At 42.7% G+C, this 60,948-nt stretch overlaps 1 protein-coding gene and 1 pseudogene across 1 annotated transcript; one reads left to right on the top strand and one right to left on the bottom strand.

Annotated features, from left to right (window-relative positions):
• Positions 1 to 6,978: 6,978 nt before the first annotated feature.
• LOC121465520 lies at positions 6,979 to 8,982 on the bottom strand (annotated as a pseudogene).
• Positions 8,983 to 49,965: 40,983 nt separating this feature from the next.
• On the top strand, positions 49,966 to 55,397 carry Actc1 (actin alpha cardiac muscle 1). Its single transcript, XM_041679012.1, has 7 exons — positions 49,966 to 50,114; positions 50,692 to 50,842; positions 52,056 to 52,380; positions 52,967 to 53,128; positions 53,297 to 53,488; positions 54,369 to 54,550; positions 55,074 to 55,397. Exons 2-7 carry the CDS (start codon positions 50,714 to 50,716, stop codon positions 55,215 to 55,217), a joined length of 1,134 nt encoding a protein of 377 aa, XP_041534946.1. The 5' UTR covers positions 49,966 to 50,114; positions 50,692 to 50,713; the 3' UTR covers positions 55,218 to 55,397.
• The last annotated feature ends 5,551 nt before the right edge of the window (positions 55,398 to 60,948 follow it).

Genomic DNA, 60,948 nt, shown 5'->3' with positions numbered 1-60,948 from the left:
CTAGTACCTGGATGCTTCCCACTGTTTCTATTCTGTCCCTTCTATTTTTTTCAGTCTGTATAAACACAGGCTCCTGGCACTGTATTCAAAATGTTGCACAGGACTGACTCTTTTGTCAGCTGCCCAGGCTGGCTCACTGTCCTGGAGAGAGCCACTTTAGTCCTAGTGGTACCTTCTTCCTGAGCTGCAGCTCCCTCCAAGGCTTGGAATATTTGGAGGTTCCAGACCACCCCCGCCAGGAAAATTCTGAACGCTGCTGTCTTTGTCACATTGTGACTGCCAGAGACTTACTTTCCCCTTTTACTGCCGTCTCCTGAGCTTCTAAGCCGGTGTGTCAGATAATCTAATCAGTAATAACTAGAAGAAAACATTCCGATGCTGGGCTTATAGGTTCACAGCCTTATACACTCTAACATCTCAGTTCCACAGCCCTAATAACCAGGACAACTTCAAACAACTGTGAGGGCCAGTGAGATGGCTCAGAGCATAAAGGCACTTGCTGCCGAGCCTGACCACGTCGTCTTAATTCCCAAGACCCATAAGGGAGAAGGAAAGAACCAGCTCCCAAAAGTTCTCTTACCTCTGCACTCAAATAAATAAAGAGTAATAGCATATTGGTTTAAAAAAAATAAATAAAATCTGGGGGCATGAGAGATGGGTCAGAGGTTAAGAGGACTGTTCTTCCAGAGGACCCAAGTCAGTAAGCTCACATCCACCTTTAACCCCCGCTCAAGGGAATCTAACATATAAAATGAATTATTTAAAAAAAAAAAAACACAGCTTTTATCTTTGTAACCCATACAGTCCCAAAAAGCTTCTGAAGTTAGCTGCTGTGCACTAGGATTTGCCAACAGCTGTTAGAGGTTAAAGAACGCGCAGAGATGGGACTTTTGTTGGTGTTTAAGACAGGGTCTCGCTACATAGCCTGTGAACACCCAGACAGAATTGTACACCAAGCTGGCCTTGAACTCAGGATTATACTGCCTTGGCATCCTGATTCCTGGAATTTCAGGAAAGACACTATGCCCAGTTCATTTACTACAAGTGCTTGGCTTCTCTACCACAAGAAATCCAGAGATACCTGTAGCACGATTAATAAAAACCCAGAAACAGAAATTGGGGTTCCCCCTGAAAGTCAGAAAAGCAAAACAGCCAGCCACTGGCTCTTACATCTACCTTAGTCTGAAATGGCGATCCTGCCTCCAGGATCCTCAGAATGAGACTGAGCCTGAGAGCTGTCTCCTCCCATCCTATATTCCTCTCTAGGACTGGGATTAAAGGTGTGTACCACCACCACCCAGTTTCCTTGCAAACTAGTGTAGCTAATGGGATTAAAAGGTTTGTGTCACCACTGCCTCATCTGTAAGACTGACCAGTGGGGTTGTTTTACTCTCTGATCTTCAGGCAAGCTTTATTTATTAAAATACAAATGAAATATCATTACAGACATCCGCAAACAGATCCTTCTCTGTAATGTCTGCTGCTCCTGGCAGGCACTGGGAGATGGTGGGAATGGAACCTCAGGGTGGCCTTGGGCTCCAAGTTCCTCTTGCTGTCCCTGAGCAGCTTAGCCCAGGCAGGGTCTAAAGCTCATGACTTTAGGGACCATGCTTAAGAGGAAGAATTTAAAAATATAAAATTAGAGACTGTGTTAGAGCAGAGACTTCAAGTTTCACTTTTATTGGCTTGTCTAGCTCTTTCTGGGCTTGGGCTTGTGAGGTGGTTTTGGTGTATGCCTCTTTCCCCACTTATCCCTTTATCTTAACGAGCGACTGCTTCGCATCTGTTTCTTTCACACAAAGTTTAGAGTCTCACCACCTGGTTGTGTTCCGACCCTGCTGCTTGGCTTCTCTACACCTGGTCTAACTCTAGCCTAACATGGGCAGTCAGGAAAGGCCATCCAAATGCTCCCCAAAAGAGCATTCAGAAGCCAGACCAGAAAGGTCAGATATCACTGAGACTAAAGAACGACTTTCTAGTCAAATGAAAATGTCTCCTGCCCACTTGGTATTTAATACGTATTATATAACAGACACCAGGCTTTCAAGTGCTTTATCTCTCCAATTACCCTAGGATGTTGGCATTTTTCAAAGCTCAACTTCTCTAAATGCTATTTGTCAAAGTCACAGAACGAGACAGGGAACTAGTATTTGCACGTTGACACCAAATTCACCCCCATTTAAAGCACACCCAATATCACAATTTCATCCTACTGATGAAACGTGGCCTGAGCACTGACCGAGAATGGGGTTCTGTTGGCTGTGATGACCTTAGAAAGGTGGCTCCATGACACTGAGGGTCCACATGGTCCTCAGTCCCCCCTTGGTATGGGATGGGATGAGATGACCAACTCCTTGGACCATCTTTGCTCGTAGGAGTCGGTGGTTCCGTTGAAGCCACACCTTTATGTTTTAATCACTGTGGTTATAAATGAATTTACATCGTTCTTATTTAAACTTTTTTTTAAGTGCTTGTGAATCTAGACTCAGACCCTGTTGGCATTTATGCCTGATTTACACTGCAGTCTATTCAATTTAGCATGCAATAGGCCCTGGGCTCCTGTTTGTGGCTGACCATTGTATGATTTATGACCAGAAGGGCCAGTATTCTAGAACCAGAAACAAACCAAACAGAGACTATTTCATCCTAATGGGAAGTGCAGTCACATCACTGCTTCTTGTCCACTCTGCTTACATAATCCAGAAGAGTCCTCGGCATAGCTGAACAGACTTTTTCTCAGAGAGGACCTGGGGTGTGCAGCACCCGGCCAACTTCCCCATTAGTTATGGAGAAAAGCCATTTGTATTCTGAAATTGCATATCAGCCAGGCAATCACCACACAGAAATAGCCCCCATGAAAAGAAAGCACTGCTATATTTGAAGCCTTAATCATGTGTATTTATAGACCTGGGTTTAGTTCTATTTGAAAATTTTCACATTATACAGTAGCATTACGATTCCTACCAGACTCGGAGGGCGGAGGGAGAGACATTTGAACTACTCAACTTTCTGAGTAACTTAGTCACCAAGAATTTTTCTGGTCACCCCTTACTGAATGCATTTCAAAAATCATTTTTGTCACCTCCTAATGTTTTTAGTTATTGGGCGCTGGAGCACTATGGCAGCTTTCTCAATTCATGAAAAATAATGTAAAAACTTATCACTAGAGATTCTGCCTATGGGCCTATGGTATTACCTTTGTTTATTTCTCTATTTCTATGATAAAAGACTGTCAAAAGGGAACTTGGAAAGGAAAGGGTTTGTTTGACTTATCGGTCCACCGTGAAGGGAAGCTGAGGCAGAAACTCAGGACAGGAACCAGGAGGCAGGACCTGAGACAGAGACCACAGGGGAATGCTACTCACTGACTGACCTCCGGGCTCACATTCAGGTCTCTGTATCATGCAGCGCCAGCCCACCTGCCTAGAAGTGGCACTGCCCACTGCATCTTGGGCCCTCCTCCATCAATTGGCAGTCAAGAGAACACCCCAATGAATATGCCCACAGTTCAATCTAACTGGAAGCAATTTCTCAACGGAGATTCCTTCTTCCTAGGTCTAGTTTATACCTAGTTGACAAAAGCTAACCAGTGCAAGCATGCTCTGGACACTGGCATCTCTGACAGCCACTGGCCCCCACCTCCTAACCACCTGTGCTGGTGAGGGAAGGCCCTGGTGAGTGAGCATGAAGGAGAGAAACAGGAATACGGAAGAGGGGAAAGCAGCATTGAGGTCCTGGCCCAGGGTGTTCAAGGGGACAGAGCCAGAGAGAAGGCCAAAAAACTGGACAAATATGTAAACTGAGGGGTGTTCTTTTTTCTATCCATCCCATAGTCTATCTAGTCTTTCTCTGAATGTTCCAAGTTGCTAATCAGACTTGTGATATCTTCAGTATTCCACAAAGGTCAGCTGACCCAATGTTTCCCTCCCCAACACCATCCTCTGCTTTGAAAGGAGTCGGCCATTCACGTCACAGACCTGATGGTACCATTCTTCTCTGTAGCATGCCCAATGACTTTCCCTGTGCAGTATGCGTACTGGGGAAAACCCGGCAATGCCAGCAATGTCCTGCGTGTGCTGCCCCCTGTCCACCCATGTCACAAATGTGGCTGGCAAGACTGTCAGAGCAAATCTGAACTTAACTTTAGATCATTAAAATAGCTGCATGTAGCGAGTGTTACATACGCAGTTAGACAACACCTCATTTCTAGTGTTTTCAACATTTCAGGACAGCCCTAATTCCTTTGTAAAGAATATATAATGAAAGATTCATTTCATTTGACAAATTCTGAAATGATATTTCCACAAGAATGCTGAAGTTCAGTGGTTCAGTGAGATCAATCCATTCTTGTTCTCTTAGCCAAGGACCCACGATCTAGAGACCAACACCCATTACCACATAGATAATGTCCTGCATCTCAAGCAAGGTTAGATGAGCTAGTTATTCCTAGGTACAGGATCAGACTGTGGAGGCATCAGGGAAGGACCAGGAAAAGTGCCAAGTTGATCCTAGTAGGCAGTGCAAAATGGCATCGTGTCAGAGCAAAGCCAGATAGAACATGGGGTCAGGGAGGGGAAGGCAGTGTCATACACACCAAGGGCTATGAACCAAGTGCTGGGACATGTGACATAGGAGCACAGCTGAATAGTGCTAGCCCACCTTAATGGTTCAGAGTGTCCATCATGAACCAGCACATCCCTCTTCTCCAAGTACAAGTGGTGATGTGTTAGCATGTGGCTTGCTAAAAACATGTTCCCACTGGCCTGACAAGTTCCTCACCTTACAAGGTCAGCGTTATCTCTGATACTGCTGTCACATCTGGCTTCCCAAGCCCGTCCCTGCTTCACAATGCTTTTCATAGACCCCTGTTGTGTTGCTCTTTCCTCCAGAATAAAACCTTCCACTTTAAAGTGAAGCTTGTTAAGACACAAGGTTTTCTAAGGCAGTGGATTTCAACCTTCCTAATTCTGTTACCCATTACTACAGTTCCTCATGTTGTGCCAACTCCCCCAGCCAAACAATTATTTTAATTGCCACTTCATAACTTTATTTTGCTACTGTGAGGAATCATACATAAATATCTGTTTTCTGATGGTTTTCTGTGACCCCCATGAAAGGGTTGTTCAGTCAGTCCTCAGAGGGGTCCTGACCCACAGGTTGAGAACCACTGTTCTAAGGGACAGTGCCTTTAGGGAAGGTAGCTAAGTCAGCAAACAAACAACTCAAGAGCTTCAGAAAGTACCTGAAATGGAGCAGATTCACTAGACCTTATAGGTAGTAAGGACTACAGAGAGGCAGTCTCCGTTTCCAGGAAGGACTTTCTGGAACCTGTTGAGCTGCTTAGAGGCTGTTCAGATGTCCAGGGCATACACTCTCACTCATGCTGGGATGAGATTTGAGACATCCTGCTATCTTGGAGTCATTTCTGCATTCAGTTTAGTCTTCTCCGCCTGTCTCTACTCTACCCTACCAGGCCAAGCCAGTTTCTTTATTAACCAATGGTATTCACAGCATACAGAGGGGAATCCATCAGGCACAGACATGTTTTTATTGGTGAGCTGGCTTATTCTGGCCTCTTCCATGAGTGAAAGTGCTCATTTGGCTTCTGGGAACGAATTTTGAGCGAGCAAAGGATGCTGACAAAGTCTTGCCCATCCCCACCAGGCGAACCATAGACATCGCCGGTGACAGCAGCAATGAGGGCCAACAGTTGTTCAGTAACTGAGCACATCCAGCCCACAATGCACTGAATCTGTGGCTGCTTCATTAGTAAAACAAACAATGGCTTCACCCACCACGTGAGTTCTGAAGGGACAGAAAGCTCACTTTCTCCTTGGGCTTTTTTTGGTTTTGTTTTGCTTTTGTTTTCTTTTGAAAATGACTAGGGACTTGGCATCAGAAAAGGATGAATGGCTGCCCAGCACTGATGACTCGCCACTCAGCTGTGACTGCCACCAGCCAAGAGGGAGGCACAGCAGGCATCTGCACAGTGGCTGCCTCCTATTAAGAAGGCAGTTGCTGGGTTCCCATGGCTCAAACGCCTCTCCTGCTACTAGTTTGTGACCCAGCCTCTTTTGGGGGGTTCCATTCTGCTAGTCATCACCAGTCCTCAGTGTACACCCTAAGCATAGAGGTTTTCAGCCTCTTATTGCCCACCCTGGACCTGTCCCAAGCCCCTCCTTGTCTTCAATGGCCTTTTTCTCCGTCATGAAGCTGTGCTCATCCATTCCTGAGTGGGGTAACCTGCCATTTCTCATCTCTTCTCCCTCCCAGTTGAAATGGTTACAGAAAAGGTGCCCAATGGAGCTTTAGAGCAAGCAGAGTCTCAATCCCGGCAGTCTTGACTTGAACCAGAACTTTGGGGGGGGGGGGGTTGTAAAAACACTGACTCTGAGACCCTGGCTGCTCCCTGTGTAGTCCTGACTGGCCTGGAACTTACACACAGACCCACCTGCCTCAGAGAATTGCTGGCTTTAAGGACATGCACTATTATACCCAGCTTCAAGACAAACTGTTAAGGACTCTTTTAGTCCTGAGCAACTATGATTAATCCTTCCTGGAGCTCTTGGAAGATAACTTATACAGCTAACATTTGACCACCAAGAGAAAAACATGCTGTACCCATATGGAAAAGATACTCAAATTTGGAAAGAACTGATAGAATGCGCAAAAGCCAAGGTCATTTGCTTGGTGTAATGACCTGCTTCCCATGGCCTTTTCATTTTCACCTTCTTTCCTCCCTCCCTCCCTCCCTTCTTTCCCCCTCTCTTCCTTCTTTCCTTTCTTCCTCCTTTCCTCCCTCCCCCCTCCCTTCCCCCTCCCTCCTTCCGTCCCTCCCTTTCTCTCTCTCTCTCTCTCTCTCTCTCTCTCTCTCTCTCTCATTTTGGTTGGTTTTGTCTTGGTTGGTTTGTTTTGTTTTCAGAAAAATACCTTTAATGGCAAAGCTTAGCACACTCCAGCACTAAGAATGGCAAGGAGTCAAAGCAGCAGGGACAGCTGGGTTACCCCACAGTGCCTCACAGTGAAGAGGATGAGGAGAGCATTCATAACACAGAAGAGTCCCATGGCTTCAGACAGGGCGAAGCCCAGAATGGCATAGGAGAAGAGATGCTGCTTGAGAGATGGGTTCCTGGCATAGCCAATAATCAAGTTACCAAAACACTGTTCAGATGCCAGCTCCTGATCCAGCTACACCAACTGTGGAGGGCCCAGCAATGTCCCAGGAGAGAGCACTGGTCTGGAACTCCAGCCTGGAAAGGAAAGAGAGCTGCTGCAGGAAGGCTGTTGAGATGGGGCCTCTGGGCATCTCGGGAGGGAGGCAGACAAAGGCCTGATTAGAGCCCTCCTACAGGAGCAGATCAGAGCTGGAGAAGTGCCAGTGCCCTGATGCTCGGCATCTTTTCAGTCTCCCAGCTCTCATTCTTCTCACCTGCTTTTCTTTTCTGCAAGTCTTAGAACCTAAACAAGACCCCAGTTAACATCTCCCCAGGGGCCATTAACATAACCAGAAGCCATCATATTTCTGTTTGGGGGCACCTGCCGGATGTTGTCCTCTAGCTTTTGGTGTTGCTCAGAGTTGACAGTTGGTGCCTAATGTCTTGGACTATTTTCTGAATCACTTTGCAATTCTGATAAGGATCTTCTTGCTGGTTAGGATCCTGTAGATTCTGAAGGTAGAAAGAGGCATCACATACAAGAGACAGATACAAACTGGATTTTATAGTAATCTCAATCTTATAATAACTCATTTACCCCTTAATTGACTAATCCATCATCCCACAAAGAGAGGAAGCCATACAAGAAGAGAACACTAATTAATCACCTTTGAAATGCCAGATTTGAGGCTGACTGGGAGTGTAACTCAGTGGTAGACCCCTTGCCTGGTGTGTATATTGCCATGACTTCAATCCCCAATACACCTAATCCTTGATGCTTCACAGCAGAGATGCAAGTTCAACATGAGTTTCAGTGGCAACTGTATCATCTACTGATCCCCAAATGCTCACACACATCAAACTCTTGAAGATGGGAAAATGATGCTTGGGTACCCTAGCTTCTCTTGAGTAGTTGGTTTGTTTTTATCTGTTCTTCCCCCCTTCTCTCTCTCTCTCTCTCTCTCTCTCTCTCTCCTTCCTTCCTTCCTTCCTTCTTTCCTTTATTTCTTCCTTCCTTCCTTCTCATATCTGGAAAGTAAAAGAGATGCCATTTCTAGAATATAATCATCTTTAAAAAGGGAAGAGAAAAACTTCCATTTCCTTCATAGCATTCCACTATTTCCAGCCATCTGTGATTACCCACAGTTTTGGAAGGAAATCAATTAAAAAGAAATTGTTTAAGGAAACAGCAAGGTATTACATAGAAGTTGCGTCAAACAGAGAGAATTTTACAAAGAAAATGGACGTTAAAAAACCTTTTCATCTCTTTGTCTCTGGAGAATGGAATGAAGTATGTGACATTCCCAGCTACAAAGAAAGAGGAGAGCGAGGTACCTGTTGGAGACAGGAAGTTACCAGCAAGTAAAATGTGCTGTGATGCTCGAAGATAGCATTTAAGTAAATACATACCAAAAGAGCGAATCTTGAAAATACGATGCCTAGAGACAAAAGGCAACCAAACCTAGGCACAAAAGGCAGTGGTGATTGGCACCATGAAGATGAAGCCAGTGTAGCTGCTGTCGCTCCCTCAACAAATGATCGGTTGCTAATGGTTTTGTAATGAAGCAGAGTGGGGGGGGGCTGGTACCAAATTTTCCTTGATTGCCTTTAAAGTTGAAAGATGGGTTCTCAGTCTAAGAAAAATTACTTCACTGTTATCTTTAAATTCCCCCAGAATTAAGAAATGCTTTTAGGCCTAGTTGAAGGTGGATGCAAAAACCTTCCTTCTCTGCTGTAGTCAGAATAATGGTGTACCTCCAAAGTAATGATACCGAAACTTGATGCCCAGTGAAGTAGTATAGAGGAGGGCCAATGGGAGGTATCCCATTGTTATACGGGTCCAACCCTCACACTTGTGTTGTTTTCTTAAGACTGAGAATGAGCATCCTAGCCCAAAGGGTGCAGAAAAAGGACATTGTTTATAGAGCAGAGACTGATACCTCTCTAGACATTGAGGCTACAAGGGCCAAGTTTGATCTTGCAGTTCTCCAGGACTGTGAGAATTAAGCTTCTATTATTTACAAATTATTCCATCTATTTTCTTAAATTGTCTAACTAGATATAGACCATCTGTCTTAGGTTTCTTGGGCTGCGATAAAAAAAAAAAATGACCAAAAGCAACATACAGGGGAATGGGTTTACTTGACTTACAGGCTACAGACCATTAGCAGAGGAAGCCAAGGCCAGAACTAAAACAGAGATGATAAAGGTACACAGCTTATTGGCTTGCTCCCCATGACTTTCTCAGCCTGCTTTCTTATACAACCCATGATCACCTGCACAGGGTTGTCACTGTCCTGTGGATTGGGCCCTCAAATATCAGTAGCCCACATTTTGCAGGTTCCCAGTTTGTCCTTTAGTTCCAGCACCTGTGGGTTGCTGTTCCTTGAAGACACTGCCGTCGGCTATATTAAAGAGTGTGGATTACTCTATGTGATGCGGATTTCCTGGTACTTCACCAAGGACAAGTTGAAAGTCATTCTGTATATTGCCTGCTAGACTAAAGTCTTTATTTCCTCTAGGGACTTCATCTACAGAAGCTTTTACCTTGCTTCTGAACAATGAACATTATAAAAGGAAAACGTTTATTTTTTTTTATTATATTGTGATTCCCATTGTAACACCCTTTCTTTGAAACCCATTATCCCAAACCTGTTAGTAGATAGGCCAGGCTATAGAAAAGAGGTATCTAAAGGTGTATAACTATTATCAGTTGACGTCCTATTCCTGGACCTGAATTATGCTAACCGAGTAACATGCTGCCCGGCAAAGCATTGAAAAAGAAAGCAAACACTAATGTGAAAACCAACATGTCCTCTGGGAGGCTGACAGATGGCTATGCCATCTTCTAATCCTATTTATCCCTTCTCTTCTGCCTTATATTTTTCTCTTGTGGTTAGGATCTGTGTTGAATTCTTCTCAAAATGTTATATTTACCCTGTTTATTGCACTTTGGAAAGCTTTGGTCCTAAATAATTAAAATTAGAAGAGCCAACACAAAAAGGACCCAGTTTAATTTATGAGATGACTAAAATGACTTTGAAGACAAGGAAAACTGAGTTATAATCAACTACTATTTATACTTGGTGACCTTGTGCACATGTGATGTTTAGAAGCTCTTTCTCTACTTTGGGAATTTCCTGTGAATTTAAACTTCCCATGGTATCATCACACTAACCTTCTCATTTGCACATACGTATTTAAAGAAGGGAAAATGGCACCCAAGCTGTGAAAGCCGCATCACTTATGTGAAAGGTGTGCTTTTGCTGAAGGCATGTGTTAATCGGGATGCGAGGCTGCAATATCCGTACTGTAATAGAGGTTTCCCCACACAGATGTCAGAGGGGAAGCACACTGAAGTATATGTCAGAATGCTGATGAGAAAGTATGCTGTATATATCTGTCTTAGGGTTACTGTTGCTGTGGTGAAACACCATGACCAAGAACAACTTGTGGAGGAAAGGGTTTATTTGGCTTGCATTTCTATATTGTAGTCCATCACTGAAGGAGGCCAGGACAGGAACTCAAACATAGTGTAACCTGGAGGCAGGAGCTGTTGCAGAGGCCATGGAAGGATGCTCATTATGGCTTGCTTAGCCTGATTTCTTATAGAACCCAGGACCACTAGCTCAGGGGAGCATTACCTACAGTGGGCTGGCCCCCACTCATGAATCAGTAATTAGGAAAATGTCCTACAGTCTTACCTATAAACCAATCTTACAGAGGCATTTTCTTAATTAACATCAGATGACTTTCGCTTGTGTCAAGTTGACAAAAACTATTCTGCACAATGTCTTTGTATTTTATGAGAAAAAATGTATTTTCTAGATTCTCTAATGATGTGGGATTCCCCTATGTATGCTGTGAATATGTTTTATTATCATTGGTTAATAAAGAAGCTGCTTTGGCCTATGGCAGGGCAGAATAGAGCTAGGTGGGGAAAACTAAACTGAATGTAGGGAGAAAGAAGGCAGAGTCAGAGACATGCCATGTAGCTGCCGAGGGAGAAAAACACCAGAACTTTACCGGTAAACCATGAGCCTCATGGTAAAATATAAAATAATAGAAATGGATGTATTTAAGATACAAGAGCTAGGTAGAAATATGCCTAAGCCATTGGCCATGCAGTTTTGTAATTAATATAGTTTCTGTGTATTATTTGGGCCTGGGTGGCCAGAAAGCAAAGGCACAGTCTCCATTTACACTCTAATGTGTAACTTTTATAATGCATAATACATAACATACATAAGTTCTCTAATACATTGTTGACTGAGGTTTCTGTCCCACCAGGTCCTGCAGTCATTCAATCCCAAAGAAATACACAGAGGTCTACATTAATTATATATTGATTGGCCTATTAGCTCAGGCTTCTTCTTAACTCTTATAACTTATATTAGCCCATAATTCTTCTCTGTGTTAGCCATGTGGCTTGGTACCTTTTTTAGAGAGGCAGTCACATCTTGCTTCCTCTGTGTCTGGGTAATGGTGGCAGACTGACTCTTTCCTCTTTCCAGAACTCCTCCTTGCCCTGCCTCTACTTCCTGCTTAGTTGCCCTAACTATACTTCCTGCCTGACTACTAGCCAATCAACATTTTATTAAGCAAGCAAAGAAACAAGTATTTACAGTGTAAAACAATTGTCCCACAACAATATATCTCTCACCATACACTTTCAAAGGTTTATTTATTTATTTATTTATTTATTTTTATGTGTGTGGATGTATGTTGCCTGAATGTATATCTGTATACCACAAGCATTCAGTATTGGCAGAGACCAGAAGATCATATCCTCTGGAACTGAAGCCACAAATAATTGGAGTTAGCTGCCATATGGATTCTGGGAATGGAATCCGGGTCTTTTGCGAGAGCAACAAGTGTTCTTAATTATAGACTCATCTCATTAGCCCCAAAGTTCACTTTATTCTTGATTATGTATCATATGGATATGTGTAGGTGAGTACAGTGCCCAAGGAGAGCAGAAGCTGCTGAGAAGCAGACGTAGGTCTTCTAGAAGAGCATGAAGTTCTGTCAACCACAGACCTATCCTCTAACCCCACAACACACATTCTATAGGGCTGGCTTCCCCCAATACCTTTCATGAGGTCCATAGTGTATTCTACAGTTGAAATCCTTCTGATTCAAAAACGTTCATGTTCAATGCATGTTGGGAGGATGATGGAGAGGAAAGGTAGCCCACTAGTGGGCATTGTATTAGACACCCAGATGATTACACCTTGAAAGAAGTAGAAATTATTCACAAACCAATTAGTTACTATTTTTTGTGTTTATTTCAAATGCAGTTTTTGGATAACATAAGGCATCCCTCCCCAAATGAAAAAACAAATTTGAGAAAAACTTAGTTTAATTTTTAAAATACCTCACTTGTAATTGGATTGTATTGTCTAAAAGAGTCAAAGAAGTTGTGCTAAGTAATAAAAAAAAAAAAAATCTAACCATCTCATAGAATCCTAAGCCACAAAGACTGAATGTCTTGGGGAATCAATGAAAGGTAAAAGTGAGTGCCGGCCGGAGCTTGTGTTTGTGAGTATGTCTGAGGTCCTAGGCTTAACTACAAACACCAAAATGTTTTCCTACAAAGTAGAAAAAGATAGAAATGAAAAACATGTTTTTAAAACTCAGGAGACTTAGAAAGCAAACCTAACTTCAGTTCAGCTTGCTTGGTATGAGCAAGCCCAATTTCTTACATCATATTCAGATAGTTATTGAATTTTTCTTTATTCTTATTGGTTTTAAGAATGTGTATGGTGAGTATCCGTGTCTAAGGACCGCATGCAAGTGCAGGTGTCCGCAGAGGCATTGGATTCCCCTGGAGCTAGAGGCAGAGGTAGTGCTAAAATGTCTGCCGTGGATGCTGGGAATTGAATTTGTGTCTTCTGAAGGAGCATTATACGCTTTTAACCTCTGAGCCATCTCTCCATCCCATAATGATTTTAATTTTTTAGTGAACTCAGTTTCCCTGTCAAAAGGAGAGGAAAATTTCAATGCAAAAAAAAAAAATCAGTCTGTAGTGGTTAACAACCTGCCTACTATGCATATAAACTGTAACTTGTTTTTAAAATCTTCTCTTCGCACCAATGACCATGACACTAGCAGGAAGACGTAGTTGAACATTTTGGAATGCATGCATGCTGAAAGATACATTTGCAAAACATGAGCTTTGAGTTCCTGTCTCGGTGTTCATTTTCCCCCTCTTGTTAAAACAGGCTGATTACTCTGCTTCTAAATTCACTATCCATGCATTGATTTTTAATACTAACTTCAGAATCTGATTCAATGAAGAGAAAATAAATAGGACAAGAGGAAATAAAATTTTGTTAAAATAATGTCGAGTCAACTTAAAGCACCAGCATTAAGTTAAAAATTATAACTGTAGTAGAATGTAGGCGGTGGCTTTTATTATTTCAGGTTTTAACACTAAAAGCCCAAAAATATCAACCAAAATTAGCATGCCAGAAATAAGATCATATGGCAAAACAACTTAACTTCAAACTATTTTATACCTAAACGGGGGAGATATTTATCGTAATAGTAAATAGAAGAAAAATGGGATGTGAAATTCTCTCCAAAGAGCCAAAGGACTGTTAGAAGAAACAGAAATGATTTGCCCACATCCACCATTTCTTGTTTGCAAAGCTCTGTGTGGTGGTTTGAAAGAGAAGACTCTCATAGACTCATATGTTGGATACTTGGTCTTTATGGTGGAACTATTTGGGAACAATTAGGAGGCAATGTCTTTGTGGAGGAGGTATGTCACTGGGGTCTCAAAGGACCTGTACCATTCCCAGTGTTTCTCTCTCTGTGTGTCTCATGATTATCCAAAACATGAGCTCTCAGTTACCTCTCCAGTGTCATCCTTCTGCCTGCTGCCATGCTCCTTTCCACAGTGGTTATGGACTCTATCCCTCGGAAATTATAAACCCCAGTAAACTCTTTCTCTTATAAGTCACCTTGGTCACAGTGTTTTATATGACCTTGGTCAGGTAGTAGAATTAAGACAGTGTGTATTCTCCAGCGTAATCTAAGTCAAACCATTCAATCCATCCCATATTTTCAAAGCCTTCTAACAAAGAGGTGACGTATAGCTTTATGCTTTACCAAATGCTCTCCACTGAATAGATATATACTGACATAGATTCCATTCAGGTTAAGCAGTGTTTTTTAAAATGCAGCTCTTTGCATGTTCTCATGTCTTCATCAATTTATTTCTTCAATGTCTTGAATATTTCATTAAAGCCTCTAGGAGTTCACCAGGACCTGCCCTTCTAATACGTACCCAACCTTTCCAGCAAGCCAGATTTCCCACACACTTTCCTCCAGGATCAAGTCTGGTGAGTCTCCCTAACCTTTCTCATCCACAAACCCTTCACAACCCACAAGATCTAACCCAGATCCCAAATCCAAATCATTCTAGTCTAGCTACACTGCAACCAATTTCTAGCCTTCCCAGAACCTACGCTGCCTATTCCCTAAGCCACAGGTCCCTTCCATTCTGCATCCATCCTTTCTACTCAGCAAGATCTACTCCCACACTCCAGGCTTGGACCAGGAGGCACATTCTGGACATCAGGCCAGTACACTTTGCCCACCTGACTTCACTCCACCCAAGCTATCTCCAACTTCTAGGCCCTTCTCTGCTGCCCCAACCTGCTCTATCCATACAAACTTCATGCTAACAAAAGAAGTACACATGTCCAGATCTCATTGCAAAAGTAAAAATAACATGAAAGTCAAACCAGTATCTTTTCTTCAAAACCTACCAGTCCTGTAGAAATGTTTGTCAATGGGAATTATCTAGATGAATCCCATGACACAGAATTTAAAAGAACAATCATAAACTTCATCAAAGAATTCAAGGAGTTTAAGGAGAACATAAAGACATAGCTCAATGAAATAAAAGAGAAAGAATTTGAGGGAAATAAGTAGCTGAATGATGCCCGAGAAAACACAGACAAAAGGCTGATGCAAATAGTGAAGACTTGAGAATGGAGAAAGAAACATCGATGAGTACTCAAGCTGGAACAAAAATAGAATTGAAAAATCCAATAACTCAACTAGAAATCTCAAAGGAAAACCTTACAAGTAGAATGAGTGAATTAGAAGATAATATAGAAGATCTAGACCAAATAAGCAAGAAATTAAAGAAAACACAGCAAAACAACATAAAAGTAATGCAGGATACCATGAAAAATCCCAAGTTAATGACATAGACCAACTCTTCAACAAGACCATAGAAGAAAACTTATCAAAACTACAAAAGAAATAGGCATACAGATACAAAGAGCATACAGAACACCAAATTGACAAACCAGAGAAAAAACTCCCCATGACATACCATAGTTAAAACATTAAGTGTATATAACAAATAAAACTGCAAGAGAAAAATGCAAGTTGTATATAAAGAAAAACCCAGAATAACAGCTGATTTGGAAATGGGGAAAAAAGTTAGAAAAGTCTGGAGCAATACATTCCACATTCTAAAAGATCAGGATAGGCAGAATAATCTAATCTACCCCACAAAACTATCTGCCATAATTAAAGGAGAAAGAAAAATTTTCTCTGATATAAGGAGCCTAGGAAAATTTATATCCACCACACTAAACCCAAAGAAAATACAGGAAGCAATATTTTGGGGCTGAAGAGAGGAATGAGCATAACAGAGAGATTCTGGAAAGAAATACAAAGCCATAATTAAGAATCATTACAAACACAAACAACCACCAAAACCCAACAGTACAATATCCTCAATTAACACACACATTTTGAGATAATAACTTTAAATATTAATGGTCTTCAATTCTCCAATCATAAGACACAGGCTGGCTGAATGATTCAAGGAAGAAAATTATCTGTCTGTTGTCTATAGGAAATACATTTTAACTTTAAAGCTTGGCACAGTCTTAGAATAAAAAGATGGACAAAGTTATTCTGATCAAATGGGGCCAGGAAGCAATCTGGTCTCACTATTTTAATCTGTGGCATAAAAGACTTTAAACTAAAACTAATAAGAGATACAGAGGGGATTCTAATTTTAACTGAGGGAACAGTTAAACCAGAAGGCATTACTATCCTAAGCATAAATACACAAAACTCAAGTATACCCACTTTTATAAAATTGTACTATTGAACTTAAAGACACAGATTAGCATCAATCCGTTCATAGTTGGTGATTTCAATGCCCCCCTTCTCTAAAAGACCAGTCATCAGGATAAAACAAACAAACAAACAGGGAAACATCAGAATGAATTGACATCACACATCAAATGGACTTAGCAATGTCTACAGACTATCTCACCTAAACAACAAAGAAAACACATTCTACTCAGCACCACACAGAGGTTTTTCTAAAACAGACCACATCCTAAACACAAAACAAATCTTTACAAGTTCAAAGAGATTGAACTAACTGAATATATCTTATCTGACCACAATACAGTAAAACTTAAAATTGAATGAATCTCTAATAAATACACGAACTCATGGAGATTGAATAACTCATCTCATTGCTAAATAAGGAATGAGTCAAAGAAGAAATCAAGAAAGAAATAAAATGTCTGGAACTTAATGAAAATGAAAACACACCGCAATAAAACCTCGGGGGCACTCTGAAAGCTTTCCTATGAGGAATATTTATATATCTAAGGGTCTACCTAAAAAATTAGGAGAGTACAAAGTATGGCTTAATGATGCAAGTCAAAAATTTAGAAAAACAGGAACAAACCAAATCCAAACCCAGTCTATGGCAATAATAATTCAATTTAGACCAGATGTGGGGTTGTCTGAAAACTGGGTGAATTCCCTGGGATGTTAGCATATGAATTGTGATCCCTTCAGCCAAATATACATGAGACAAAGAACAAATTGATGTGAAGAAAGAAGTGAATGGAAGGGAGACTCTCAGGAATCTACAAGGATGACCCCAGCTAAGACTCGTTGCAACAGCCCATATATAGCCTGAACTGGTCACCTCCCATGAACAAGCAAGACTTAAAGTAGATGGATTAGAACACCAAACCAGCCAAATAACCTTCAACCTACAGTCTGTCCTGCTGGCATTTCTAGCTATCACAAGAATTTTTTTTTTCCCATTAAACACTGTAAATGTCATGTCCAGAAGATTTCTGAAGAGTCTGAAAACCATAATCTATTAAGCACACCTGTTTTTTAAATTTTATTTTTTACATACCAATCTCAGTTTCCCCACCCTCCTCTCCTCCCGCCCCCACACCTTCTCCCCACCCCACCCTACGCCCTCATCTCCTCCTCAGAGAGGGTAAAGCCTCCCCTGGGAAGTCAACTAAGGAGAGACCAATCAATGACTGTTCTAGCCTGAGAGCCATGCCATGAGAGTAAGCTCTCTCCAGACACCACCTGGAGCACCGGGACCCAGAGGCTGAGTGGCCCAGAGACCTAGGATAGAGCCAAACATGACTAAAATAAAGTCAATGTAATGATGCCTAACGATATTCTGTTATACTAATAGATTTGTGCCTAGCCCAGTTGTCAGCAGAGAAGCTTCTTCCAGTAACTGATAGAAATAGATGCAGAGACCCTCGGCCAAACACGAGACCAAGCTTGGGAAATCCTGTTGAAGAGAGGAAGGAAGGATTGTAGGAGCCAGAGGGATCAAGGACATTACAAGAAAACACACAGAATCAGCTAATCGATGCTCATAGGAGTTCACAGAACCTCAACCAACATCCAGGGAGCGTGCATGTGATTGCCCTTTGCATGTATGGGAAAGTTCCATAACTTGATCTTGCGGGACTCCTAACAGTGTGCATAGGGTTTGACTCTGACTCTTTTGCTGGCTTCTGGGACCCTGCTCCTCATAATGGGTTCCTTGCCCCATCTTAATACACGGGAGGTGCTTATTCTTGCTGCAACTTGATATGCCATGTTTGATTGATATCTATGGGAGACCTGCTTTTTCCTGAACAGAAATGGAGAAGGTGTGGATGGGGGTGGTATAGACAGAACAGGGGGCAAGGACTGGAAGGAGGGGAGGGAGGAGAAACTGTGGTGGGGATGTAAGATAAATAAACAAATAGATAAATAAATAAATCTAAAGTAAAATGTAAAAAAAAAAGTAAATGGAATGATCCCAAGGACTTCCTTCAACACTAAACTTCTCAAGACCTCTTTGTAATCACACACGAATGAGCCTGGGATCCAGAACACTTCTCTTACCAAGTGTTAAGAGTTTTTCAAACATGTTTGACTCATGGCTTGTGTGAGAACATTATTCCCTGCCTTATTACATACTCCTTTCCTCTATTTAGCCCACACCTTAATTGGTACTTGGGCACCCCCACTAGTGTAGCAGCTTTTGGCAGCAGGGAACTGGGTTCCTCACCTGACGTGTGGGAAGAGCAAGCAGACAGATCAGCACCTTGTCTCAGCTGCTGGGGTGGGGGTGGGCTCCCACTGCTGAAGCTGAGCTGGTTCGGTAACGCCTTTATGCGAATGAAACATTGATCCCTCCAGTGCCTGTGTGAGTCTTGTCTCTCTTGGTGACCTTGAACCATGGAGGGGGTTAACATTCTGACACTGTCGTTTCTAGAAAAGCAGGACTCCTCCTTTGCAGGTGGAAACAAATGTTTTTCCCTTGGCAGTCAACAATAAGCAGCTCTGGCTTCAACAAAAGGGAACTTTGGTATGAGAATAGGAGCCAAGAAGAGGTTGTAAAACCAAGTTTCTAGACTGCTGTCAGACACAGAGTGGGGAAATGATTGAACAAAGGCCCTGAGGTGGCAGGTCAAGAATACAATTCCATCCAGAATCCTAGGATGATAAGAACCATTACCAGATATGGGTTATATGCTTTCAAGAATCAAGATCAAGATACTATACCCTATTGACAGGATAAAAGATATGAGGTTTTATTTGTTTCTTATCTATTATAAACCCTTCTCCATACGGGCACTGCAAAGATGATTCGGTGGCTAAGGATGCTTGCTGCTGAGCCTTATGGCCTGAGTTGGATCCCAGAAATCTATGTAAAGGTAGAAGTTGTCTTCTGACTTACATGTGTGCAGTGGCACATAAACACTTGTGCACACACGCAAATGCAAACACACACACACACATACTGAATAAGTGTAAAAATTCATTCTTCACATTCAGAAATAAAATGGCCCCCACAATCAGAAAGTCAATAATCTTTATGACGAGAAATTAAATAGGTCCATGCCCACTTAGCAGTCAACACCATAAGCCACAACCTCATTAAGACCAGACCTTCAGGAGCTTCTGTCTCTGTTATTTTCCTATTGCAATGACAAACATCACAACCAAGAGAACTTATAGGAGAAATTGTTGAACTGGGGGCTCTCAGTTCCAGAGGGTTAGAGTACATGACCAGGAAGCATTGCAGAAGGCTGCCAGGAATGGCGCTGCAGCAGTAGCTTAGAGCTTAAATCTGACCCACAAGCAAGAGGCAAGAGAGCTAACTGTAAATGGCATGGGCCTTTGAAACCGCAAATCCCAACATCAGCGACATATCTCCTCCAACAAAGTCACACCTCTTCCCAAACAGCTCCACCATTCATTCAAATCTCATTCGCTGTACTTGTCCATTTTATTGTTCTTTCAGGAATGCTGTCATATGCATCTTTGTACACACACACACACACACACACCACCACCACCACCACCACCACCACCTTTGGTGCCTTCCCAGAGTCTTCCTGTGCCTCCAGGAGAATGCCATAGTTCTTTTGTTCCTCCAGACATTGTATTTGTTTGACTAATGCCTCTGCTTTAGCCCTAGCTCTCCTTAATATCCCATAAGATCTCCTTCTGCCAGCCCATCTATGTCCCATGTACTCCCCTCCATCCTTCCACCATCCCATCTAAGCCCCTCGTATTCCTTTCCAGACCAGATTCTTTTACCATGCTATCATTTATCTGATAAATATTTATAGAGTATATATTCCTCACAGGATCGTGAGGCGTGCAGCAGTGGAAATAAAAAAGACATGGCACTTTTTCATCTAGGAACTGAGACTCCATCACAGGTACATTCAAACTTCAGTGTTTGCTGGAATCACCCTAAGAGCTGATTAAATCCTGAAATGCCTGGCCCACCCCTAGAGTATCTTGTTCAGTGCATATGAAGAACTTCCATCACTGACAAGTTCCCTGCTAATACTTCTGCTATTGTTCTTGGCATCACACTGAGAACCCCTGCTTCTAGCAAGACACCAAGTAAAATGGAACTATGCAACTAATCAACTATTATATTATCACACAACAATTCTATTATCTACTTAAAATATCACAGTCACCATAATTATCCTAGCAAAAGTCATATGTGAGTTGTCCTTGAGCTGAGTTTTGGATGAACTAGACCTGGATGGAGGAAAGAAGAGGGTGGAGGTTCTAGGTAGAAGGCCTTTGTGAGACTCCGGAGTGAGAGGGCAGGGTGCGTTGGGAAATTAAAGACCTTGGCAGAAGAACAAAGAAAGAGTGAGAATGTGGCCTCTGGCAGAGCTGGACTCTTTCTTTCTACCTAACAGGTGATGTTTGCTGCTCCCACCAGGTAACTCTGAACTCAGAATTCATCTTAGAATCTTCGAGGAGTATATAAAAATGTGAATGCCCAGAAATGCAGATTTAATTGAACCGAGGAGGATGTTATATTTTGTTAAGCTTTTCTTTTTAAAAAAATCTTCCCAGGTGATTTTATTTGACATTTGGGTTGAGAATCTGGAAGGGTAGGAAAATTACATTTTTCATAATGACTATCTACACATATAGTGATGTGTGTGTGTGTGTGTGTATGTTGCGTGCGTGCACACGCACGCGCGTGCGCGTGTGCACATGTTTGAGTGCAGGTGCACTGATATGTTGGTGGGAGGGGGAAAGGGATGGGGGGAGGGGGAGAAGGGTGGGCGGAACTAACTGGGGATATCTCCCTGGACACCTACGAGCCCCTTTAGAGTCAAGTCTCTTGCCAACCCTAAGATGGCTCCCTTAATTAGGATATATACTTCCCTGCTCCCATATCCACCCTTCCTTTATCCCAACCATCCCATTCCCCCAAGCTTCCCCCATCCTCCCCTACGCACTTTTCTCTCCCCGTTTCCCCTTACCCCCATCCCATTCCACCCCCAAGTTCCCAATTTTTGCCCAGCAATCTTGTCTACTTCCCATATCCAGGAGGATGACTATATGTTTTGAGATGCCCTATCATATTACAGAAGCATTTGTTCAACTATGTTCATAGCAGCATTATTTGTAATAGCCAGAACCTGGAAACAACCTAGATGCCCTTCAATGCAAGAATGGATGAAGAAAGTGTGGAATATATACATACTAGAGTACTACTTAGCGGTAAAAAACAATGACATCTTGAATTTTGTATGCAAACGGATGGAAATAGAAAACACTATCCTGAGTGAGGTAACCCAGACCCAAAAGATGAACATCACTCATAATTGGTTTCTAACCATAAATAAAGGACATTGAGCCTATAACTTGTGATTTTATTTGTTTGCTTTTTGGTTTCTTGTGAGCATTGAGAGAGTGACTATGTCTTTTAATTTGACATGTTCCATGGACGGTAATTTCAACAACAGTAAGGAGCTAATGTAAAAGTGGTCACCAGTCTGTGTGTTTATCTGCACAGACCTGTCAACTCAGAGTCTTTCCCTTTGCCCTGATTTAAGGGAGCTGAATGGTAGTCCAAACTCTACTCTTATTGTCTGTACTGATACTTTGTGTTTTAGCAAATAAAACTTGCCTGAAGATCAGGGTACAGAGCTAAGCCTCTAGAGGTCAGGCAATGGTGACCTTTAATCCCAGGACTCCTCATCTAGATCTAATAAACAAAAATCAAAACATACTGAGTGAGGTAAGCCAGATCCAGAAAGACAAATATAAATGTATTCACTCATAAGTGGATATTAGACATGAAGCAAAGGATAACCAGCCTACACAGTTCACAACCCCAGAGAACCTAGATAACAAAGAGCACCCTAAGAGAGGCATACATGGATCCACCTAGGAAGGAGAAAAAGGGAAGATCTCTTGAGGAAATTGGGAGCATAGGGGTAGGGGAGGGGGGAAGGTGGAGGGGAATGGGAAAAAATGTATAGTTCAATAAAAACAGTAAAAAATGGGAAATGAAAAAAATCAATACCAGGACTCAGGAGACAGAGGCAGAGATTTCTTTCTCTGTGAGTTCAAGGCCACGATGGGCTACATTGGATTGATCCAGTCTCAAAGAGAAACAGAACCAAGTGTTGTTGGTTTATACTTTTAATCCCAGTACATGGGAGTGACACACCTTTAATCCCAGCACTAAGGAGGTGGAGACAGGAAGGATATGACTGTACAGAGAGAGGAATATAAGACAGGAAGAGACAAAAACACAGTGCATTCTGAGGATGCAATCCGAGCGTGTAGTCTGAGAACGGGATCTCCCTTTTGGTCTGAGGATTTGGTAGAGGTTTTAAAAGGTCTCTCTAGTGACTGGCTGCTCTGCTTCTCTGATCTCTGAGCTTTCACCCTCTAATATCTGACTCCAGGCTCTTATTAAGAACAATTAGAATCCAGGCTATAATTGTCAATGGAGTGAATGGAGCTGTATCAGGAGAAGGGGGAAAGGGAAGAAAGCCTACGGGAACAGGAGCAGAGGATGGTGGACAAAGCGAAAGTGTCCAGAGCAAGGGACATTCTTGTGACCTCAGGAGTCCTGACCTAGTGGAGGACGAGAGACTTGGGAAGAGATGTTTCCATGGGTCAAGCATTTAAACACACCTGTATGTAGTTCACTTTCTCCTTGTTGTCAGAAATGCCCTATGCAGTGGGTACCCTGGTACTATTGTTCATAATTTACCCAAGAGGAAGCCGTGAGTCAGGGAGCTTCTGCAACTCTCTTAAGCTGTATATGAACAGCCTTGCTCTGGGCATGACACCATTGAAATCTTATTAATTTTTTCCTATGAACTACTTCATTGAATCTTACAAGTGCTTCAGGTGTTTGGCAGCAAGAAATCACTTCCAGGGCTGGAGAGATGGCTCAGTGGTTAAGAGCACTGCCTGCTCTTCCAAAGGTCCTGAGTTCAATTCCCAGCAACCACATGGTGGCTCACAACCATCTGTAATGAGGTCTGGTGCCCTCTTCTGGCCATCAGGTATACAAGCAGACAGAATACTGTATAAATAATAAATAAATAAATATTTAAAAAAAAAAAGAAATCACTTCCAAAAGGCAAAATATCCTACCTGAAAACACATATCTGGTAAGTGAGCATGATATTCAAAGTGAGGCAGAGGGCCATCTCTGGTCTCTTAAGACTGTTGAGCTTTAACTTCTCTCTACAAAACCCAAAGCTGCTGACTTCTTTTATGGCACCCTGCAAACAAGGAAAGGTTGCAGTGTGAAAGAGGCTGGTCAGTCAGGGAAGGACTTAGAGAGGAAGAGAGACCAGAGCCCAGGAGAGTCGGGTTGGGATCTTGAGTGCCGTCTTTCTGAGGTGACTTCTGCGGGCTCCACACCTGGCTCAGAGCAGGGGAAACAGTGAGAAAAGTCACAACTGCTACACTTAAAGAAGGAAGCAGCTATTATGTGCACGAGAACACAAATAGGAAAATGACACCCTAGAAATAGAGTCAATTAAAGATGTGGATATGCAAAGGGAACTGTGAAAACTGGCATGAGAACCCAGGAGCAGTCAGCCTAGGAGGTCAGCAGGAGCGGGGAGTACAGGGGTTTTGTAGGAAATGAGGTGTGGCAAGAGAAATGCTTTGATGGCCCTGGGTGAGGAGCATGGAAGTTAACTTTGCCAGAATGGACACAGGCATGCATTTTAGCCAAGCCATGGCAATAGTGTCAGAGGTAAAGGGCTGGATGGCTTCGATTGAATTTCTAGAGATGTTGGAGTGGCAATGCCAAACCTTTTGCAACAGCTAGAGAATTTAGAATCTGTAAGGGGTGGGCATCCATGACCTCCAGCCAGCATCTAATCTGATGATTATACTCAGTGTTGTTCTAATTATCCACACACACACACACACACACACACACACCACCACCACCACCACCACCACCATCACCACCACCACCACCACCACCATCATCATCTAGAAACCTGTTGGAAAGGCAAACTTGTGACATCATTTTCCCCTTTCTGCCTCACTAATTGGGATACCCAGATAGTTATATATTTACTAAAGTTATCAATGGACTGATGTAGAGTGCTTGGGAATGTGCATGCCTCAAAGAGAAAGGATATAAAAGTGATTCTAAGGAGCCAGACATGTTTGTTTATAACATTACCCAGTACTGCTAGAATACTTGACTTTATGGATAATGGAAGTCAAGCACCAATACATTAAATGATAAAATACACAGTTGAGCACCCTGCAGTTCTAATAAGAGTCATTTAGCTTTTGTTTGTTTGTTTTGTTTTGCCAACCTTTTCTCATGGCTTCAGTCCTATGATGAAATGCAAATCCATACTTACAAAGGCCAGAGAATAGGGACTCATGAGAAGCACTGTCTGGAAAATAAAGAAGGAACCGGTTGTAGAGCATGTGACCAAGAGCTGGCTCAGGGTTTAGACATGAGCACCGTTTGTTCAATAAGCGGGTGATGACTTGAAGTTGGCCCCAGAGGAAATATTCATATCACAGAGACAATAAACCCCACAAACCAAGTGTTCTCAGACAACTCAGCACAGCAGCCAAGACCAAGGACTGAAGAAGATGGTGGTGAGGTCTGAGAGCCATGTGGGTATTGTGTTTAATACTGTGGTTGTTACATTTGGAGCCGAGCCAAGCCTTCCTGTGTCTTTTACTCTTCTTTCCTTTGTATATGTGCAGTGTGCATGTTCATTCATAGGTGTGTGTACAGGCACACGTGTGTGCAGTCACGTGTGTTCACAAGCATGTGGAGATCAGCAGTTGACTGTAGGTGCCTTCACCAAGCTCTCTCTACCCCATTTTTAAAATTTTATTTTATGCCATATGCTTGTTTTCTTCACGTGTATGTTTGTGCATCCTGTGTTCGCAGTACCTGTGGAAGCTAGAAGAGTGTGACAGATCCCCTGCAACTGGAGTTGGGGAGAGTTGTGAGTTGCCATGTGGGGGCTGGGAATTGAACCTGAGTTCTCTGGAAAAGCAACCAGTGAGCTTCACAGCTGAGCCATCTCCCAAGCCCTGCCCCCTACACACACACACACACACACACATTTGGGGGGCTGGAGAGATGGTTCGGCAATTAAAAGCCCTGGTTACTCCTGAAGAGATCCTGAGATCAATTCCCAGCAACCACATGGTATCTCACAACCATCTGTAATGAGATCTAGTGCCCTCTTCTGGCCTGCAGGCATACATGCAGACAGAACACTGTATACATAATAAAAAAGCTTTAATATATATTTAATTTATATATTTTACGTATATTTATATATAATTTAATATATCAATACATTTTCAATGAAGGAGTGTGTTATGAGAAACTCCCCTGCCTCTCTGTGTCTCCCCTTCCTTTCCTCCTGCCTGTCTCTTCTTGCCGAGCTGGAATATGCATTTCGTAAACTACACGTCTAACATTCTCTGCTTCTGCCACAGCACCCTCCTCAGTTTCCTGTGAAAACCTCACCTCCATGGCTTTGCTTTTCTAGCACTTTTTATTTGGGATGAAACATCCTTTCCTTCCCTCTAGTCAACTCCACCCAGACCTCAAGGTCAGATACTATCCTCTCCGGGAAACCTTCCCTGACCTCTCCAGCTTGTCACAATTTCTTTTTCTGTTCTACATTCCTGGGGCAATTGTGCCTGTGCTTGCACAGTGCAGAATTCCCGGCAGAGAAACCTAGGGTAGCCAACAGTTAGTGGCCTGCAGAAGGGAACTTGGTAAACACAGTTCAGCTTTCTGCTTCACCCATCTCTGCACTGTCAAGTTCCCCAGGAGTCACCTGCTCTTCAGTGCCGGCGAGCAATCTGCTCTCTCTTTGCTTTCTGAAACTAAATGCTGGAACAATAGTAGTGGCACTGGCAAGCCAGCCCTTGCCAGCAGAAAGGATCAACTGACTTTGATCAAAATATTGTTTTTAAACTGCCAGACTTCATAACTCCTAATTTAAATACCCAAGGATGTCCTGATCTCAGGCCTTCTTGCAAGGAGGACTTCTTGTCTCCTGGTGCATTATGCAGTGTTGAAAGTGTATCATGTCACACATGGCTGTGGCCAGATCTCCAGAAGTACTTCTAATTATAAACCTGCTGTTTCTCTTCTGGCATCAAGGCATCTGATTTTTTCTTTTCATTTCTGTGAAATTGGAGACATGGTCTTTGAGAACTTGCTGACACTGTAATGAAAAGACCTTTGGTTGCTTTTTCTTTCTCTTCCATGCTATCGACTAAATCAAACGTCTCAAAACTCATCTGGCAGATGATATTCACACCTCAGATTCTGCGAGAGAAAAATCCGTAAATTATCAAAGGACAAGAGTGTGTCCCTAACTTCTAAGGCAGGGCAGAGTGGCAGGTCCACCCTAGTCTCTGATACCCTTGAAGTTTCCCACCCCCTTCCCCCGCCCCCAGAGCTCAAACAGTTCCCATTGTGTATCACAGGGTGACACAAGTCACCTGAAGCCCACAGCAGAAGCTGTGCCATCTCTCTTCTTCTCCTGATAGACTTACACCTACACTCTTCTTTCTTAGTGTAACTGAACAGAAGCTGGAGATGCTCATCAAAGCATCCACAATTCACCGCTCATACTTCCAGTCCTTGGGTTGACTATAAAGACTGCCCATGTTGTAAATGCAAAATCAGAAATAGCAAAGTCAAATGAACTTGTAATATTTTTCTCTGCCAAACACTCTTATTAATCAAAATATAGATTAGGTTGTCCTTTCAAAAGAGGCAAAGTAAAATTATTGAAATGTAGTTTGGAGGCTGCTTGGTCGTTCCCGGCTGCCCAGCCATGAAATAACCACACAGAAACTGTATTAATTAAATCACTGCTTGGCCATTAGCTCTAGCTTCTTACTGGCTAACTCATACATCTTAATTTATCACATTTCTAGTAATCTGTGTATCGCCACGTGGCGGTGGCTTACCAGCAAAGTTTTGGCATATCTGACTCTGGTGGTGGCTCCATGGCGTCTCCTTGACTCTGCCCTTCTTCCTCCCAGCATTCAGCCTAGCTTTCCCTGCCTACCTAAGTTCTGCCTTGCTATAGGTCTAAAGCAGTTTCTTTATTCATTAATGGTAATCGCAGCACACAGAGGAGACTCCCACATCATTGAAAATCCACTTTCTTCAAAATCAATCAGCAAGAAAGGATAAGCAAGGGACTGAGGAGATGAGTCAGTGGTTAAGAGCACTGGCTGCTCTTTCAGAGGACCTGAATTCCATCTGCAGCACCAACATGGTGGCTCATGACCATCTATAACTCCAGTTCCAGGGGTTGCAATGCGTTCTTCAGGCCGCTGAAGGCACTAACCAGGCATGTGATGAACAGACATGCATGCAGATAAAACACCTACACATGTAAAATAATAAAATAAAAACATTTTAAGAGAGAGTAAAAGCCATGAAGAAAATGTCACCGTCACTTGATTGAGCCTCGCATGGCTCCTGTGTGCAGAGAAAAAGTAATTAATGTGTGTGAACTTGGAAGATGACAGCGGGTGGGGGCAGTGACTTCCAGGGATGATGGCCCAGAAAGGAATCATACTGGTCTAATGCTAGAAAGATGTTTTAAAAGGGAAAGAGTACCAGACACTAAAAAAGGAAATGAGAAGTACGATTTGACAAGGGAAATCGGAGATGATATTTGCGGCCAAGTTCTGACTGTAGAATGCAGGGGAGGAGGCAAAAAGGAAGAAGGAAATGCTGTTAAAATCTTTGGCCATTATACTGGGTCCATAGTAACTATAATCCAGGTTTGAATTTTCCTATCTTCTGAAACTGAATAGCTTTTCATGTGTTCCTTGGCTGTGTAGACAGACCTCCAGCAGGGGACCTTCTAATTTGGGAGTAAACAGATAATAAAATCGCAACCCAGGAGACAAGTGGACAAGCTGGATGGCTCCTGGTATGTCCGGAGAATAAAGGAAATCTGAGGGATTTGATTAGGACAGAGTTCATCTATGCAGGTTATTTTGACAACAGGTTCCCTGGCACTTGGGATGGCCTTAGGAGATTGGCAAAGCAGTTGGCAAGTGTTGGCAATGACTGGGAAACATAATCCTAAGTCATAGCTGGCAGTTTTATTTTTAGTTGTTAAGTAAAATTTATTATTATTATTATTATTATATTATTATTTTTTACTTTACCCCTTACAATGTAGTGCTAGGGATAAAACCCTGGGCTAGGATGTATTCTAGGCAAGGTCTCTACCATTGAGCTCTGCCCCCAGCTCAACTTCACACTCTCCCAAGAAAAGAGATGATTTCAGTGGGTTAGTTCTGTAAGGTGCCTCCTGAAGCAGGAAGCCAAGTACATTCATTCCCAGAGTCTTTCATCCGTGTTTTAGGGGGAAAGGCTGAAAGGACCCCCTTTTCACAGCTGTGTGGACAGTTTCTGGAGCCATGCTTCTCCTAATCCTTCAGTCTGTCTTCATGCGGGCTTGTCTGTTTCTTAAGGATTGACAGGCATCCCCTGTCTATCCTGGATCGGAGTCCCTTTGCTGCATGGATAGCGCTGTGAGTTCCTCTCCCCCACGATGTCACTCACCTTTTTGGTCTCTTGGGTGACTCTCAGAGTCAATGTGTCATTGTTCTGTTTGTCGTTTTCATTTGAGTCAGGAGAGTATTTTCTGTTAAAGAAATCTGTGCTTAAATATATTACTCTGTGTTACGTTCTAGGAGCGTAACTCTTTAACTTAGTCATTATCTATAATTCACTTAGAGCTGATTTATGTAGATAATAATGCTGTAATGTTCATTTCCCCCCAAATAGCTATCCAATGGATTCAGAACCATTTATTTAAAAGGCCATGATTTCCTCAGTGTTGTTTGAGGTGACATGTGTTTCAGATCAAGTATGTTTGCATATATACATATATTTATACACACATACACACAATATTGTCTAGATTCTCTATTTGTCTAATAATATGGCATCAATATTCTTTCTTCATTTTATAGCTTTATAATAAATTTCAATAACCTGTCACTCCAACTGTGTTATTATTTAAAGTTATCTTTGCTTGCCTTAGTTCTTTGGGATCCTATGAAATTTTAGAATTAGCTTTCACAAGCACACACATACACACAGAGTAATAACTTGATATCAGGACCCATGTCCCTTGGCTCCTTTTTGTTTCTAATGGTAGTGAGGTGAATACCTTTCTTTTACTCTGAGCTCCTCCACTGTGGCTTATTGCTTTATTACAGCTACTAAGCCAAACAATGGTAAAATAGAAGTCCCAGAAACCATGGTCCCAAGCGATCCTCTTCCTCATGTGTTTATCTCCAGTACTCTTTCACAGCTACAGAATGATAACGTTATGACATCATACTCTTTTTATATTTCCCTCCCAAATTTTCTGTACCTTGGTATTTTAGGCACATCATGATGGTGGCAATTCTTATAAAGGCAAACACGTAATTGTGGTTGCTCGCTTACAGATTCAGAGGTTCAGTTCATTGTCACTATAGTGGGAAATGGTGGCGTGCAAGCAGACATGATGCTGGCTTTATGTTGATCAGAAGGCATAAAGAAAGGATCTCTGACACTGGAAGTAGGCGAGAACAGGAGACGAGACCAAAGCTCACTCCCACAGGGACACACTTTCCCTAACGAGGCTACAACAAAGCCACACCTAATAGTGCCACTCCCTTTAGGGACCATTTTCTTTCAAACCACCACATCTAGTATGACAATCTTTCTCTTTCAATTGGATTATTACTCCGCTTATAATAATGCAGCTTTTGAGTCTCCCTAACCCCAATCTCTCAATTCTACAAATGCCCCTAAATGAGATGCAGTTTGAGTACTGATGTACAACTGAAACTGAGTGGTACTCAACCGATGATACGGAGAATGTAAGTATTTTCAATCTCCCCAAAAACCCAAGCTTAAGATGTTTCTCTCCCTAAGCATTTTTGAAAGAAACATAGAAGTATTAGTAATGTATTTATCATCTTAAACTTTGTCTAGCCTTTCCTAGATTATAGATGACAGGTTTATTTACTTACTTTCTTTGATTTATTGATTGGCTCATGGCTTGACATAGTTTTCTTAGTCTATCCAATCTGGCTTCGAATTTACATCCTTCTGCCTTTGCCTCCAGAGTAGCTGGGATTGTAGGTGTGAGTCTCCATCCTCATATTTGATTCAGTGGGTTCATTATTTCATTTCTTCCCTTCTGTTGACTTATTACAAGTGTACTCATATTCTTATGGCTTCCCAATGTAATGTAACTTTTATTCTGACTTGTCATAGACTAACACATGTTCATTCTTTCACACGTCCCTGCCAATGCAAGAACATTTGAACTCATTAGCTTCACTTCCCACTCAGCCGAAGCTTCCTTCTACTTGTTACCATACTCCCTGTGGCTTTCACATTTGCTCCTTTCCTGCTTGAGGCTGACATGCCCTTTTCTTTGGCTACATTTAAGAGTTCCTCTCGCTTCCTGCTGCTTCAAAGAATGTGTTTCGTTTGGTTTTCTATGCATTTGCCCGTTTTAAGTTGGTAGAATTTGGCCACCAGAATTTGGCCCCACTTTCTTCATATGGGGGTAATTCTTGACCTTTGTTTTATTTAAACTTTGGTTTTTGCCACATTGTTTTCTGCTAGTAACCGATCTGGGATCCCAAGGATATGGCCACACAATCAAACCTATTTCATGAGGTGTCATTACATGAACCTGTCTTCTGCCAATAAAAATATGTGGTAGAGAGTTGCATTTGGTTGGCTTTTAATGGATGAAAATACAACAAAGAGATCAGATGTATAACTTTGTTTTTCTCTAAATGAAAGGCTTTGTTGCACTGTGTTTGTCATGTTGGGTCCTTGAGGCTACATAGGCTGTGATGATATGCATTTTAAGCCAGATATCCCATACATTATTTTATTCATATGATTACAATAACATAAGTGGTAGATTCTATTTTTACGAATCATAGGTAATTTTACTTGGTGCACTAGACATAATTGATCACAAGTTCACTAAAAGATAACAAGAGGAGCACTAGGTCAGCACAAGAAGCAGAGGAAGAGCCATAGCAAAAGATGTTGGTTATGGTCAAAGCAGGTAGAGCTAGAAGGAATGGTAAGGTTACTATGATGAGGTCAGGCACACTAGCAATGGCAAGTAAAGGAGCCTGCAGCAGGGTAGGAGATAGCCAAGCTCTCCACACAAGAGGGGGGACATTGGGAATATCTCCAGTACTGGCAGACCGGAAGGTGCCAGTGCTTCCCTGTGGAGTGGTCACAGACCATGGCTGTCCTTTCACCTGCTCTTGCCCTTCTCTGCAGTTAATTATATGAATTGAAACATTTTAAAACATCATATTTTTACTAGTTCTTTGAGAGTTTTATAGATGCATACAATGTATTTAAATACTATTTGCCCTCCCCTTAATACTGCCTCCCAAATGAAACCTCCCCTGCACATCTCCTTTTAACTTTGTATCATTTTGATAACCCACAGAGTCCATTTTGTGCTGCCCATGAACTCACGGGCATGGGGCCATCCACTGAAGCACAGTCAACCTACCAGAAGCTACCCATCAAGAAAATTGATGTTCTTTTCCCCAGAACCATCTACTGACAATAGTGACTCAGTTAAGGGTAGCAGCTGATGGTACCCCTGCCCACGTAGATATAGGATAATTGGCATCTACCTATCCCAGGAAGAAAACTACTTCCATAGGCAGGAAGCCAGATAGGAGCTACCAAGACAAACTGCAGCTATGTCCTGGTAGTCGTGAAAGGTGTTAGCACCCTGTTGTAGTAAAACTACAAGCATAGAGAGGAGAACAAAGAAAGCAGAGCCCAATTAACAGCTCGCAGATGCTGCCTAGTTCTGAGACCGGTAACACCTTCAAAGTCAGCAGATAGCAACACCGGCCAGCGCTAATGACCAGCGGACAGCTAAGGGCAGCAGCTAACAAAGTAGAAGCCAGAGGTGGACAGAGAGAACTTTCAGCCGTTCTCCTAGCTTCCTTAATTAAGCAAGCAGCTCATGAATGGTACATGATCATCTCCCTGAGTGGCCCAGGGTGACAAGGGTAGATAGCATGGGCTCTCATGTGGCTCACCTTGCAATAGTTCAGAGAATGAACCAATCTCAATAGAAATTATCTCAGTCTTTGTCTAGGTTTGGCCATAAATTCAGTAAAAAGCTTCAACAGCATGGCTCTGTAGGTTTTCCCTTGCCCAGGGCCCCTTCCTATATGGGAGGTCATCTAACCTTTATGGTCACCATCTCTTGCATCCCCTCCCCAGTCTCTGTACTTGATTTGCAGAATGCTGCCTTCTGCAATAGATCTTCAATGTTTCTTCTTTTAGCTTTCTCTCAATAGGAAATCTCTTGTTGATTTTGTTTACATTTGTCTGTGTGTGTGTGTGTGTGTATACGTGTGTGTATACGTGTGTGTGCATGCACGTGCGTGCATGCCACTGCACTTGTGTGGAGGTCAGAGAATAATAGCATATAGTAATTACTTCTCTCTACCCTCTCGGCACTGAGAATCAAATCCAGGTCTTGGCAGTAAGCCCCCACCGAGTCATCTATCACCTTAAAAAAAAACTCCCTATTGAGCACAGCCTTCCAGCTGTCTGTGAATTTCATTCTTCAAATCTGCAAAACAAGGACCTGAGCTGCAGGCTTGGAGGAAACTGTATGTGTCTGCGCGGGTCCAAAGTTTCTCCTCCTGAGTTATGGAAACCCGGCTTGCAACAGCCCTTGCTTTTCTTATTTCATGATCACCTTAGAAGACAAAGCTCAGGTTTTGGATCTTTGTCCTCCAAGAAATTGTGGGTTTGTGGCCGAGGTAAAGATGTAATGAATGGCTCCACTTCAGGATGCTGGAAGCACACAAAGGGAAATCTGGTCTAGGAGGATGAGCTTACATTGACCACAACTGCCAGTTTGTCATGTTACAGACATCCTATGTCATAGATATGCTGAAAATAAGAAACTCTCTGAAAGTTTTGGAATCCCGGGCATTTCTAATCCCTAATATGATTGTTACCATAAATAGCTACTCATTGTTGTACTAGTATTGTTTTGTAGTTAACACGTGACTTTTGGAGTCAGGATGCCTGGGTCTAAATTCTAAGCCTGTTCTAACAGGTTTCAATTTGAAGTAAAGGTAAGTCATATGTCTAAACCCCAGCTTTCTCATCTATAAATGGGAGAAGTAATCCTTCACAAGAGGGACTTGGGGTTAAATTAACGTCATATAGATAATGCATTTATTGCTGATAAACTTTTAAAATTGGGCATAGCAGCAGCCTTATTAGTAAATAAAGCAGCTTTTCTTCTTTTGTTCATGGAGAAATTCAAGTTTAGGGAGAGTTAGTTACAATCATATGGTTGCTAAGTGACAGAGGCAACAGGGAGATTTAGGCCTCTGTGAGTTTGTTCATTGCTTTGTACTTTTTCTCTGTCCAGATGTTTGCATCAGCCACAGTGGCTGGGGAAAAGAGGAGGTAGAAATGATATCTCGATAAACATGTGCCTTCCAATGAGTCAGAGTGTTCATAATCGTCTGGGAGTTTCTGGGAAATGGGCATCTCATGCTTCTATTCCAGACATGCCCAGTCAGAAACTGCAGGGCTGATCTCGCTCTGTTGTTCTCCAGGTCACCTGGATGTAAGTTTAATGATGGTGTGCCTTAAGGAGAGTTCCTTTGTGTTTATGGGGTTGTAAGAAAATTTCAGCCATGATGACAAGTGTTAGCTTTTTTGTTAAGCCACAGTTCCTAGGATTGTTTATATTTTTAGTGCATTTTTTTCTGTTCATATTGCATGAATCCTACTGATCTGTGCTTCATTTTACTGATTCTATTTTTTCATTTTCCCATAGTTTAATTAGTTTGTTCATTTGAGATAAAACCTTTAAACTAGCCTGAAACTCATCCCATGGTCCAGGCTGTCTTGAAATGATGGCAACCCTCCTGCCTCAACCTCTTGACTGCTGAGATTAGAATTGTGAGTGATCATGCTTAGGTATTGGTTTGTTTGTTTCTGTCCGTTTGGGGTGTAGATGTGCATGTTCTTGGCAAATGTGTGCTCATGCACATGTGTGTATAGACTATGCACATGTGTGTGTAGACCATACACATGTGTGTGCATACCATGCACATGTTTGTAGACCATGCATATGTGTGTGCAGACCATGCACATGTGTGTAGACCATACACGTGTGTGTAGACCATGCACATGTATGTGTAGACCATACACATGTGTGTGTAGACTATGCACATGTGTGTAGACCATACACATGTGTATGCATACCATGCATATGTGTGTGTAGACCATGCACGTGTGTGTAGACGATGCACATGTATGTGTAGACCATGCACATGCTTGTGTAGACCAGAGGTTAGCAACGGATGTTCCTTAGGAGATGTCCACTTTAGGTTTTGAGACAAGATCTCTCACTAGATCCCTGGGGCTCTCTGCACTAGGACACCAAGACAGCAAACCACAGGGATCCTCCTACTCCTGCAGTCTTGGTACTGACTTTACAGGCACGACCACCATACTTGGCTTTCTTTTGCTGTGGGTTTTGGACCTCAAGTTCAGGGCCTCTTGTTTGTGCTACAAGCATGTCACTGACCAAGCTAGCTCCTGTTTTATTTTGTTACATATAGTCATATAAATCTATCTATCTATCTATCTATCTATCTATCTATCTATCTATATCTTATCTATTTAGCTGCTATTTCGTTGCTATAATTTTCTATTTATTTATTTCAAAATAATTTATAATTGCTTATTGAAATATTTTTAAGAGTAGCATCTTTAAAATTCTTGTTTGATACTTACAGCATCAGATTTGTATTGATGCTGGCTGCCTATTGCTTGTCTTTTCTCTTTATATTTTATTTTTCACTGTAGTGCTAGGGGCTGGACCCAGGGTCTGATACATGGTATGGACACACTCTACCACAGAGCTATATCCCCAATCCTAGACTAAATTTTAAAATTATATCCTGACAGTCTTGACATTGCATCATGACACCCTTATTTTATTAGCAGGAAATTCTCCAGTTGAGTTACAGAGAGCTGGGTCAGTGTTCATGTCTAGATTTCTGACTCTATCTTGGCCAGAGTAGAGTGCCTAACCACACTATCTCATTGCAGAGATAGTTCAGCTCCCCTTGACCTCACTGACACCTGTCCGAGGAAAGTTAGGTCCTGACTCCTGCCATCCCATTTTCTTCAAAAGGGGATAAAATTTAGTTCCCTAATGGGAACTAACTCCATTGTCTACAGGGAGGCAGGGAACAGAAGATTGACCCATAGGGCTCTGCTGCTTCCAGGTGAGGGCATGAGGTCAGCTCCCCACTACTGAAATCAGACAGGGGGAGAGAAGAGGATCCTCTGGTTTCTGCACTTCACACTCCTGTTTTCTAAAGCTGGGTAAGGGCTGTAGGGAGTCAAGAGTTCCCCTTGGCTTCATTCCTGTTGTGTCTCTTTGTTGACGGAAGCTCAGCACCCCTTTGGACCTTGCTGACCCCATATGTGGAGTACCGCCTGCAATTTGCACAGCCCCATCTTGTGAATGGTAGGGGAGCATGAAGTCTCAGACTGGAGGTTATCGACACTTTTCTGTGGGAGAAGAGTAATGCTGTCTTAAGTGGAGATCAGCATCTGATGAAATACCCCTGCCACAAGGTATGGCAGAGATATCTGAGCACCAAAACCTGACGCCTCCAGATAGACAATGGGAAGAGCCTACACCCACACTGACTGAAGCGATGGATGGAACATAGTTTTCCCATTACTTTGTCATGAAAGGGCAGCTATTGCCAAAATGGCTTTTCCACCATTGGGTCACCCTTTGCTTGATCTTTTTATTAAGAGAACCGATTTCTCTTAGAGCTGATTTTGTCTGTACCTGCTGCTAATTCAGGACATATGAGGCAACCCAGAACTCACTGGCATTTGGTTCCCAAGCCCCAGGTTCCTACACAGTTCACCTTCTTCATTCCTCCCTGTGTTTATTCCCTGGGGTCCGGCACTGGGAGGACTAGGATGCTCCCATCTGGGCTGGGACCAGAACTTTGATCTATACTCAACCTTAAAGGGGAACATCCAGATAACAGGTGTCCAGTGAATACCAACAATGAATTCATATAAATCATGTTTCAGGTAGAATCCTGTATTTTGATTGTCCTGAGAGTGTTCAGCCCAGTATCTAAATCTGTCATCTACACTTTGACACATCACAAGAGTCACTTTTCCAAATCAGAACATTCTGGAACGAACTTCTGAAGTAGCAACTATCTCTGCAGTTTTGTGTGGGAGTATCTAGATGGGCTCGAGCCTCCCGCCGACGTAGCTTTCAGTTGACCGGAAACACAGCATTCAATCAATTTGACTACAAGACATTTTATTGCACACGAAAAACTGAAGAGGAGTTCAATTACAAAGGAAAGTTGAAAACAGGTTTAAAAATAACCAAACTGGTGGAAACGATGTGAACCAACACTCAGAGTGGCGATGTCTTTCTTCAAGTACATGGAGGTTTTTGTGCAGGCTTCGCATTGGGTAAACAAGACAAAAATAAGGCTTGACATTCAGCAAGAGGAGCCTAAGTCAGACTGCTTTCCTCCCTTCTTCAGTTCCTGAGATGAATACACGTCCCTGCAAACATATTCAAATAGTGTCTCAGTAGAAGATGAAAAATACAGTCATTTCCTCCTTTTCCCTCCATACCAACTTTATTCATATTGGAGTTCAGAGGCAGCCGCCAGCAGACAAAGGTTTCTACAGACTGATGATACTGAAATCTTCTTGGAAAATTTCCATCAGCCATGGCAGATGACTCAGGTTAGTAGGGAAGCACTTCCGATCAGGTTCAGTTTGGCTTTGAAATTTGTAAAAAATAAGATGCAACTGTCTTCTAAAACACTACACACACACATGCACACATATACACACATACATACACACACATACACACACAGACACACATACATACACACACACATACAGACACACATACAGACACATAACCCATACACACACATACACACATACACACACATAGGCACACATGTGCTCATACATATACACACTCTCCATTTGCAAGGGTCACTTGGTAGAGCTATCAGTAACACTTAGGTTGAACTCTACAAGGAACCTCAGAACTGTCGTCTCAGAAGAATGGGATGTGGTCTCACTGGTCAATCAGCATCCGCTGAAAAAGCAAATCTCTTTAAGACACAGTAGCATATACGCTTCTGCTTTGCTCGTGATGCTGTGTTTTGACTCTGGTCCAAGACTCTGCAGCAGTACTCAATACCTGCTTCCTTCCTTGAACTCTCACCAGTCAATGGCGGCAGGCTTTAGTTGAGAGTTAGCAAGAGCTGCGTCCTGTTTGCCTCCCCCTTGAAGGTCTTTGCGTGAATCTAGTGGTCTCAGACTTTCATGTTAAGGGAATTAAAAAAATAACAGCTTTTAGCTAGTGTTCATGAAAAGTGGTCACAGTACCACACTACTCGGGAGAAGCCCTACACAATCCTTCCTGCATTGTCCCAGCATCCTGGGAGCCTCTGCTGGAGATGTGGAGTCAAATCTCAAGTACTGCCTTGCAGTCATGCCCTGCAGTGCAGATGCAGGACAGAAGGTACCGTACACCTGTTTGTATAAGCATGGTGGTGGGCACACTGTATCTGACCTGAGAACATTTCCTTTCCAGATGCTGTCTGGAAATTAATTTTATTTTCATTTTCATGTGCGTTGGTGTTTTTCCCACATGTATGTCTGTGTGAGGGTGCTGGGTCCTCTGGAACTGGAGCTCCCGACTGCTGTTGAGCTGCTACATGGGACGTGGAATTGATTCCGGGTCCCTGGAAGAGCAGCTATTGCCCTTGACTGCTGAGCCATCTCTCCAATGAAGCTCGGTTAATAAAAATTCAGAGACAGAAATTGGGGTTCAACCTGAAGATCCAAAAAGCAAAACAGTCAAGGCTCTTATCTTGACCTCAGTGCAAAAATGGCGATTTGCAAAATGAGACTGTGTCTGAGAGCTGTCTCCTCGCATCTTGTATTCCTCTCTAGAACTGGGATTAAAGGCATGAGCTGCCTGGTTTCTATGGCAACCAGTATGTCTACTGGGATTAAAGGTGTGTGTTACCACTGCCTGGTCTGTAAGGCTGACCATCGGGCTGTTTTACTCTATGATCTTCAGGCAAGCTTTATTTATTAAAATGAAATGAAATGCCATTCCACCCCAGCCCCCAAAAGCTAATTAAAACAAAACAGAACAGAACACCACAAAAACGTGCCATAGCAGTACCCGAACTGTGCTGCTTTCTGTTTTTGGAATGATTGATTGCTTGTTTTTCAATCAGAATGCAGTGGATGATTTATCAATTTTGTTCAGATGACCACGGACTTTGGAAAAGCTGTTGCTGCAATGATATATAACATATTGATACTGTTTTTTGCATATAAATATGTTTGTATACATATATAATTTGAATTTGTGGAAACTTTAGCTGTACTATCAACTTTGCATAACACTTCTTCAGTTTATCAGGTTGAGTCGACATTGTAGATGTATCAACAGCTGTCTTGGTCTTGGAATGTTAAACTTAATTTTTTTTTTCCATTCATACACGAGTAAAGCACTGTCCTGAATATACGGTCTTATCTTGTGGGTTTGATTACAGAAACTAGTGTTCTTTAAATAAAAACTGATTGTGGTAGAAAATGATTTTATAAACACAGTATAACATGATAAAGCTTACTCAGTAATTCCTTCTCCTCGTGTTTTGTCTTTGAAACGTCTAGTCATTAGCACTTGTGTCCTTTCCTCTGACTCCCATGGAAAATTATGCCAAGTTGATGTGGGTTAGAATTGGGAAGGAACTATTATTCAACCAGCCTTTAGAGGCATAATTCGAATTATATAGACTATGAAGCCTTCCTAGAATGTCTAATGAGAAAAACTCTTTTCCATATCCCAGCTCCCTACCCTTGGCTTAATGCTTCTTTTACATGTGCGGCACACATTCGTGTTAAGTACTGTTTGTGTGAAGCATTGACCTGTGTTCACGCTCTGTCTCACTCATCCAGCGCCCCCTCCATAGCCGGTGCAATGCGGTGTCTAGACATGCCATGTGCTGAGAATCAGTCAAATCAGTGGACTGCATTAACCACATCTGGCTTTCAATCGACTGCACAAACTACATCTGGATCTCAAAGATACATCACTTCACCACAGAATCGGATTTGAGTCGTGTTCACGTATTTACATTTGCTTGATAAGCATCTGTATTTTGATTGTCCTGAGAATGATCTTTCAAGTGAAGGTCTTTATTCATCTTTTAGTCAGGCAACAGGACTCTGGGTGAAGACACTTGTGGCCAAGCCTGATAACCTGAGTTGGCTCCCTAGAACCCACATGGTAGAAGGAGACAGCCAACTTGTTCGACTTCTCCTTTGACCGCTACACATGGACGGCAGCACAGAGCTATGCGCTGACTGCCACGCATGAATGGCAGCAAATGAACACACGCACACTCCCAATAAATGTAAACAAATGAATACACGCACACTCCCAATAAATGTAAACAAATGAACACACACACACTCCCAATAAATGTAAACAAATGAACACACGCACACTCCCAATAAATGTAAACAAATGAACACACGCACACTCCCAATAAATGTAAACAAATGAACACACGCACACTCCCAGTAAATGTAAACAAATGAACACACGCACACTCCCAGTAAATGTAAACAAATGAACACACGCACACTCCCAATAAATGTAAACAAATGTGCTCTATTCATCTCAAACACTTTGTCAAATTATTGACAGAAAATGAAGGTTTGGGACGCGGAGTTTTATTGATCCTCAGTTTACCAGAGAAAATACTTGAAGACCTCTGCCTACAACTCGCTGCTGAGATTTAGACATCTTCATAGTTGATGCTGAGAATTTAAATGATATTCAAAGTGATCAGGGTTGTAAAAAAATTACTTTCTTGAAACAGCACATGCCCTGACAATAGGACTCTCCTAACAAACAGACATCTCTGGAAAGAAACCTCTGTTCATTCAAGGCCTTTCTTCAGGTTCTTTAAACTTTTCTCCACGGCTGCAGCTGAGTCAGGGGCTCTGAGTTCCCTTGTCACTGCATGGGGCACTGTAGGACGCAGAACCAACAACCCTTTCACCACAACTGATTTTCTCACGTTCACGTATGTACGTTCCCTGAGAGAGAGCAGGCAGACTTAAAGCTTAGCTTTTAACATTTAGTCAGATAAGGGCTAATTGATAAGAGAATGGACTTTATAAACCACAGAACAGTGTTTTAGAATTTAAGATTTAGGTCTTAGTTATGGATGTTTCTCGAAGGTGTCAGAACACAGGAGCTACTGGAAGGTGCAAGGCTCCCTTCCTCACAGACTATGCATGAGCACAGTTTGCCTAAGACTCCCCTCTACCAAATAAAAGCAAAGGCTAGTCCTTGGGCAACACCTGTCTATGTTTCAGACGCAGAATATTTGGTTTAAAAAGGTTTTTTTTTTTTTTTTTTTTTTTTTTTTTGCTGTTTGGCTTGGTTTAGAGACAGCGTCTCCCTATGTAGTCTAGACTAGCCTCCAAGTTCTTGATTTTCCTGCACCATAATGCCTTGCTCAGCCTCTAATTGTAGACATTAAAACAATGAAGGCTTGGTCCAAAGCCAGTGATCTGCATTAGTTTAGGGGAAGAGACAGAGATGGTGACTTCCGAGTGCTGGAATCCCAAGCACGTGCTTGTTCTCTGCTTAGAAATTTTAGTTTTCTATTCACAACCTGTTGTATTCCACCAGCCCTCCTTGCCCCCATCTATCAGCGTGGGCCGGCAGCTTGGGGATCAGATTTTTTTTTTTTTAATTTCATTTTGCATTTCAACCACAGTTCTTCCTCCCAACCCCCTGAGTCCCCACCAGCCCACCTCCCATCCACTCTTCCCAGCAGGGAAGGGCTCACATGGGGAGTCAACAAAGTCTGGCACATTAAGTTGGAACAGGACCAAGCCTCTCCCCACTGCATTAAGGCTGAGCATGGCATCCCATCTTAGGGAATGGGCTCCATCAAGCTAGCTCATGCACCAGCAATAGTTCCTGGTCCTACTTCCAGGGGCCCCTCAGATAGTCCAGGTTTCACCATTGTCTTCCACATATGGAGAATCTAATCTGGTCCCATGGAGGCTCCACAGCTGTCTAGATTCAAGATTTTCTACAAACTTAGTTCAGCTGTCTTTGTAGATTTTTCCATCATGATCTGGAACTCCCTTGATCATATATTCCTTCCTCCCTCTCTTTGACTGGATTCCCAGAACTCAGCCTGGTGCTTGGCTGTGGACCTCTACATCTGGTTCCATTAGTTATTGGATGAAGGCTCTATGATGATAGTTGGGATATTCACCAATTTGATTACAAGGGAAGACCAGTTTAGACACCCTCTCCACTATTGTTAGTAGCCTTAGCTGGGGTCATCCTTGTGGATTTTTGGGAACTTCCCTAGCGCCAGGTTTCTCCCTAGCCCCATCCTGGCTCTCTCTATCAAGGTATCTCTTTCATTGATGCCCAATTCCATTCCTCAGCCCCTCAACCATCCTGTTCCCTCATATTCTTATCCCCCTCCCCCTCCCCTTTACCACCTTCTCTTGCCCCCAGTTTACCTAGGAGATCTCATCTAATTCCCCTTCCCAGGGTGATCCACATGTCCCTCTTAGGGTCCTCCTTGTTACCTGACTTCTCTGGAGCTGTGGATTGTAGTCTGTTTATCCTTTGCTTTACATCTAATATCCATATCTAGTATGAGTGAGTACATACCATGGTTTTCTTTCTGAGTCTGAGTTACCTCATTCAGGATGGTTTTTTTCTAGCTCCATCCATTTGTCTGCAAATTTCATGATGTCATTGTTTTTTACAGTTGGGTAATACTCCATTGTGTAAATGTATCACATTTTCTTTATCTATTCTTCAGTTGAGGGGCATCTAGCTTGTTTCCAGGTTCTAGCTATTACAAATAATGCTGCTATTAACATTGTTAAGGACGTGTGCCGTGGCATGATTGAGTATACTTTGAGTATAAGTCCAAGAGTGATATCTTTGGGTCTTGAGGTAGATTGATTCCCAATTTTCTGAGAAACTGCCATACTGATCTCCATAGTGTCGGTACAGTTTACACTCCTACCAGCAGTGGAAAGTGTTCTCCTGACTCCACATCCTCTTCAACATAAGCTGTCCTCAGTATTTTTGATATTAGTCATTCTGACAGGTATAAAATGATATCTTAGAGTCATTTTGATTTACATTTCCCTGATGATTAAGAATGTAGAGCAGTTCCTTAAATGTCTTTTGGCCATTTGAGAGTCTTCTGATGAGATTATCTGTTTAGCTCTGAAAATATTAAAGTCAACAAAGTTATAACACATAATGTCCACGAAATCTGGGACACCATGAGAAGACCAAACCTAAGAATAATAGGGATAGAAGGAGGAGAAGAATAACAGCTTAAAGGCACATAAAATATATTCAACAAAATATAGAAGAAAACCTTCTCAACCTAAAGAAGGAAATGCCTATGAAGATACAAGAAGCTTACAGAACACCAAATAGACTGGACTCCAAATAAGTTCCATTGCCACATAATAATCAAAACACAAAATTTAAAAGGGAAAGAATATTAAGAGCTGCAAAGGAAAAAGGCCAAGTAACATAAAGGCAGACCTGTCTTCTCAATGGAGACCCTGAAAGCCATAAAAACATAAAACCAGAAGTCATATTATGTAAGTAAAATTCAGGGGCCTAGTGGCACATGTTAGCTCCTAGCTCTTTGGAGACAGAAGCAGCAGATCCCTGTGAGGTCCCAGCCAGGACCAAATAGTGAGTTTCAGGCCAACAAGAGCTCCATAGTGAGACCCTGTCTTGAAACAAACAAACAACTGCAAACAAAAACACAATATAGATAGTTGCAAAAGAAAGAGAGATAAATAAAAATAAACGCCATTTAAATTCTTAACCAAGAGTTTCGAAATACAGGTCTCTAAATATCTGTAAAATAGCAGCTTTCTGAATCCTCATAGGAAGACAAAGCCTTCGGGACCATACATATATATAGCTTAGTTTTGTCTGTGAGCGTTGATTGTTTTCAGATTGCCATTTTGAAAAAGCCCAACAGCTGAACTGAAATATACAAAGGAGATACAAATGGTATAATCCCAAAGGGCAGACGCTGCTCCCTCATCTGCATTCTTTGGTTTCAGCTGTTAGCTAGAGATGATTTAGATTTTAATGGCAGGAGCAAGCAATGCGTTTAAGGCACATTCCAGGCATTGCACATCTCCCTTTGAAGAACAAGTGGGCATTCTCCAAGTCACCAGGCTAGGAGGCTGCCTGTCTCTTCTCAGCCCAGCAGCTGTGCGTAGATCCAAAAGGCAAGGCCAAATGGCGTTTATGTCACCCCTAGTTTCCTTCTACGGAAGTTGTAAGACGGATCTTTACAATTCTCCCAGAACTGTCATTTGATTTTGTTCTTTTTAATCTTTCTCATCCGCTGCAATAAGCAAATATTTCTATAATGGGAGGAAGGTTAATCTAGACCAGCAGCTTTATACTTACCATATCGAGAGGAGAACCAACCGTGTATGAAAATGCCACAACGAAACCCATTATTTTGTGTATTGAATGTTAAAAGAGGAAAAGAAAAGATACTGTGGTATGTGGGCAGTGGGTCTTTTCACTAGGTGCCATCTGCTCGGTGGTGACGGAAGAAGCTTGTATGCATTTATGATTTGTATCTGACTAGCGACGACTTGTGAAATGAGCAGCCTAGTTCCAGTTTCAAGTATTTCCATCACCGTATTCATTAAGTCATTCTTTTCTAGCCCATCTATTTCTGCTTTTTTTTTTTTTTTTTTTTTTTTTTTTTTTTTTTTTTTTTTGCCCCACGGAAAGATCTATAGTAACTTCCAAAGATAGATGAGAATACAGTGAAGTAAAACGTGGAAGAGAAAGAAAGCAGAACACCAGGGATGGCTGCGTGCAATAGACCACAGCCATCCTGGTTTGTGTTAACGCATGAACTACACCTGTTGTTTCAGGAGCCATAAACTCAATGCGAGCTCCGTTGCTTGCTAAATGGTATGATTCTTGGGATTAGAGCTGGACAGGAAATTCCCCCTAAAGGTTTGTAGAGAGGTAACACTTGAAAAGCCAAAACTCCAAAAATAGACTTCACTGCTAATATGTGGAGCAAGCCAGATCTGAGCTAAGAAGGACACCTTCCCAGAAGGAACCTCCAAGGGTGAGCACTTGAGGCTTGAAGGACACACTCGTTTTATGGAATTAGAAAGGCTATGCTGAAGTCCTTTCTGATTTCCCTGCTTTCTACCACGGCATAGGCCAATGAAAACGTATCCTTAGATAATTAAGCCCACATGACTCCAAAGGGCATCTCCATCAATGCCCCACCTGCCCTTCCTCCTGGTCTTGTCTGAATCTTTTTATTCATGGTTCACTTTTTATTGCAATGGCTCACTGCAATCGGTCTGATCACGTCAGAAAGCAAGGACTCCTGGAATCTCGGAATCTGTCAAGACCAGAATCGATTTAGGGTCACAATGCCGTCCCAGCTAGGTTAATCTCTTTGGTGGCTGCATAAAACACAAGCAGTAAGCCCTGAAGATTAGCCAGGCCTGGGCACCAGGACGTGTGGGTGGCTGCACCTCTCCCAGGCACAGCACTTTCTTTTTTTAATGAAAATTGAAACTGAGCCCCTGCCAGAGGGCATGAGGATGAACAAGTGTGTAAGGAGATAAAAATGTCTAGGAAGGCTGGCCCCCTTACCCTGCTGTGGTCGGGAGAAGGCCTCTGCCAGGCTTCTCAAAGGCACGTGGAATGCGGGAGGGACTGGAGGGGTAGGGCAGCTTGTGGGGAGGAATTAAGTGTGGCTTGGTCTGTTTCTGTCTTCTCCCCAAATACTGCAAACACCTCCAAATAGAGGAACAGCTGAGATAAGTGACTGCAAATCCCCCGTGCAGGGGAGGAGGCTGGGCTGTTCCCTTTCAGAGCCCAGCAGATGGTGGATGGCACAGGTTTCCCCCAGGCAAGGACACAGGGAACTGTCCCACCTTCTGTCCCTTTAGCCTGCACTGCACGTCCCCCTCACCCCCTCATGGCCTATTGTGCCGGGAAGGACCTTGCTGGCCCTCCACAGCCCTGGGGACCCGCCTGGCTTTGTTATTCCACTGGGACACTCAAGGTCAGCCAAGCAGGACTCTGGCTGCCAACAGCGACAGTTTGGGCTACATCCAGCAAAACTCTGTGGGATGGGGAAGCACAGCCAGGCACCGAGGAGAGGAGAAGCTCACCTGAGCAGTAAGGGGAGGTCCCACTAAATACAGATTCCTTTTTCTTCCAGGGTGGAATCCCAGAATTCAAGCTTGTATTAGGCAGCCCAGTGGCAGGCACTCCTAACATCCCCCTGTGAAAAGCAGCAACCAAGGAGAACAGAAGGCATGAAAAGCTGGTTTGAAACCAGGCTCACTTGGCGTCTCACTGTAGTTCTCTACTATTTGCTTGTCTTTGTGACTTCAGGTGACAGTCCCTGATTCTGAGGACTAGGACTCTCTCCAACTTCGGGATGTAGTCATTCCTAAATTTGAAAATCATCTTAGTTACAATAAAGCATGAATAAGTAAAATTAGAAGTCTGGCAGCATGCTAATACGGGTGTACTTAACAGTACTGAACTATGGCACTCACTTGTCTCAGTTTCCAAATGAAATAAATCACTGAAAATTTGTGTTAAATGAAAAACTGAAGATTCTTATCAACTTAATTAACTTCCACTTTAAAATATGTAAAATAGAGTTTAGTGTTTCTAAAATGTGGAAATAAGCAGTGATACAATAGTAAATATTTAACGCTATAAATCTTTAAGGACAAAACCATGGGAAATAAAAGAAAAAAGGCAAATAGGATTAAAAGCTAAAAATGCATCTGTACAGCAAATGAAGCAATTCTCAGTAAAAAAGACAGCCTATAGAACGGGGGAGATACTTGCAAACTCTGTCTGCCAAAGGATTAACATTCATATGAGGAACTAGAAGAACTCAACAGCCAAGTTAAATAAAGCAAAAAACTTTCAGTAAATTCAAATAGATATTTCTCAGAAGAAAACATACATAAATGGCTAATGGCCAGCAGGCATATGGATAACTAGGGAAACAGCATCACAAATTAGGGAAATGCAAATCAAAACCACTGTGAGCGATCCATTCACCCCATTTGGAATGAGTTATTATCAAAAAGCCAAAAGATATTTAGGAAAAGGACTCCGGCCCACTGTTGGACGGAATGTAAGTTAGTGCAGCCATGAAGGGAAACCGTTTTGGGTGCCTCAAAAACGTTCAATTACAGCTATCATATGATGTGGCACCCTTCCCCAGGGGATCTATTTCCAATGACAATAATGTCTGTATGTTCAAGAGATGTTTGCACAACAGTGTTTTATGGCAATAATACTCACCAGAGCTGAGAAATGTAAACAATCAGTGTCTAGCAACTGGTGAATAAAGTGTGGTGTGTGTGTGTGCAAGAGTGTTTCTACATATATGTGTGTGTGTGTGTGTGTGTGTGTGTGTGTGTGTGTGTAAAAGGAAATTTTGTCATTCACAACAGCATGGACGGAATTAGAACTAGATCATTATGTTAAGTGAAATAAGACAAGCCCCACATGCTCTAACTCATTCGGAATCTGCAAAGGATGATGTCATAGATGATGATAGTAAGTGGTAGTTACTAGAGGCTGGAGAGGGTACAGTCTGGGGAGGGGTGGGAAAGATTCACTAACGTGTACTAGGACAGCATTAAGTTTTTGTGTGTTGCTGCACAGTAGGGTAACTATAGACAATGCATAGTATATTTCAGAAAGTTGGAAGAAAAGATCTTGAATATTTTCACCATAAAAACTTCAAGAAAAAATATTCCTTTTTGTATAAGGTTCATGAAATTTTATATAATGTATATGAAAATACATTTTGCTTCAAATGATAAAGGACTAACGGAGGCCTGGTGAGAATTCTCAGCAGATAAAGTATCCACTGTGCAAGACCTGAGGTCAACCCCAGAATCTATGTGAAGGTGGAAACGGAGAACCAGCTCCACAGAGTGGAGTTTCAAGACAGGTAGGGATGTTACACAGAGAAACCCTGTCTCAAAAAGCAAAAAGAATATCTTGAAGATGAGTATTGTCTCCCAAAACTGTCCCTCACTGAATTTACTCATACTTCACTAGAACTCAGTGCGAGTAGGTGGCCCTAACAGTATTGCGAAGTATCAGATGAAATCACAGTACCCAGTTCCGGAGAACTTCAGCACATACAAAGCGACCATAGAGCTCTCCCATCAGCCACTGTCAAGCAGGGACTCTCTCAGTCAAGTTCAGGAACTTCAGATCCATTCTACTTAGAAACAGCTAAGTCGGGGGTGACTGGTGGACCGTGCCTGGAATCCCAGCACTTGGGTGGAGAAGTTGGAAAGTCAGGCGTTCAAGGTCATCATCTGCTACCCAGCTTTTTGGGATCCATCTGATCTACGTGAAACTGTCATTTCAAAAAGGCTATCTCTGAAACTCCTTTTAGATGCCCCCTGCCCCTGTCTCTAATGGCAGAATGAGACCACCTCTTCCTCCCAACATATACCATTAAGTGTCTCTGACTTCCACAATGACCACTGAGGAGGAGTCCTGCTGTGTATTATTCATCACTAAATTTTCTCTCATAATAAATGGAACATTGCTGAATTGAGGAATGAATGGCAGTGACCCAATTTTTCAAAAACAGAAAGCTACTGCCGTCTCTAAAAGTATCATTATTGAATGGTAATGGCTCAAGTTAATTTGTCTCATATTTGACTTAAACTGCTTGTCTCTTACTGGGACACTCCTCAATAACCCCTGTTAGAACTGAGTTATTGTGCTTCTTTTTTGAGGGGTTGGGAATGGGGTCTCAATGAGTTAGTTAGCCTGCCCAAGACCAAATGTACAGTATGTAGTGATGGGGGCAGGATTTGAAGCCCATCAATCACTCTGCTTCTTCCGTTCTCTGACCTCTGCATCATGTCAATGGACATTCTCATTGTAAACCGTTGATGGCACAGCGGGGCTTGATCTCAGGCAGGCGGCTCTCTCCCCTGTCTCCATGGCCCGGCTGCCCCGCCGCCGTTTCATCCCCAGATCATCCCAAACATGGTTGGGAAGCTCTGAGGGGAGGACCCAGCATTCCCCGGCCACAGTAGTATCTAATCAGCAGCCCTCCTCAGCATATCAATCCAAGCCCACTCTAGACAGAGATGCCGGTGCCCAGCTTTCTATTTTTAACTGGTGTGAACTGAAGGAAAGGCACAAGCATTAAAAGTCCAGGCACTAGTCAAGAACCAAGTAGACAGGGCACTCCAGGGCAAGCTAGTGACCTGTGTCCTTCTACCTCCTACACCGCCCCGCCTCCTCACTTCAGGCTACCTTTCTTTTTCTTTCTGAAAAAGGCACAGGCCCTTCCAAGTCTGTTCCCCACGAAGGAGATGACACTCGCTTGTAGCAATGCTTTGCACATTTTACTGTAAATGCTAACCATGGGCTGTACCGTGAACCTGGCTTGGTGGGGCCTGGAATGCTTCATTTCTAGCTCATCCGAGTTTGAAGGTGCTCTTTGCCCACAGCCATTTGAGTAGGAGAACTGGCAAATTCTCCTACCCTAAGTGGCTATGATCTTCCCCACAAAAGTGTTTGCTTTTCAAAACCTGTTTACTGGGGATGGAGAACTTCATCCCCCATTTAAAGGTGCCCATCTATCTGCTAGCAAGTGTTGCCACTGATTTTTGGTATCGGTGCCTCCGTTTACTTTGAAAGCAGAGGACCCCTTTCTTGCCTAAATGCTAAGTTTGAGTTTGAACAAAACCCTTACAGAGTGGACGAGGGCTATTTGTCCTCAGGGCTGGACTCGGACAGACCCTCAGGCAATCCTTCTCAGCCTTTCCCTGCCAGCTCAGGCCCATGACTGGGGTGGACCCAAGATTGGTAAATTCTAGCTTTCCCACCTAGGTGAACTTAGCCCCAGCTCAGGCTAACCAAGACCAGAAGGCACCCTGCCCAGGTGCTTCTTTTGCATCCAGGTACTCAGATGTGCTACCAAGGTGCTCTCTGTGCCAAGAGACTGCCCGGGACTCTGCTCCTCTGTCTCTCAGTACTGGAAGATGAGAAGCTGCTGTCTCTTCCCTGAAGCCCCAGTCCAGCTGTCAGGACCCTTCTCCAAGGACAGCGTGCCAAGTCTTCCGGCTTGCTTGTGTGTGACTTATGGTCTCTTAGTCTGGCTTGGCTGGCTACACAGCAACCAGGGAGTTCCCCCACCCCAGCAAGGAGGAAGGGGCTCGTTGGAGTCACTTAGTCTTCCCCTGCCCCCAACCCCTTGCCGTCCAGCCCCTCCCTAGCTCCCTATTTGGCCATTGCTATGACTGCCCCCTCCCCTTCCTTACATGGTCTGGGAGCCCCCCGGCTGATCCTCTTCCCTGTCCTTGGCTCCAAGAATGGCCTCGGCGGTCCTAGATGGTGCTAAAGCAACCAAATAAGGCAAGGTGGCAGAACAGGGGCCCCCCACCCCTGCCCCCGGCTGCTCCAACTGACCCCGTCCATCAGCGTGCTATAAAGCCGCCGCTCCAGGCAACAGACACCCAGTGCCTGCCGCCAGCGCCAGCCCAGCAGAAACCAGCCCGCCCCTAGCACGGTGAGTCCTAGCCTTGCTCCACCCCTGCTTCCTGCGGGACTGTCCTTTTGTGCTCTTGTGGATCCCACGCTGTTTTTCTTTTTGAAGCAAACTTTCTGGTGTCGTTTTGGCTTGTTTTGTTTGGGATCTCCTCAAACTCCATTCCACCACCGGAGCTTTTGTGGGTCACTGATCTCTAGAACTTTTCCCCCCTTCCTGGGGTGAGGTTAGGGAGGGAGAATAAGCTTTCTATTGAGGAGATGGTGAAAGCTGAAAGGGCTCGAATCAGCCCTTGGGCCATTAAAACACCGGGGTGATTAGGACTGTAACTCCTTGCAGCTGGGGTGGAGGATGAGCCTCTCCGCCAGAGAGCTTGGGTGGGTTCTTCAGCCTTCTCTCAGCCACACTGACAGTCTCCTGGCTTCTTCCAACCATTTTTTTGTTTGTTTGTTTATGTCTTGAGCATACGGGAGACTACGGTTGCCTCCCCACTCTACAGTCCAATAACCCTACTGTGCCCTGTCACTTTCTCCTCTGAAGGAGAAGGCCGGCTCTTCAGGCACTGAGTGTGGGCCCCTCTCCTGTCCTTAACCCACAGATTACACAGAAGCCCTGCCAGGATGTGCGACGACGAGGAGACCACCGCTTTGGTGTGCGACAACGGCTCAGGGCTGGTGAAAGCCGGCTTTGCGGGAGATGATGCCCCCAGGGCTGTGTTCCCTTCCATCGTGGGTCGCCCACGCCACCAGGTAACACTCTGCCCCTTCTAGCCTGGTCCCGGCCACACTCTGGACCCTTTTGGTCAGTTCCCTCATCCAGCAACAAATCCAAACCACTTCAAGCAACCCTTGCCAACCTCCAAATACCAAGAAGTCCACGGCAGTGGCACACCTGTTGATGGGTCCAGCTGTCTTCTATGAAAGGCCATCAGCTTGTCATTCCAGGCCTGTGGATTTCCAACTGCTGTGTCTTCTCTGTCTCTCAAACCGTGGATTTCTTCTGTGCCCCCCTCCTCCCACCCTTTATGCATTCAGTTTAGTTCAGATAGTACAGCCAACTACCTCAATGTAACTACTCAGAACTAAGCGGTACCCGATCTCCGTTCTTCTCTCTTCGCAGCCAGTTTACAGAGCTCTCCGGAGCTGTCATGGACTTTCCTGGGTGTTGCATTTTTAGAAGCCAGTTGTGACTGAAGCAGCAAGTGCCATGGTGATAGTGACATACCACCTTGTTTATTAAAAGAAATGTCATGCTCTCTGGGTTTGTCGCATGCCTGGCCAGACAAGCTGCCAGGGAGCAGAGCTGGAAGTCCTCAGGCTTGGACAGTGCAGGGCACTCCAGGCTGCTCTGAGTGGTTTGACTTTTCATCTGAGCGATAGCAGCCTGTCAGCCTATGTACACCGGATGGGTGTCGAAATCTTTTCTTAAGAGCACCAGAAGCTGTGATGACATCATTGGTTCAGTTATTCTAAAAGATAGCAGTCTATTTCCTAGGTGACATCAGTGATGAGTAATTTAATGAAGTCATTATGCTATTTCAAAACCAAGAGACTCTGCTTCTTCAATAAAACCCCTTTATTCTTTCCTCCACAGTTGCAATCCAGTTAACTGAGATACACTTCCTTGTGTGGAGATAAAGCATAACATTGATTCTAAATGATACATTGAAATTGGGATTATATCTTAACTCTTGGAGGTGGAGTCCCACACTATAGCCCAGGCTTGCCTGGTACTTGCTCTATAGCCCAAGCTGAGCTTAAAGTTGCAGCCCGTTTTAGCTTTTTGAGTACTCGGATTATAGGCATGAACCACTATGGCTAACTTTCTAATTCTACCGTTACCATTTCTAGTACTTTATAGCTATTTGTTGCATTGGGAGTTGGATATAAGTTAGTAAGGCCTGGACTATATTCCTGTCTTGGTGGGAACATGATGTCCTCATTTTTTTTTCTTTTTTTACAGGGTGTCATGGTAGGTATGGGGCAGAAGGACTCCTATGTAGGTGACGAAGCCCAGAGCAAGCGAGGTATCCTGACTCTGAAGTACCCCATTGAGCATGGCATCATCACCAACTGGGACGACATGGAGAAGATCTGGCACCATACCTTCTACAATGAGCTCCGTGTGGCCCCTGAGGAGCACCCGACCCTGCTCACTGAAGCCCCACTGAACCCCAAGGCCAACCGTGAGAAGATGACCCAGATCATGTTTGAGACCTTCAATGTCCCTGCCATGTACGTGGCCATCCAGGCGGTGCTGTCCCTTTATGCTTCTGGAAGAACCACAGGTTTGTTTGGGTTAGGGAACAGTAAACACTTAAGCATATTCTCAACTCACTGACTTTGCTATGAATCCAAATCTTCACCTGACAAAGGAAGGCTCCCCTCCCTGGCCCTCTCTAGCAAGGTGTCTGTGCCAAGAGGAAGAGGTAACAATAATTCCAAGGTTGGTTTCAGACAATATTTATTGTAAGATCTAATAGCCTATGGAGTTAGTTCTTTCCCTTATTCACAGCCCCTGGGCAGACATAGTCAAGGGCACATTCCCCTCTGGGATCTGAATTAAACAGAGAGACACATTTTAAGTTAGATTGGCCCCAAGAAAAACGTGCCTGGATGCTTACATAACATGCTAATGCCTGATAAGAGGGATGGCCATTTGAAAGTGTCCTCAGGAAATTGTTCTACTATGATATTTAGTATGACAAGCTGTGCTGCCTTCAGAGTTAGCATCCATCCACTATGGTCCTTTTTATTCTTCACATTAAGGAATCTGCTTTTGTCCAGAGCAATGCTTAGACTTGTTTCTTGTATCCAAACAGAAGCAGGTTTTACTGTGGCTAAAGCTTCATTCTCCTCTGTCTTTTCTAACAGGCATTGTTCTAGACTCTGGTGATGGCGTAACTCACAACGTCCCCATCTATGAGGGCTATGCCTTACCTCATGCCATCATGCGTCTGGATCTGGCTGGTCGGGATCTCACCGACTATCTCATGAAGATCCTCACTGAGCGCGGGTACTCCTTTGTCACTACTGGTGAGTGAGAGTGTGTGTGTATGTGTGTGTGTGTGTGCGCGCATGCGCATGTGTGTCTTATCTGACACAACGTATACCTGTTGGTTTTGCTTCCTTGGTGGATCCATCTTCTTCCCCACAATCGATTCTTTCTTCCAAGATTGACTATGAAACTCTTTATCTCTGCAGCTGAACGTGAAATTGTCCGTGACATTAAGGAAAAGCTGTGTTACGTCGCCCTGGACTTTGAGAATGAGATGGCTACAGCGGCCTCTTCCTCCTCTCTGGAGAAGAGCTATGAACTGCCTGATGGCCAAGTCATCACCATTGGCAACGAGCGTTTCCGCTGCCCAGAGACACTCTTCCAGCCCTCTTTCATTGGTAAGGGAAAGGTTCTGGTGTTGAAATTCAGCTTCTCTAGAAATTCTGGAGTCTTCCAAAGTAATATCCATTTTAATTAGAACAACAGCAGGGTTCTTGAATCAGTCTGGCATCTCACCCAGCTCAGCCTTGCCTCCTGATATCTCAGTACAGAGAAAGACTGAGATAGCTGATCTAGTGAAAAACGGAGGATGTTACACCGAGTTTACCCCACAGCAGAGAATGAGACTGAGCAGCCACTGAATAGCGCATGCCCAATTACTCAAGACGGCCAATTAATTCCAGCAAGTCCCATTATCAACAGGCTAGACTTTAAGTTATTCACCGTTAAATGAAACCACAACTCTATTCATTATGGTAACTGGATACTTGATGTCACCAAATATCTTTCCTACATACATATTTCCAGAAGAAGCTGGAATCTGATGTTAGTCCGTAAGTTAAAAGTATAAGCCAGGTGTGGTAGCTCATACCTGCAATCCCAGTGCTGAGAAACTGAGGCAGCAGCAGGATTGCCTTGAGTTCAAGGCTAGCCTGGGCTACAGAGATTCATCTCAAAACCAAAGAAAATAGGTTCATTTTCACTTAAACGCATGGGATCGTTTTTGCCACAGATCTCTACACGTCTGATGGCTGCAGCGTGTGTTCACTCCAAACAGGCACTGAACACAGTTGTCTATCTCTTGGCATTCTGTACTGAATTATCTATTAGCACATTTTAGAGACCTCTCTCCCCACCTGTTCCCCGCAGTGTGCTGTGGGGGGAACATATGCTTTAGATATGAATGGTGGCAGCTCACCAACGCAGAGGCATGCTGCCCTTCCCCTTCCCACCTAGCCTGGATTTGTTGTGAATACTTTAGAAAGAACTTGTTCCTAGGTATGGAGTCTGCTGGCATTCATGAAACCACTTACAATAGCATCATGAAGTGTGACATCGATATTCGCAAGGACCTGTATGCCAACAACGTCCTGTCTGGAGGCACCACCATGTACCCTGGTATTGCTGATCGTATGCAAAAGGAGATCACTGCGCTGGCTCCCAGCACCATGAAGATTAAGGTAGAAAGCGTTTGTGAGTGGGAGGGCAAAGGCAGGTCGTGATATTCTCACCCAAGCTTCCCACCCTCCTTCTCTGGTATCTTAGCTTCCTATCTTTTACGAAGGTTTCTATTTAGCGCTAACACTATTCCTGACTTTTTATTTCTAGCACTTTGCCCAAGATATGAACCTTTAAGACTGCTTCTAAATAGCAAATCTAAGTAAATATTTGAAACACAGGGTGGGGGAGGGGATAACTAAACTTACCTACAGATTTCAAAGGCCCCAGGTTTGAGCTATCCTTCATGCATTTAGATTTTTGCCATATTATTCTCTAGTGCACAGGAGTAGAGAACTGATGAAATACAGGAAAGTTTGCTAGACCTGATGGCTACATTGCTTTATGGTATAACATTTCCTCCATAAATTGTTTATTGTCAGTTAGTTAACCTGTGATGCTTTTTCTGGGAAGACCCCAAACCCATTGCCTGCTCCATTGTTGGGAACTTCAGAACACACTGATGGTTTTGTTTTCTTTCTGCAGATTATTGCTCCCCCTGAGCGTAAATACTCTGTCTGGATCGGGGGCTCCATCCTGGCCTCTCTGTCCACCTTCCAACAAATGTGGATCAGCAAGCAAGAGTATGACGAGGCAGGTCCATCCATTGTCCATCGCAAGTGCTTCTAAGGTGCCCCCTCTTAGTCTGCCTTCCATTCAGGATGATGGTGTTGTGCTTCTTGGAATCCTCTGAGCCCCCCGCCCCCATCTCTCATCAGTCATTGTACAGTTTGTTTACACACGTGCAGTTTGTTTGTGCTTCAAATATTTATTGCTTTATAAATAAATCAGACCAGGACTTGCAACCTACAGAAGACTGTCTTTTTTTCTTGTGGGAGAAGTACCGGGATGGGAAAGGTGTCTGGGACCCTAGACGAGGGATGGGGGAGGCATTTGTTCAGGTACCTTGACCATCATCGTATTAGAGCAACACAAAGTTTGCCCAACAAATTCATGTGACATTGAACTAGGAGACATAGCACTATATTTTGATTTCGTGTTTTGGAATAGAATCATGAATATATTTTGAATCTGAGAAGCCAAGATTAGTTCTGTGGTTTAGTTGTTCAGTTTAGTTCCGTAGATGTAAGTAAAGAAGATGAACAACACAGTTATCTACAATTAGTTACTGTATTTGGTATTGAAAATTGTTTTAGCACATTTTGCACATTTTATAACCTTATAGAAAATACACACATTGGTTAAAAAAAAAGAGGGTCAAAGTTTACTTTAAATTATCCTTTTCTCTTGTTTTGTTGTATTCCTCAGTTGTCTGGGTTTCTTGTTTGTTTGTTAGTTTTATTTATTTTGTTTTGTGTGTATGAGGGTTTTGCCTGCCTGTATATCTGTGTACCATGAACATTCTTGGAGCCCTCAGAGGTATGAGGAGGGCATAAAATCATCAAATCTGCTGGAACTGGAAATACCGATGGTTGTGAGCCACGATGTGGGTTCTGGGAATCAAACCAGGGTCCTCTATAGAGGATAGTAAGGATATTAACTGTTGAGACAGCTCTCCAGCCTCCAGATGTCTTTTTGAAGGCTATGTAAGAAACGAGAAAGTCTACTTAGCAGGTGGTGCTTTGTCTTGTTGCATATACCCACTATCCCTTAGTTTCTTGAACCTGCGTATATGAAGGTTGTAAAAAAAGATTGGATCAGTAAAGAGCTTATGAATGCACAATGACCAAATGAATTCCAAGTAAGATATCAAATGAATCCAAGGTGTATGTAACAGCCATTGCCAGTGTTGTATCACATGACTTCATTGCAACATTGGTTTTGAGTACACATTGTACATATTTCACATTGTGCCTTATATCACAGAACACCAACAAACACTGCCTGAAACAGCTCAGATTTAAGACTATTGTACACTATGAATGTACTGTTTTCATTGTATATACAAAGTTTCCTATTCTTGTCTAAACATAGCAGTTTAATTACTGACTATAGACTTTAATATTTTTCTACTGTCCTGAGCACATAAGTATCAAGTCACCATATCGTTGGACTGTATTATGTAAACATGTTTGATTTTTAAAGTTGCAGTCTGAGTTGCTGACAAGTTTTATTTTTGAAAATTATTAAAGCAAGGAATTTTGATCTGGGAATAAAACAGAACTTCCAGCAATTTCTGAAATGGTCCTCATTGTACGTCTGCCATTTTGTACTATTTATGAAAAATGGCATTGTCAAAACTGATTGTTGCAAAAATCAAAATATAGGTCACTTCTGGAAAACACTGAAGATAGCCTATGTCCTACAGTACCAAAAATTCAGCCAAGATTTAATTTTTCATATAAAAATAAATAAGCACAATCATCTTGTTAATATGTAAAATTACTTTCATCTTTAATAAGTGGTATATGATATATATACACATAAATATGTCAAAGAAATATCTTAAAATAAATTCCCCTATGTTTTATCTTTATGATTTGTATATCTATCTACTTTACATAGCTATAGGATCACACAAGTGAAAAGGGACCACAAGTAGAAATTTTAAGAAGACTTTCCCTAAACAAATTTAGGACACTGAGCATCAGCATCTTCAAAATAAGGAGAAAAAGCCAGATACTTCTGTTCACTTGGTGAAAGATTTACAGGACAGACTTTAAGCCAGGTCATTTCTCTGCAATCTTGGAGTATTGTTGGAGAAAGTAAAGTGAAGATGTGAGTCAGAGGCAAGGAGAAGTTAAGGAACCGTAAAGCATGCTGGGAAGAACACTGGGAACAGAGTCTACCAGGGTCTGTTTTTTTTTTTTTCTGTCCTTAGACTGGTCACATGCAAACCCCAGACATTCGTGACCTTGGACTTCAGCTGATGGACAGATGTCTGTTAAGAATTAGGATTAGGCAGAGATTGGAGACACAGTTGAGTGGTGAAAGGCTCTCTGGCTGCTCTTCCAGAAGACCTGGGTTCAACTCCCAGCACCCACACAGCAGCTCCTCACTGTCTGTAACTCCAGTTCCAGGGGATCTGGAACTTCCTCATAGACATACATGCAGGCAAAATATCAATGGACATAAACTTAAAAAATGAATAAATCTTTTAAAAAAAGGAATTAGAATTAGATAAGAAAAGCAGGGAGGAAGCCCCAGCAGGAGCAAATGGGAAAGAAGCTAAGGGACCAGACATAATGCTTCCTAATGAGAACTGAAGAATTTTAGGAAATCTAATTGTGAAAAGTAGGTTCCAACCTGATTGCAGAATCTCAAAGTCTCTTCATTTTCAAATTATCTTGTGCATGAACTGTTGGAGCTCACAGAGTGTTTGATGGGCTTAATTAAACCTCATATACTGAGAGAATCAAGATGCAGAAATTAAGCACCTGGACCAGTGTTACACAGCTCGCCTTAAGACTTAAGATGGAACTCAGATGTTTTGACACCTGATGTGATACTGCTCCTAAAAGCGTATTTTCTAACTTTGGTCATAGTTTATCATGGGTATTCCCATTCTGTCACTCTCTGCCCTGTAGGACGTCTGGGTTAAAAATCTAGAGCACTTCGGGCTCCTTAGACATCTTTAGGAGACTGCGCTGTGGTCACCATCCAAGGTCATCGCTTTATCTTTATGTGCATCAATTTTATGTCTCTTGATCCAGGTTCAGAAGGAGGGTCAGGAGACAGAAAGTTGAATCAGATCATATTATCTGTGCTTAAGGAGCTAGGGGTTCTATATTTAGCCAAGAAGAAGGTATTTTCTGCAATAATGCATGCACAGTAATCTGATTCAGTGGCCTTTTCTTTAGATAAGGCATAAATGTCATTTTAGATTTTCTCCCTTAGCACTATCTTGTAGCACAAATGGGTTGCTTTGAAAGCTGGGCATCACAAAGAAGACATATTTGGGCCATGCATATGCAGGCCCTCTCTGTCTCCTTCACCTCTCAGGTCGGGTGCGTACATATTATAAATTCCATATCTAAATATTGTATTGATAAGTTAATGCTACATAATTTACTAGGATCTGGTCTCTTGGTATTTCTATTTATAAGTAGACATAAGATGTACATTGTCTCTTGTTAAAAGTAGAAGCTTTAAGAACTAGTGTCTGACATTTGTATTTAAAATGGTAATCATATAGATTTACTTTACACTTTAATATTCTTATCTATGCTTGAAAATTAGATATAAGTTACTAGGACAGATGACTCTTTCAAAAACTGTGCTCAAGAAAGGTACCAAAGCAATCATAGTTTTTTAAAAAAGTACCTTCGTGTGGGTAAAATAATTTATATGTTTATAGTAATGGATTCTATTAAAATGCTATATACAGAATCTTGTATTATTTATATTTTTCCCAGATTATAATGAAAAAGCTGTTGTTAGTACTTTTTCATACCTCCAAATACTATTTTTTTATTTTATGAACTGAGAAATAGGCCTTTCTGTAGACGTGTTTGTAAATATTCAAGACAGTAGAATTAGGGAAAAGAAAACAATTCCTGAAGGAAATAGACTATGTAGGGCACCGGAGCTGATTTACTATTTTAGGGCCCAAGTCAAAATTACTGGCACTTTTTTCATTCATTCATTCATTTGTTTGTTCATTCATTTGTTCCATGAGACATGGTCTCTAAGTAGTCCAGGCTGGGCATTTGCTTGGGGCAGTCCTGGTGGACTAATACAGGCTCCGTCCATATTCTGGCCATGGCAATATTAAGATCCTTCTACAAACTCACCAGCCACTGGGATAACAAAATAAAAACTCCCTTTGAAGGTGACACCGGCAAACATTCCAGGGAGGTCTCTGGCAAGGCTTGGGGTCTGAGTCATACACAGAAGCAGCATCCAGTCAGCGTCCAGTATTATTCCCATGAGACTGATGAGAGCTGAAACCTAAAGAGGCATCAGCTTGACTTAGGCCACGCTGCTAGTTAGTAGCTGAGACTGTACACACCCTGTCAGCAGCCCAGTGCATCTATTCCCCAACAAGGGAAGCTGGAAACCAGAGAACATGCTATCTCCATGAACTCATTCTGTCCATAAGGAGTTCCTGAGTCACTGTCTTATTGTAAGTGTACAAATGTCTTGAAGAGAAGGAAAAAAAATATCTGTAAAACTGGGTATAAACCTAGGCAAAAGACTCAGTTGCTTGACATAACCAATACATACTTATTGAATTTCTTCTAGTAGGTCCTAGAGATAAAATAGATATGGCCACTGCATTTGTTTGACTTACAGTCCAATGGTATGGTGTGTGTGTGTGTGTGTGTGTGTGTGTGTGTGTGTGCGCGCGCGCACGCGCGCGTGAGTGCCCATGCGTGAGTGTTGCAAGGGAGCAGCCAATAGCCAAATAAACAAATATCTGGAGCTCTAGAGAAGGAATAATGTTCAGTGAGAGACTCTATCACACAGGAGGCATCTAGTTGGATAAGATGGTCAGAAAATACCTCTTAGAAAAGACCAGGGTAGTGGGAAAAGTTGACGGTAAAGAGAACATGCTCAAAGATACGCTGTGTACAGACAAGCAGGAGACAACCACTGCCGGGAAGCAGTGAGGACCAAAGAGGGAGACCTAGGTGATGCTGGGAAGGTGTTAGGATTCAGGTCACATGGGGTCTTCACACGCTAGTAAGAAGTTTAAATTCTCAGTATGACAAAAGGTGCTAATGAGTCATCCAGATAAGAATATACTTCAATATTTAGTTTCGTTTTGATTAAGATGTATTAATCCTATATGTTAATACAATTCTGAATAATATTTCAGCATATGCACACAGCACATACTAGTCAAATCCAGCCTCCCTTCACTTTCTCCCTCCACAGTTCAATTCATCACTAATCCTCAATAAGATTATTTTTTTTCAGCTTTTACATATGATAAAACATGTGGTACTTATCTTTCTATATCTGATTTATTTTACTTAATATACATTAGTTCATCCACTTCCCTGCAGATGGATTCCCATTGTGTTTACATGTCATATTTTCTTTATCCATCCCTTTGTGGTTGATTCCCCAGGCTGATTCTGTATCACTGCTATTATGAATAATTCCATCACAAACATGGTCATGCCATGATCTCTGATAGACTGGCTTCATGTGGGCATAGCTGGATGACATGGCAGTTCCATTTTTAGTTTTTAAAGGAGCTTTCACACTGTTCTCCATCAGGGTTATAATTCACATTCCCACTGTCTTAGTTGGGGTTGCTGTTTCTGTGAAGAGACCAGCATTTCTTGTGGAGACAACATTCAATTGGAGTGGCTCGCTTACAGTTTCAGAGGTCAGTTCATTATCATCATGATGGGAGCATGCCGGCATGCCGGCAGGCATGGTGCAGAAGTAGCTGAAGAGTCCTACATCTTGCAGGGAACAGAAAGTTGACTAACTGTTGTCGCATGGA

Source organism: Microtus oregoni, unplaced genomic scaffold (genome assembly GCF_018167655.1).
Source record: "Microtus oregoni isolate MIOR12 unplaced genomic scaffold, Mior012 000031F_ref0000149, whole genome shotgun sequence".
Taxonomy (NCBI): domain Eukaryota; kingdom Metazoa; phylum Chordata; class Mammalia; order Rodentia; family Cricetidae; genus Microtus; species Microtus oregoni.
This window is presented reverse-complemented; position numbering and strand designations above follow the sequence as displayed.

Excerpts from the sequence above, each read along its gene's own strand:
- Actc1 (XM_041679012.1), top strand. The coding sequence starts at position 50,714 with ATGTGCGACGACGAGGAGACCACCGCTTTGGTGTGCGACAACGGCTCA. Across the intron at positions 52,381-52,966 it reads TGCTTCTGGAAGAACCACAG|GCATTGTTCTAGACTCTGGT; the intron begins GTTTGTTTGGGT and ends CTTTTCTAACAG. Across the intron at positions 54,551-55,073 it reads CCAGCACCATGAAGATTAAG|ATTATTGCTCCCCCTGAGCG; the intron begins GTAGAAAGCGTT and ends TTCTTTCTGCAG.